The following is a 72,089-nucleotide window of genomic DNA, read 5'->3' on the forward strand; positions in this document are numbered from 1 at the left end:
ACATCACAAAATACAGGCAGTACACTCACACGGATGACGATCTACATTGGACGTGATATCACTTCGGAACCCTATTCAATAACTTTTTACAACATTATATGGCACTCGCAAGACTTCAAAATTTTATCCAAGTGGAAAATAAAACAAATGACTCTTTTAGTCGTACCCTCACATTTACAAAACTTAGTAGGGGTGACCACTGCGTCGTAAATCCCCATTCAAATACAAGAAATCACGAGACAAGATATAAGAGGTAGTAAGATGGAAAGCCACCTACCTCATGTCCACGCCAGTATTCGTCTTAGGGCTCACCTGTGACCCTGGCATTTATTTAGCCATCTTTACATTCATGGCTGTACATCTCATTATGTTTCTTCAGGTTTCCTGGAATAAAGCATAAAAAAAAAAGAAAATACCCTTCACTTGTTTGCTGGGCGCACACGATGGATTTCAATTATTCCCGCACACGAATTACTCAATCACATTAGAATATTTCAGTACTTTGACCGTCCTATCTGATACACTTATTTCTCTCAAGAAAACTATCTCCCCACGGAGTCAAGACTTAGCCACACTGGCTAAAATCTGCAGTCGAACTCAGTCTACTTTCGTTGATTTGATTTCGCGGAGCAACTCAACAATTTCGTCCGCTTTGTATCACAAATGCCGGAGAAGGAAGCTTCGTCATGGCGTCCCTTCATATTTATAGCAGTTACCCCCTCTCTTCGGATCTCTCCCTTTGCCGCCAAGAAAATTTCTCTAAATTTTCTGACTTACCTAAACTGTAATTTCAAGAGTTTTGAAAGTGACTACATGCTTGCTACATTTCTGGCGGTAGTGTTCATGGACATTTAAAAATTTTTACGGGTTCGATTTTTGAGATGATTGACCTCCTTTGATAGGCACTATATTTTTTGACTTGGCGTTGTCACGCCGTGTACACGCGCTTCGAAATAGTTCATAAAAATTACTTGAGATTCTTCCGCCGTCGACACGTGTGGCTGACGTCACGTACCCCAGAGCGTGGGACCGAAGGTAATCACCCCCTCGTCACGTGTCAAATCCATGCTATCAAGAATCCAACTTTTAGTTTAATTGTTACATTACTCATAATGTTCTTAGGGCACAAAGGTCATGGGTTCAATATAGAACTACTGGCTTCAGAACTGTTTCATAGTGACGTATCTTGGTGTTTTGGGAAAGGCATTTTTTGTTGTAGATTGTGCGGGATGTTTGGTAGGCTATTTCCAGTTTGCGTACTCGCTCCTGAAGTGCTTCTTTGTCCAGTCCATTTTTCATGATGATCTCACCCAGGTATTTGAATTTGTCTACTCGGGTGATGTCCCCGTATTTTGTATGGAGGTTTGGTGGAGCCTCTTTGATGTTAGTCATTACTTCTGTTTTCTCAAACGATATCTGCAAACCAGTTTGTTCGGCAATTTCCTTTAAAATTTCAACTTGAGCTCTAGCGGTTTCTATGTCGTTTGAGAGAACAGCAATATCATCGGCAAATGCTAAGCAGTCTGTTGCGATCCCCTTAGATTTGGTTCCTATTCTCAATGGACTGTAGTTGGTTTCCTGTAATCTCACCCGCCAGGTTCTGATCTTTTCAAGAACACAGTTGAAGAGTATAGGGGATAGCCCATCACCTTGTCGAACTCCTGTTTTGATGACAAAGGAATGCGAGAGACATCCGTGGAACTTAACTTTAGATTTTGTATCGGTCAAGGTGGCTCTAATTAATGCCAGCAGTTTCAAATCAACTCCAAATTCATTTAAGATGTTTAGCAGGAGTTCCCGGTCAATGGAGTCGTACACTTTCCTAAAGTCCACAAAGACAGACACATACTGCTTGGACCTTAGTGTACAATATCTGATGATCGTTTTGAGATTTTGGATCTGTTCAGCTGTTAAGCGACCCTTTCTGAACCCTCCTTGGTATTCACCTATTTGATGTTCAACTTGTGCTTCCAAACGTTCCAGGATGGCAAGTGATAGAATTTTGTAAGTCACGGGTAGCAAAGATATTCCTCTGTAGTTGTTGCTGTTCTTCATACTGCCTTTTTTGTGTAATGGATGGATCAAAGCTATTTTCCAATCTTCGGGTAGGGTCTCCTTGTTCCAAATTTCTTCTATTTGCCTTTGCAAGATATCAAGTGATTCCTCTGGGGCATATTTCCATAGTTCTGCTACTACTGAGTCTTCCCCCGGCGTTTTGTTATTTTTGAGACGGGCAATGTGGCACTTGATTTCATCTCTGTCGGATGGTCTGGAATCTGGGTACCTGAGTAAGGGTTCCTTGGTTTCAATGGGGCTTTGCGGTTTAGAGCAATTCAGTAAATTCTTGAAGTAGTCTGCCAGAATGCTGCAATTTTCTTCATTTGACGTCGCCAGTGAGCCGTCCTTTCGCTCAAAGCATAGAGATGGTGGTTTATAGCCAGTGAGTTTGCGTTTGAAGGCTCTGTAGTACTCTCTGCTTTCATTCTTCCTAAAGTTTTGTTCTATCTTTTCAATGAGAGATTTTTCGTATTTACGTTTCTCAGTTCTGAACACCCTAGCTGCTTGGGCACGTTGGGTTTTGTAGGTTTCCAATCATTTTCTGATTTCGTAGAGTAGCACTGTTTCCACGCATTGAGTCTTTCTTGGAGGACTGATTCGCAGGCACCATTCTTCCAGGCATGCTTTTTGCTTCTTTTGATTTCTGCAACGTCTTTGGCGGCCTCAACAAGGAGACTTTTGGCGTTGTTAAAGTCACAGTCATTTGGTCTAGCCTTCTCCTGGAACTCCTCGACCCTTTGCCGAAGTTTATCATTGTCGAAGCGTGTGATCTGCTTGGTTGTCTTCCTTGTGTTTGCGGGAATTGGTTTGAATTTGATAAGAGACATATAATGATCTGAGGCCACATTGATGCCTTTCTTTACCTTGACATTCATAATCTCAGGGCTGTTTCTCCTGGAGATTGCAACATGATCAATTTGGAACTCTCCGAGAGCTTGGACGGGAGAACGCCAAGTCATTTGCTTTCTGGGTAGATGGCGAAAGTGGGTCGACATGACCTGCAGGTTGTGATTTTCGCAAATGGACACCAGTCTTTTGCCGTTGGGATTGGTTCTTTTGTGAGCAGGGTAATTTCCTATAACTTTCTTGTACTTCTGTTCACGACCTAGTTGGGCATTGAAGTCACCCAAAAGAAGCTTGACATGGTGTTTGGGGATTTTGTTTAATTTTTCATCCAGTAGGTTCCAGAAATTATCAACTTCGTCTGGATCAGACTTGTTCTTATCGTTTGTAGGAGCATGTGCGTTAAATAGGGCGTAGGTTTTGTTCGCGCATTTAATTGTTAGTATGGACAATCTGTCATTCACAGGTTCGAAATTTGCAACAGATTTAAGGATCTTGGTTCTAACAGCAAACGCGGTTCCAAGCATCACAGCTCCATTGAGGATTCCTTTTTGCGCTTTGCTCTTGAAAAATCGGTAGCCTTCGGATTCAAAAATCTCTTCATCTGGGTACCTTGTTTCCTGTAGGGCCATTATGGATATCTGATTTTCGTGGAGAGCTTTGGTGAGGGTTTTCAGCTTGCCAGTTTGTGTAAGTGAATTTATAAGTTGCTAGAAAGGTTTTAGATTTTGGCCTGAGTTTTTGACTCTTCGGGGTACACCGAGACGCTCCGACTCGTCTCTTGCATGATGTCGAGTCTCCCCCAGAATCCGAACGAGACTCGTGCGCCGTGGCGTTCACGACGAGGGATTTATCCGAAGATTTACCCCCTGGGGTATGTTTCTTGAAATGTGCCATCATGCTTTTTGACTTGACTTTGCTTTGGACGGGTACCCATCCTTTTACAACTAGGATTGTTAGCCCTAGAGGTTGCCTCAAGATGTTTTCTGGCTTCTGGTCATTTACCAGTCTTCGCCGTAACCCTGGCAAGGGACCAGTTTTTTTTTTCACGGTGGTATTTTATTTCCCTACTACCCTCTGACTCTGCTGGCGGCAGACCCAGCGAGCTTCCCCAATTCCAATGGGACGCGCCCGATGGAGGTAACCGGTAAATCCCCACACGGGGATTATTATTATTATTATTATTATTATTATTATTATTATTATTATTATTATTATTATTATTATTAATATTATTATTATCGTGAATATTAGGAAATATTTATCTTTCCGGTGGGGGCCCAAGGAGGCCTGCTTCCATCACTGACCCCTGAAGTTTGAATGTTGGTCTACAGATGTAAAAGGTAGACCAATATGTATCAATTTAGTTACACTTTCTTATATGGGATGACGCTCACAACAACACATTTGGTTACAAATGTCCTCGCTCTTCCTGTGGAATAGTACTGATAAACATGACGCAGGTTCTGGTAACAAGCGGACGAGATCTCTGTGGCGATGGTCATTACTGTTTTAAGAGGAAATACAACTTATATACATGTGACACTAATCAGAGAGGAAAAGTGGAAGGGATCCAACACTTCGAAAAATGAAGGCATCGATCAAAAAGGACAAGGGCTACGAAGGCCGTGAAAATGAAAGAACCGCTAGACCTCGCAACCTAATAGCGTCGAGGTGCGAAAAGAACAAATGTTGACCAAGGGAGGTCGGATAGGATAGATGAAAGTCACAAGCCTGTTATAAGTAAGTGGAAGCAATGCCAGGACACAGCTAAGGACCCTTTTAGTCACCTCTTATGTCAGGCAGAGGATAACGTGCATATTATCCTACCGCTCCCATCCACAGGAGGGTTTAACATTCGGCAAGTGGCCAGCAGAAGTATTATGCATCAAATATGACGATACTGACGGAAGGAAAGTCAGTTCAAAATACAGGGGTTTTGTGTAAAATATTAAGGTTCCATAATGTAATTTCATTTATTGCAAATATTAAAAACACTGAAGCTCTTTAGGGGCCAAACGCTGGTAATCGAAAAGGCCTAAACATATTTCACAGTTTAGAAAGGACGAGAAGATGGGTTGATCACGAGGGAAATGGCGCAGACATTCCACGTCCAATCACACACAAAATGAATTATAAAAAGGTATGGAAGTGTAAACATGTGGAAAAATGTCAAAAGCAAGGTTCTTTGTTACGTCATCAGATAGCACCAGCAGTTATCGGTAGAGAGATCACGTATTATTTGACTATTTTAATTATATGTAAATATAGTCATAATCACAAAATTGTTAAGTTTATTTTAGTTGCAAAATAGAAGAAATAACTGTATACTTTACCTTCGCGAGTGTTCATAACATTCCTCTTACAAGATGCTCAACATTTAATAAAGACAGATTATTTTACTGTGCGATTGTGCTTCCATATGAATTCCGCTTTATGTGGACAGGATTGGTGTATATATGGAGTCACTATGTGACCATGTTATCTGGTTTGAGTCCAGTAGGTGAAAAAATCGCCATCAGAATGTTAGCCGGGACGGTGGGGGTATACAATTTCTGTTCGCTAGATTTCGTGCCAGTTTCAAACCTCTTCCCAGTACTCCTATGGAGTGAGGGCATCTGACGCTGTTGTAGTGATTTGTGCCTTGAACAGAGCGCTTGGTGTTATTCCACACGAGTACCCTCTCCCTATATCACACAGACAGACATATAGATAGGCCAATGCGAGGGTGTCAACTAGAAGGACCGGGTGCTCTCTGGAGGACCCAATCAATCAATCAATCAATCAATCAATCAATCAATCAATCAATCAATCAATCAATCAATCAATCAATCAATCAATCAATCAATCAATCAATCAATCAATCAATCAATCAATCAATCAATCAATCAATCAATCAATCAATCAATCAATCAATCAATCAATCAATCAATCAGATGAATGTGACATTTTAAGTTATATTGTACTTGGAAACAATTAAAGTATGTATGTATGTTGTGTATGTTGGGTATTCAGCCCAAAGGCTGGTTGGATCCTCAACAGGTTCACCATTAGCTGTCATAGATGGCCTAGGTGTCACTGAAGAGGCATACTAGGGAAATGAGGAGTGAGGTAGTTTCCCGTTGCTTTCCTCACCGAGCCAGAAGTCTCTATTACATATCAGTCTGCCAAGCCCACTGAAATGCGTGCACCAACCGACCCTATGAGCGACATTTTCACACCATTCATAGCAGGGACTGGCTGCATAAGGAATGGCATTACTAGCGTCACTCATACCTCAGCCACTTTCATATTGTCAAAGCCAAGGATAAGACAGAGACAGATCAATGAAAGTAACAAAATTGCTCTAGCCCATACCAGAAGACATAGTGCACTGTAAACACTACATCTTGCCAGCAAAGGCTGCATAGTCACTCAAAATAAAAATGAATACGTCATATTGTAATAAAATGTTCCTCGCATTTTGTAAGAATTAATTTCACTTAACTAATTAATAATAATAATAATTGTTTCGGGGTTTCCATGGCTCACAGAGGAATGGGAATCGCCTGACTCGAAAGGCTGGACAGGGGCTATTAGTATAACAAATTTGAAAATGCTATTTCTTTCCTTTCTTAAAATTGAAAGACAGAAAATTAAATCGAGTTCGTCAGCTCTAACAGGACTTAGAAGTCCTGGAAAAAATTCGCATACGAAAGAGCATACTTGCTCCTGACGGGTACACTTTATAAGAGTCTAGCATCGAACAGGGTGACCCCACTTCAGAGTGTTCATACACGGTTGCCTCATGGTGGCTTATCAAATGCAAAGCTCCAGAAGAATTTTGATCACTGTTCCCAAAACGAAGACACACTTACCCTAAGAATAATAAGAATACACAGGGGCACACTACAAGGCCTTAAGGATCAAAAGAGAAGGTTACACATAGCAGGAGGCGAAATATCAGCAATCCTTATAGAAATTTCTGGAAGGACGAGAACCTAAGTGGGCTTAAGGCCTAATGACACAGAGGCTAATCCCGTACTAAAAAAGGGTGACTAAAGGAGAAAGTAGTAGAAGTGGATGGTTGTAGCGCCTCCACCTCCACCGGCCCTCCGCAGAGGCCTCCTCCACCTCCTCCTCCACACGTTCTCGGGAGAGGCCTCCTCCACACGCTGGCTAAGAGCGCGACCCTAACCTCACATCCGCCATCTTGGAGGGGCTTAACCTAACTTTTCCTGCCTAAGAGAGCTAGCCTAACCTTAGGGAAGCGCCTAACCACAGTTTTTTAGCCGGATGCCCTTCCTGACGTTTAAGAGCGCGAGCCTAACCTCACATCCGCTATATTGGAGGGGCTTAACCTAACTTTTGACGCACAATACAGCAAGCCTAACCTTATGGAAGGGCCTAACCTCAGTTTTGTGGCCGGATGCCCTTCCCGACGCCAATTACACAAGATGGCGGCTATACATGGTTCCTTATGAGACGCCTTAAGGGTGCTTGCGCAAGATGGCGGTCGCAAGATGGCTGCTATACATTGGCTCTTATGAGACACCCTAGGGATGCTTGCGCAAGATGGCGGCTACAAGATGGCGGCTATACATGGCTCCTTATGAGACGCCTTAAGGTTGCTTGCGCAAGATGGCGGCTATACAGGGCTCCTTATGATGCGCCTTCAGGGTGCTTGCGCAAGATGGCGGTCGCAAGATGGCTGCTGCTCTTATAAAGAAAGCTAGCTAAGAGGCTAACGTGCCGTGCTAGAAACAACGGTTCGATTCATTAAATTTGGGGCTTAAATGCAAAATGTGAAATATCTCGAATACGGTGCGTCGTAGAGCAAAACGGACAAAATTTTCCTGCCTAATACTTAGGTTCGCTGTATCAGGAACATGATAGCATAAGAAAAAGTAGTCTAATGATGAGATTAACGGTTCGGTTCCTGCTTAGGTCCCTTGGCATTGGTGGCTATCTAATTCTACAAGATGGCGGCTATACATAGGTTCTTATGAGACTGCTTAAGGCCGCTTGCACAAGATGACTGATATACATAGGCTTTTATGAGACTCCCTAAGGATGCTTGCGCAAGATGGCAGCGGCAAGATGGTGGCTATACACAGCTCCTTGTGAGACGGCCTAGGGGTGCTCGCACAAGAGGGCGGCTATACACAGGCTCTTATGAAGAAAGCTAGCTTAGAGGCAACTGCGCAAGATGGCGGCTACTGTTATGCATGCGGTGGAGGGCAATTTGAAATTCCACATGCCCTTGTTTGTAAACAAAGCTACGTTATTTTTGACACCGGGCATCTATAATCAACAAAGCATCATGCTGCCAACTTTAGCTACTACATTTGAAATGTGGTGGCGGCAATGTCTACATGTTTTTTGACAACTGCCATCTTTAATTAACACAGCACCGTGCTGCCATCTTTAGCTACTACCTTAGGTACGTGGTAGCGGGTAATTTGAAAAATTTCACGTTCTTTTTTTACAGCGGCTATCTTTAAGCAACACAGCATCATGCTGCAATCTTTAGCCACTACCTTTGAAATAAACTGGCAGACATTTTGAAACAAAGGTCTACGTGGTTTTTTCAGCTGTCAGCGGCCATCACTAAACAATAGCGGCTATACATATGCATATACATATACATATGCATCCGCATCCTCCTCCTATGTCAAGGCATAGCTCTATCGAACATGCATCGCGAAGGTAAGAGTGTGTACAGATAACATCATTATGCATGTTTAGACTTGCAGAACACAAAAGACTAGAATCAAACGCTGTACTCGATGTCGTTAACTTCAACATGTGATCAGAACATTGATTGGTGTGTTCAGAACACTAAATAAGTGATCAAGACTAGAATCGAACACTGTACTTGACACAAAAATGTATTAGAACATGTCAGTAGATACCTTTGTTCTAAGAAGATTAGATTACAAAAGAAGTGATAGAATCACACCAAGACCAGATCGAACACTGTACTCGATGTCGTTAACTTCAACATTTGATTAGAAAATTGATTGGTGTGTTCAGAACACTAAATAAGTGATCAAGACTAGAATATAACACTATACACGATACAACATGTGTTCAGAACATGTCAGGGGATACCTTTGTTCTAAGAAGATGGATTCGAACAGCGAAAATAATAAGACTAGAATTCTGTACAGCTTATGCAAGATAACGTCCTCCTCCTGTTCCCGCTCGGTTAAGGCATATCTCTATCGAACGTACAACGCCATCTTATGCATAAGGCAGAGCGCATACTGAGTAGCCAACTCGCTCGGTAAATGATAATATAAATACAACAAAAGTACAACTTCAAATGATTTGCCTTCTATCATTTGTCTTGTGCGAAAAGCAGTCGAACAAGTTATCGCATAAACATGTAACATGAAATATCGACTATCGTACTAAACTTCTTCCGCTAGATTGTGCTGAAATATGACCACATTTCAAAGGTATGAGGTTCAGTGCTGTAAAGATAGCAGCACGATGCTCTGTTGATTAAAGATGAGAGCTGTCAAAAAGCATGTGGAATTTTTCAAATTACCCTCTACCACGATAAGCTTTAGTGCTGTAAAGGTAGCAGCACGATGCGTTGTTGTTTAAAGATGGCGGCTGACAGCTGACAAAACCACGTAGATTTTTTGTTTCAAATTGCCTGCCAGCACATTTTAAAGGTAGTAGCTAAAGATGGCAGCATGATGCTTTGTTGATTATAGATGCCCGGTGTCAAAAAGAACGTAGCTTTGTTTACAAACAAGAGCACGTGGAATTTCAAATTGCCCTCCACCGCATGCATAACAGTAGCCGCCATATTGCACAGTAGCCCCTAAGCTAGCTTTCTCAATAAGAGCCTGTGTATAGCCGCCATCTTGTGCGAGCACCCCTAGGCCGTCTCATAAGAAGCTATGTATAGCCGCCATCTTGTAGAATTAGATAGCCATCAATGCCAAGGGACCTAAGTAGGAACCGAACCGTTAATCTCATCATTAGACTACTTTTTCTTATGCTATCATGTTCCTGATACAGGGAACCTAAGTGTTAGGCAGGAAAATTTTGTCCGTTTTGCTCTACGACGCAACGTATTCGAGATATTTCACATTTTTCATTTAAGCCCCAAATTTAATGAATCGAACCGTTGTTTCTAGCACGGCACGTTAGCCTCTTAGCTAGCTTTCTTTATAAGAGCAGCAGCCATCTTGCGACCGCCATCTTGCGCAAGCACCCTGAAGGCGCATCAGTAGGAGCCCTGTATAGCCGCCATCTTGTGGCCGCCATCTTGCGCAAGCATCCCTAAGGTGTCTCATAAGAGCCAATGTATAGCAGCCATCTTGCGCAAGCACCCTTAAGGCGCCTCATAAGGAGCCATGTATAGCCGTCATCTTGTGTAATTGGCGTCGAGAATGGCATCCGGCCATAAAACTGAGGTTAGGCCCTTCCATAAGGTTAGGCTTGCTGTCTTGTGCGTTAAAAGGTTAAGTCCCTCTAAGATAGCGGATGTGAGGTTAGGCGGCGTCTCATAAGGAGACGTGTATAGCCGCCATCCGGCTGTAAAACTGAGGTTAGGCCCCTCCATGAGGTTAGGCTCGCTCTTTTATGCATAAAAAGTTAGGTTAAGTCCCTCCAAGATGGCGGATTTGAGGTTAGGGTCGCGCTCTTAGCCAGCGTGTGGAGGAGGCCTCTCCCGAGAGCGTGTGGAGGAGGTGGAGGAGGCCTCTGCGGAGGGCCGGTGGAGGTGGAGGCGCTAGAACCATCCACTTATACTACTGGAGAAGTATCTAATGCCGAGACAAAGTTTCAAAATTTAGAGGTTGAAGACTGTAGTCACGGAATTCAAAAGTTGAAGGGGAGACAACAGAGGGTCACCACTCGCGTTTCCCTACATTACATATTTTCCCGTAGGGGATGAACCAGAGTCCGAAGACTGCGCAGAAGCTCCTACGTTTAAACCACCAAAATATAAAATTACATTAAGAAACGGCTGAAACCTTCCCCCTCGAACTACCCGCAGACACGATGACATGTTTAGTTAAAGTCTGCCATTACTTTGTGTCGCTGGATCTTCTTCAAGCAGGCCGCGCCTCTGACTCCCTAGCCCTCTATAACCTCCATCAAGTCTCAAACACTCAGACAAGACGGCCCTAAAGTGCTCTCCTTAAATAGCTCCGTAGGGGAAAGTTCTAGATTAAATAAAATATTTTGATAGGCTGAACTTCCATACACACACCCGCTGTAGAACAAAGTTACAAGCGCGTGAAAGGTAGAGGAACCACAAGTTCGGTACATACAAAAAGAAGGTTTACCGTCTCCCAGAACCAAGATTTCTCTCACCATTACTTTGTTTTTAGTCCAGCAGTCCCTTGAACTTACCGTTCCATCGTTGGTCGTCTGCCACAGATTAACAAAACGAATCATTTACAAATTTAAAACATGTTTTAAAGCAGTCACAATACAATAACGTGAGTTTATCTTTTAATTATTGTTTAACATTATATTTCAGAGAATATAAATTTAGTGTAAAATTCGAGAGAAAACAAGAATAAAACCTGAAAATCGGGCGCCATCCGACCTTCAACAAGTAGAATTCCTGATTTACATTTAATTAATGTTGTCCACGAGTCTAGTACCCCATTGGATATTGGAACATCCCCCGAACGGACCCTTAATCGAACCAAATCGACTGTCAGTTGCTTTGCATAGGTTGCGAAATATTACTAGAAAGCATGATGTTAACAGCAATTGTCACAATCAAAAATAAGATACCACCATGTATTGTCATCTCGTGACACCCTTAACTTACAGAGGAATCCCGATGCTGAAACATGCATCCCTCAAACAGATGTTCAGAAGGAATCTACAACACTTGATCCGAGGGGATCTTACGTTACGTCGTCCTGAAGGAACAAAACTGCGGAATGCAGGAAAACGTTCATTCATTATGCATTTATAAGAAATGCCAAACACTGAAGTTAAAGACAAGTGATAAGTCATTTGAAAATGTTCTTACGAAACCGACTTTCAGGTCATGAAACAATTATGTCCCTAAATTTGTTAACATACAAGTCCAGTCCAAACTAAATAAAGGAAATCTTTCCAATTTCTATAACTACGACTACCATTACAAATCTGCCTACCTACACTTGTCCCATTAAACCAAACTACAAGTGATCGGCAGATGAACGTCTCATCTACAATAAGTAAATAACGAAAAATAAAAATTATATATATATATATATTAACAGCTGACGAATCGAAACCGCATTGTAAATGCTGCATAACTCAACTAAGCGTCAACACACGGCACTATCATAGATACCGGACATCTGAACAATAAATCTAGAGGTAAAGAAATAGTAAAATAGAAAACGAAAGTTCATCGAACTTGAACACGCGCGGCTAAGCAGTAATGATCAGTCTCCATGAGCTAGGCTTCTACGTGGGACAACCCTTACATTCATGCCACTACTGATGCAACGCTATTATGGGAACACCTTCTGGCTAGTAAGACATGAAATGGCGTATGACTTTCAGTGCCGGGAGGATATGTTCGGCTCGCCAGGTGCAGGTCTTTTGATTTGACTCCAGTAGGAGAACTGCGCGCCACGATGAGGATGAAATGATGATGGAGACACCACATACACCCAGCCCCCGTGTCAGCGAAATTAACCAATGATGGTTGAAATTCCCCACCCTGCCGGGAATCGAACCCGGGACCCCTGTAACCAAAGGCCAGAACGCTAACCATTTAGCCATGGAGCCGGGGCTAGTAAGAATTATGCCGAAACATGGCCTGAACAATACCTGCTAACACCCTTCACATACTTGTCCACTACTGCAAACACTAAAATCGTTCAAGTCGACACGCAAAACAGACTAAACCTATGATTTGATTATATAACGAACGGCGCTCTAATCCTGTCGTTGAGTCTACGTAGTGTCTACTCACGCCGCATCCTAAACCTATCGTTAGGGTGTCTACACATCATTTATACTGTCAGACGAAATCGAAACATTAATCACAATCCCGGATATTTAAATCTAATCCTCGCTGAAACGCTCACACAATGAACTCGAACCTGGCAGTATAACTGTGTCCATTTCTTACAATAAACAACATGTCCGAATACAACACATGCAGTGAAGTTCGGTAAATAAAAACAAACTAAACTCTCGTTTAATTTCACGTAGTATAGTTTAAAACAATAATCACCACCATCACGATATCTACGGTATAACTCAAGTATGAGGCTCCAAATGGTCTATCATCTCAACGTTCCAAACATGTATTGCCGTGAACTGTCCAGTGAAGTAACTTTCCAACAATCTACTCAAGCTAAACTAGCATTCTAATAAAATGCATATTTCACACCCGCAATGTTTCTAGTCAACGATAATTTCGTCTCGTAAAAATATAGAATAGAATTCAATTTACATCAATCAAATATTACCTTGACCGTGTGTCAGAATGTACATAGTTCGTGAGGTCGGCTATTACAAAACATACTTGGCTAGTACCACATAGAATCGTCACTTGGACTTAATTGCCAAAACCTACGGTCTCATATATAATAATAATCATGGAAGAACATCAACTTGTAATTAAAATAGGCGTTACAACGCGCTCACTTGGATTTGACCAGCATTAATTTTGTTAACTGTTTCGGATTGCTTACAGGACATCGTCATCTTACGCAGACTGTTTCAGAAATATTTCATCTTAAGATACACCCTGTCACACAAATTCCTCTCCGTCGTAAAACAGGGCCTCTTATACTCAGCCTCCACTACTCGTAAAACACATGCTTTAACATCTTCCTAACTATTCTCATAATATTTCATTTCCATTACAATCCATTTCTTCTGTTCGATTTTTTTCAAATACAACTAATCCCATGACCAACAACTTTATGACGATCTCACAATTAAATTATTTACGTTTTTCTGACCTCATGAGCAAAATAGCATACCGTGATTTTCTGTATCACAAATACAGGGTGTCACAAAATAAAAGTTTCTGTAAAATAAATGCCAACTTTATCAGACTTCACTGGATTTTGGTATAACTGGCTAATTTCACTTGACATTACTGCTGAATACATAATTTATCATCTCAAATTTATCCCGATGTGATTATTATTATTATTCATAATTTGATATTCAACCTTGTTACCGAGGTAACGTTTTTAGCCTTCCCAATATATGTTTTGGACTGGCTATCGCTGTAGAAATTTGTGTCACATCATGCTCATTTTTCAAACTTGTTTTCTACGACTACTTCTAAGTTACTGGAGGCCATACTGCTAACTAATTATTTCGACTTGCCTAAAACTCTCCGTTCTAATTTTATTCAAGAAATGTCTGTTGGTGTTTCGCATATTCTGTGCCAAACAATGCTAAACTAGTGTCTGCCTTCGGCGCAAGCGAGAGCGACTCTTAGCCGTGCCTATGTTGCTGGCCAATCAGAGCTGGCGAGAATTGTTGCGTAATGGACCTCTCTCTCTGGCTTGCAGTGGCCCGTTGTCTGTTGGAAGCTATCATGGCGATCAGAAGCATACTTCATTGTGACTCTACGCGAGCCATCTGTGTAACCATGGATTACGGTTAAAAAACCCGTTGTTGTGCGAGGATGTTGTTCATCCTCAAGAACTTCATTTATATTTAGTATTGATGATACCTTCCTACTAGTGAATTAAGTACGACTACGGCGAAAATATTTGTGAGTATGTAAACAACGCGTCTCTCGAACATGGAAGCTACATTGGAAGTGTAAGTTACATTTTCATGCATCGAGTTTTCATCATCAATGGGTCTGTGACTTCATATAAATCTTCCTCTCCGAATATTTTCCGAACTTTAAGCGGTGCTTTGGAAATCGTCTGATTCTTGAAATTAATGTAATCACTTTTTTAAAAGGAAAGAACATTTCAGTATCGGTAAACATGGGTCTCTCATTTGTAATTTTCTAAAAGCTTGCTCCCAAGATTTCGTCTATTGTTATTTATATTTAAAGTAATGTCCTCGTGAGTTACAGGGTGGTTTTGTTCTGCCCTAAAGAAATGTATAATTCATTTGTGTAATGCCTGAAAGAGTTCCCACAAGCGTCTATTTCTAGTTTTCGGTCCCTTGTTGATTCTATTTATTTTGGTGTCATGCTTTCTCTATCTTTTATCTTATTTCTCATTATTCATTATCCTTGAGTCTCTTTTGTTCTTGGGATTGGTGCCTCGAAAATTTTGCCTGCACCGTAATCATGGCGACGTTTACTATGATTGTTGATTGATTGACTTAATGTTGAGGGTGGATTTTTCCTTTGGAGCATGACTTCGGTATTCTGCGCTATTGGTTTCTTGATTAATGTTTTAATCACCCTTTTGAGGAATCTCTATTTATTTTCGTCCGATTTTCTGTTGTGGATTTTTCGGGTTCATTATTGAGACCGTTTAAAACCTTGTGACAGCTCATGGCAATAAAATTGAATCTGATCAAGTGTTTCCTGAAACTTTAAAAGTACCGGGCGAGTTGGCCGTGCGCGTAGAGGCGCGCGGCTGTGAGCTTGCATCCGGGAGATAGTAGGTTCGATTCCCACTATCGGCAGCCCTGAAAATGGTTTTTCCGTGGTTTCCCATTTTCACACTAGGCAAATGCTGGGGCTGTACCTTAATTAAGGCCACGGCCGCTTCCTTACAACTCCTAGGCCTTTCCTATCCCATCGTCGCCATAAGACCTATCTGTGTCGGTGCGACGTAAAGCCCCTAGCAAAAAAAAAGAAAACTTTAAAAGTAATTGCGAATTTTGGTGGAAATTCATTGAGATTGCAGATAGGTAACTCAACTCCTGCCGTAGGCCTACTTAAGATACCAGATTATTTTCTTTTAATTTTGTTTAAATGACGGCCGTCTTTGAATTTGTGAGTTAGCCGTTAATTTCTTCTTTTTCCTAGTTATCTAAGTTTAATTTATTAATTCATTAACTTCGTTACGTTGCAGCTCATTGAGCCTACCCACGTTGTTAAACACTCTTCAATATTTTAAAATTAAATCCTATTAAACTCCATATCTGGTTGGTCTTTCTTTCAATTAGTTGTACCGGTTAATACTGTACCGGTTTAATCATAAGTATCCACGGGAACTTCTGGTTATCTAAGGTAAGTTTTCTTTACTTTGGTAATTATTTGTGTGGGTTATGTGGCCAGTGATTAGTTTCTTGTCTTGTACTCGTACCAGCTCAACTTTGTCACGTTCACACTATTTAAAACATCACCCATTACGTCCCGCACCAACATGAATAATAGACACTTCGCCTCAACATTGCAATACATTTAATTATCACAGACGCCACAGATTAATGTATTGGGACGAATATATACATTTCTAACTACAAAACACGATATTCAAATTAGATAGACCTTGTAACTGCGTCGCAGATACGGGGTCATCCTGCCTACATTTTGGGCCGGCTAGACTCATTTAACTCTTTATGATGAAAGAGAACATTCTTCTCTTTTATTTATTATAGTTATAATTACACATATCACTAATTGATAAAACACACGTAAATAATGAATTATTCTAGACACACACAACCTGTACAACTGCTCCGTTCCTCGGCTAAGACTCAACTCTCCGTGAGAACTTCCCAATCTCCCCGTCTTATGCCAGCTGGTTTACAGATATGAAACCTGAAGTTTATCTTGGCCAGTCTACGGTTCCCTTCCCTGACTACAAGGACACACAGCAATTCACGAAACCTATCTATGAATTCTCTGTTTCCATTTGCGAATTTCAGAAATTCTATAATGATTCAATTAATACTTTTATTTTGCCAGTTTTACTACTTGGTAAATATTCTATCTCGAACCAAGTAACTCAATACATATCATAAGTCTATTGAAGGAACAGTTCAAGACCTCTACTTGATGTTGTCCAACGCAGGTTGATCCTCGCGAACTATTACAGAGTGTGGCTACTGTCCAGGGGTGCGGATCTTTATAGCTTTTCTAGTGTAACAATAGAATTTGATAACCACTGCATCGATTTCTTTGAGACCCATCCAAAAAATTCCACCTAATTTCCAAAGTCATGATGGCGTTGTTTGCTAATTTTCCTATTCTTTTTACGGGCGTAATTAATTAATTTCTTGTAGGTGATTTCGCGCGCATCTTCACATGTGTTTCTACTCTGCAAGCACTTCTCTCCAGGCCTCATTAAACACATTTCCCCCCACTGGAGTTTAACATTTCTTAAAATTCTTAATTATTTATTTCTTGGTTAATGATATTGCCGAAATATCTCGCAATGAAGGTTTATTATGTGGAAGTTAATTATTGATTATCCGAGGTCAGTCGAAGTGTTCCCACCCCGTTCGAATGGGTTGGCCGCTTGCCACGGTGAGTTCTCGTGAGATAAGCTTGCAATGAAGAATTACGGTTGCACTCGTACTTGCAATTTTCTAGTTGCAATATTTAGTCGGGTAGAATTATGGGTTCAATATTATTAGTAAATAGATGGCAGAAGAAGAAAGGTTTGGAAGGTTGAAAGTTCATGTCCGTTGGCACAGATGGCCGTAGAGAAGGTGCGCAGGTTAAATAGCCGGCGAAGGTGTACCCCTGGTAGATGATAATAATAATAATAATAATAATAATAATAATAATAATAATAATAATAATAATCATCATCATCATCATAATAATAATTGTTACGGAGATATCCGTGGAGCAGAAAGAGGTGAAAAAAGGTGCGGGTGATGAATGGTTCTAACTACGATATCAGAAATTGAGTTAACACTCTAATAAAGGTTATATTTCTTTCAGAATTTCAAACTTAACACACTTTTACTCAGTAAAATAATGAGGTTACAGGTACAATGACAATTTCAAAAATTGGGAAATTCAAGATTCAGAACTTTAACAATTCTGGGCTTCAAGCCCTATGTTACAAATTTACAATTTCAAAGTGGTATTATTAGGGCAAGGGCAGAAATCCTCCAATTCAAGAGCACTTTGCTCCAACAAATTTACAGCCTTCCAGAGGAACTCCTCAACATTACAGTAAACTAGAAAAGAGCCTACGTGCTCTCCAACATTCATCCAATTTTAGCCGCCAGCTTAAGGCAACATTACACAGAACTTTATGAACTCTGGCCTCTCAAGGCTCAATTTACACTTAACAAAGGTAGTGCACAGGGGTATCTACTGGGCCTTAGTAGAAAAAGAACAGGTTAAATTGATGGCCCGAAACACAAACTGAACGGAGGCGTACACTTGCGCTACTAGATAATGAAGTACTAAAGTCCTGACAGGCCTGACAGGCCTCTCGGCCCGATGATATAGGTGAGGTGACTCGAATTAAAGTTAATTTAATACATTACAGGAAAGAAAAACAGTACCAAATCGTAGTCACCTCACACCAAGTTGAAGGGGAACTCGAGAGGGTAACGCACTCTCTAACGCTGATTTACAGTTTTAAGAATTTATATCAATGGTCATATGACTATATTGGTTTGAGAGCTCTCAGTCAACCCTTTTTCGAAAGAACTGGGTACCCATTTTAGTAGACCAAATGTTTCTACTACAATATTGAAGACCATTTAAAAAACACCATTTAAAGGTCGCATAAGAAATAAAATGAAAATCAAACCAGAAGGGAAGAAAATACATCCCAATCAACTAATTGAAAATATTACAAGTGGTAGAAGGCGAAGTAGGAATCTAGAAAAATTCACAAGTCGGCGACATGTTCACACCAATCACATCACACATCACATGGCCGATGTTCTTGAACACCACACAAGCGTCTCATCCACAACGACGGTCATATTATCCTCATCAAATTATGTCATATCCACCATCTTGACATATAGCAGTGACATAACCGTTGTAAGATGGAGCAACCTTCAATATAATATGGAAAGTAAATGAGCTCCAAAACACATCTGAGAACGCCAAATTTAAATATTAACAATGATAATACTGGGCCTTAGCAGAGCCTGGAATAGTTTTTAAATACTGAAAGAAGATTCATTTATGGGAACCAGGTGTTTCGGTTTTAAATCCGTAAAAGTACATACTGGATATAACCTTGAAATTTAGAGGGAAACACTTTTAAAGAGCTTTAAATATTATTTCAGGCGATGAAGACCAGATTTGAGAAACTTTGGCACAGTATCGCAGGAAATATCCACGCAACGCCCTTGCGCTGCATAGGAACGTATTTCAGTCCGACATGTTTTCATTCTGGGAACTCCTGGTATAAACACAGTCATGGTAGACAGGCTATCTTTTACATAAAATATGTTTTCAAAACTTACTGACGAAGGCGTCCATTAATAAACCTTACAGATCCCCTTTAAACAGCAACATTTAACACACGGTTAGTATTTAAAGAAAATTAAATAACATTGCACCAATCACCCACTTGAAGAGTAAATAGAACCTAAACAAATTAACTCATGGCACAGCAGTCACAACGTAAGTAAGAGGCTCCACAACCACTTCAGTCTCATAACTAGGGTGGACGGTGATCATTTCCTCTAGCCATAAAGGCTAGACGGAGTGTCACAGCAAACACAGCCAACTTGGAGACGATTTGAAAGCCAACCAACACCTCCTAGATAATAAGGTCTCACAACAGCGCTGTGACGTCACACTAAGGAGGCGATCGCAATCCAAAGAAACGCAAAGCACAGTCACACACAAACATGATTTCAATACTTTTAGCTTGTGGAATAAGTTATTTACCAACAAATAAAGTTTAGGAGGTGTTGAGCCAACTCCCTGTTCACAGAGTAGGAACACATGTCAACGCCCCGCGGAGTCAACGAATAAAAGGCGTAGACTTTACTCCACGTCGTCTAATCAAGATATTAGGTTCAAATTGCAGCCAATCGCTGTCAAGCAGTTCATGGGGCATTGTTAAAAGATACATTTTAAATTCCACACATACAATAGTCATACAAGCCAGAAGTAATACCGATCCCCGGCATAAAGAAGAAGATGATTCTGCACTCCCTTGATCTGCACAAGTTATGGCTACAGCCCTGCGCGGATATCCGCATCGGCAAGGTGGTTATCCGCGAATAATTTAGATAGGATAGGTTGTTAACATAGGCCTGGCACCATCACAGGTTCATGACGGAGTTTCTCTTGCCACAAGCAGCGACGTATTGAACTTCCATTAATTGCGGCCACGAGCCACTTGGGCTTTATGGTCTCAAGGCTCGTTATATATCACCATTCTCCCACACCAACATCAAAGGTCGCCTAACCACAAGCAAAGACAAGAGTGAAAATCAATAAAGGTCATTATTTAGAAATTATCCGCTCTGCCATAGAGTTTGTATCCAAGACACTAACTCCGTGCACGGCTCTAGGTATACCTCAAGGGGTGACTGATAATATAGAGTTTGAGGGATGTTCCACCATTCAACACATTGTAAAATACATTAAATTATAAGAAGACCGGTTTCGACTCCCTTGGAGTCATCATCAGTTCCTGTTGAAAATTAAATCGAGGGGAATTTGATAACAATCATCGTAAAAAGAAATTTAAAGGTGATTGGCTGGAAAAACATCAGTGGGTTGCAAGACATTGCTTTGAAATGCAACGCATACATGGCAAGCAGACTGTCCTGAGTTCATGGAACAAGTAACACTGGAAACATGCACTGTTGAACACTTGACACGGACACTTATAGTGATATGAAACGTTGGCTCTCTAAGAGCGCTCCTGGGCTTGGCAGTTCTCTTTCTAACTGAAAAAAAAAACTGGATAAAATACACACTCCTTGAAACAAATTTACAAAGACATGGTTGTGGTCTAGACTTCGCGCGTTCATATACACGGAATACTGGAATCCCTTGCACTGATTTGAAATCACACACTTACAATGATATGAAACAATGCGCGTGGTCTCGCCTCCAACTGACTAAACTAGATGAAACATTAAATGTACAAAGACATCTCAAAGTTCTTGGTTTTGGTTACAAAAAAATGTCATGGTTCGTGGAATATAGAATAGAACCGTTGGTCGTGCTACAATTTATTGGAAATAAATGCATTATCGTAGTCGAGAATATATATATTGATAGAAAGTTTATGCACCGATATGTAACATATGGCACTTGAACGTTCTTGGATATGAGTAAAAATGCTGTCGTATGTCCGTACCACTCGGCAAGCGGTCTTGCCACAATCAACTGGAGTATGTGAACCTTTAAAAAAAAAAAAAACTTGTTAATCATTATGACCACAGAATCACAATAAATATTTGGAAATACATTAGCTTGAGATGTTTAGTATTTGATAAAGGTCTTGGGTCTAATTTAGAATTATTACCGTGTGTTTGTGGAACACGGAACTTGATTGTCGGCTCTGATTTAAACATTTGATATATGACATAGTTGAAATGAAAATATGTTTAAAAATGCAAATATTTAGTACTTGCTGGTTTAGTTTATATGTTCTTGCAGTGTTTTAGGATAGATGAAAAACTTATTAGTAGATTTAAGTTGGTAGAAGAGCTGGGGGAACATCCTTCATTGCTGATGCAGTTGTAACCGTCGTCAACTATTGTTGATGTAGAATGGTGATGGTGTGGTCTTGGCTTACGCTCGCGCTGACCAGCCGTTAGAAGAGTGGGTTCAACAGTGCATGTTTCCAGTGTTACTTGTTCCATGAACTCAGGACAGTCTGCTTGCCATGTATGCGTTGCATTTCAAAGCAATGTCTTGCAACCCACTGATGTTTTTCCAGCCAATCACCTTTAAATTTCTTTTTACGATGATTGTTATCAAATTCCCCTCGATTTAATTTTCAACAGGAACTGATGATGACTCCAAGGGAGTCGAAACCGGTCTTCTTATAATTTAATGTATTTTACAATGTGTTGAATGGTGGAACATCCCTCAAACTCTATATTATTAGCAAACGTGAACACGGACAAGGAGTGACTGTAAGCCTCTTGGGCCTTCACTTTCCGGTGGAGAAGCACCTGTCTGGTATCTTGTCGCCTTCAGATCATCAAGAGGTGTGGATCGTTCTCTCAACACCGGAGTGAAAGGAGCTCTTACTAAATAGCGGGGTTATTTGTCGCAACCAGGAAGCATGCTGTAAGAGGGGTTTGGTTGAGGAAGTACAACACTAATCAAAACGAAAATGGAAGAGTTTCGACACGTGGAAAAATGAAGGAGAATATTTGATGAAGAGAGGTCGGATGAAAGTGAGGAGCCTGTCCCATGTCAGCGGAGGAGGACCTGTGTCCGCTAGCAGGTCAGAGACACACCACATTAAAGATTAGACAGAGCAGATGGTTGTTATCACATTAAAATATATTTTATTTCGTACCACGATGCAATTGTCTTCTTTCCGCACTCAAAAGACTGCAATGACTTTTATTACAAATTGTCTCTGATTGGTTGAACTCCGTAAACACGGATACTCAGAGAGATCATCGCCCTGTTCCATACTCATCTGTACATTCCAAGTTCAATCACCATGTAGCTTAGTGGACTGCTTCAAATAACATATTTTACGTTTTATTTCAACATAACCCCATGTACATACCTCTTATATATTTCACAGCAAGACAAGAACAATAAAACAAGAAACCATCAATGCATGCGTGAAAGATGGACAATTTGCGTCGCCACGAATCAAAATTATCTATATATATATATATATATAAAATAAGAGTTTTGTCTGTGCATTTCTCAGAATTTGAAAAGAATGGTTGGTATTTCTGTATCGGTCTTGTCCACAGTATGTCTGTCTGTCTGCACACCCATCATGAGAAAATGGCTGAAGAGAATTTAATGAAAATCGGTATGTAAAGTCGGGTAATAAGTCGCTATAATCTAGGCCGTAAATAATTTCATTCATGCTGACTGAAATGGTAGTTTAGGGGAAGGCCCAAAATTTAATTCCCAAATAATTATGTTATTAGTAGTCATATTGATAAATACAACGTAACTAATATATAGTATTACATTTCCGGTCATTTGTGTCTTATACATTCTTACCGTAGCGGCTATGATCACAGGGATATTCATGAATTTGGAATTTTGTTACTAAGTCCATATCAGCGCCGCTTCACGAGAAAATGCGTAAACAGGATTTAATGAAAATCCGTATGTAAAGTCGGAGAATAAGGAACTAGAGTCTGCGCTATAAATACTTTTATAAGACGTCCTAATATAACAGAGTCGAAAGAAAACTGAATGTGAAGGCCTACAATAAAGAAAGCTGTATCAACAATATCAATAACAATTGACGATTGTTTGCTGCGATGTGCTTTGTGTCTTCTGTTGCCACTCATATCCGACAGACTGCTGCGTACCGAGTATTATTTTTTTAAATTTGCCTTACGTCGGACCGACACAGATAGGTCTTATGGCGACGATGGGATAGAAAATGGCTAGGAGTGTGAAGGAAGTGGCTTTGGCCATAATTAAGGTACAGGCGCAGCATTTTCCTGGTGTGAAAATGGGAAACCATGGAAAACTATCTTCAGGGCTGGCGACAGAGAGGTTCGAATCTGTCATCTCCGGGATGGAAGCTCACGGCCACACGGCCAACTTGCCCGGTCGTATCGAGTGTAACAGCCTGCCTGAATATTGACGGGAAGTAGCTGGGAAGTTAGATAACTTTCTTCTTTAGCATGCCATTCCTCTGGTTCATAAATTTTCTGATATTATTATTATTATTATTATTATTAAAGCGTCTTTATTGTGGCGAAGTTAGGGCTCCCGGCCCTTTCTTACACTTAACCACTTCATGTATATACAATGTATATTTTATATAAAATTTAAACATATGAAATCTTTACAACCTAAAGTATAACTAAAGCAACTTAAGTATCACTAACTAAACTAAGGTGAGTAAAGTATAACTAAATTATATACAGGAACACATTGCAATAAACAACCATATTCACTCTCATTCATGCATCCCATTCACACTCAAGAAAGACTGGAAGTGCTTAAAAGATGACGCTGGCAAAGGATTTTAAATTTTGTCTTAGATTTAGCTTCCCTGATGTCATTGGGGAGTTCATTCCACCAGCTCGTGGCGGTGATAGTGAACGATCTGATACTACCGGTACATAACACACACGTTCATCGAGCTGTTGAATCCCTACTCTGAGGCACTGATTGGAATGAGCAGTGTGGATATTTAACGGATTAATGGTAGGGGAGTGTTCACGGCTGTCTGCGGTCTGGAACTTTGGACTGTTAGGCACTGTACTACTATTTGTTAAAAGTGAGAAAATGCGCGGTTATTCATTTAACTGAGTATAGCATTGCTACATTCTTACTGACGTTTCTTTAATGACATGTGTTGACTTCAGTTAGGAAAGCCACAAAGTCAGTCTTTCTGTGAATTCCGTAGCGAGTTTAATTTAAAATAAGAGAATTCACCTTAATGACTCGTATCACTTAACAACAAGAATCCTTTCAGTTTTTTATATTACAGTAATCACTTTTTTCCACTTCGTCTGGGTTTGAGTCTGAAAAGGTTGTTTAGACTGGCCCGCGCATCCCTCCGCCTGTCACGGGGGGTATTCTCAGTACCGATAGAAGCTTTAGAACTCTAAGCGAAATGTCTCTCTTTCACAAAACATAAATCAAATTGTTGCTTTCTTCATTCAGCTGCTATATATTTCCGCGCAAGTCCGAATTTTGTTCCTGAGAAGTGCGGGAAGCCATCCACAGAAACGGAAGGAGAATCATTAACCGAGAGCGACATTCAACACAGTGTTGCCAACTCAGAGGATTTGCCGCTAAATTTGACGAATTTTAAAATGTAACATGGGATAAATTTTCCGTGTAGCGGACAGCGGATTTTCAAACTTGTGTTAACCTTTCATCACCAGAAAAATAGTAATATAGAAATTACTACGGCATTGAACTTGTGCTGCATACGACCAGACTTCTTGCAAAAAACGAATATTAATATATCATTCTGCTGGATTTTAATTTAGCACTTGGTCAAGTAAACACTAGCATACCGCTTCGAGTAATCGTGTGATCAATGAATCGATGCAATTCCTAAGTAATAGCATTCGAGTGCATGACTCCTTCACACATACGGAGAATGAGTTCAAATTTTTGGAAGACTTATCTGAGACTCATCATCCCACGCACACGCGTCCTGCAAGCCTGTCAGGGAATAGAGAGTGTTGATGACGACATTTCGATGTTCCAACCATCAACTTTAAGCTCGCATGTAATTATAAGATCCTTTCAATATTTTTCTTCGAAGTCTTACAATAATGAATAATTCATTTGTGTACATAAATTGAGAATATATTTCATTACTTGTCCCTGCTGTGATTTAATTTATATTAGTTATTCATAGGTTTCCGCCCTGGATGTTGAGGGCCCCTAGACTAGCTCTGGCCCACAACCTCAATCTCTGATATCGTGTTTCTTTTGACATCAGCTTCTGTAAATATACCGAAAGAAAAGGTTTAAAAAGTACAGTCAGGTATTTCATAAAAAGTGGTTTAAATTTTAAATTTGAGCTTCCCAGTGACCCCAAACACGGACAGTGCAGCTATTGGCTGTAAACGCGAAATTGTTAGACAGTATTTCTTTCCGCATTTGTCAACAACAATGAAAGTGAAAATAACGTTCGAAATACCGTCCGTGCTTTGAACTAGTACCATGTGACTTCATGTGAAAGCACAGGACCTCAACTCAGCACATCTGCTTCAGAGCTTACAATGCGGTGAGTGTAGAGTTAATATCCTCTAATAAAACAGCTGATATTTGCTGTTTTTCTTCAGTTCGAAATTTAGCGAAATTTAGGTATTTTCAAGTAAAAATTACCCGAGAAAATATTTATGGGTTGGCAACGCTGCTGTAATGCAGTGAGCCTTGTGTTGGCACCGCATGGTGATGTGTTAGATCTCGTTAGTGAGGAAAGTGAGTTAACATGAACATCTGTCGGTAACCTGGCAACCAGAGAACCTCGCCTTCTATTACTGGAGGCTCCCTGTTTAAACGAGTTTTGACTGTCATTGACTGGCGTCTCGTCTGTGTCACAACAAAGTCGCTTACACACAGTAACAGGCAACAAAATATCTTTCAAATACGTACCTTGCGAATTTTTGTGACAATTTTGTGGGACGTAGATCTTGATGCTACATACGTATCTGAGGGTGGAGTAGACATGACAACCAAAGAATCCGTATTCGCTCTCTCGTGTTCTATGCTGAAGAACAGATCCACTATTTTATGCTTTACTCTGTAGCGGAGATACAGTGTCTCTTTTTTGTGTGAGTCTGCCTTCTTCGGTAAAAGAGGCTTGGCTGCTTTCTGGATGTATAATGTTTTTATAGAACAGGTAGACAGTACACTTGCTTGCGGCCTCATTCAGCTGTTGATAGGTGCGCTTCATGAACCGTTCTGTTCATGGGCCATTAGAAGCAATTAGTACAAGCATATGAAACCACAAAGGGATGGTGCAATAGCTTGAGTTGGGGCGCAGTTCCCTGCAACCACTTCACCTGGGGGAATTTCTGATGCGAGCAAGACTGCAGGCCTGACAGAAAAAAACTTGAGAGGTAACAGACGGGATCTAGGAATATTGAGCCTCATTAAGCTAATTATCATCACCTTCATCTTAAGTACTGTACCAGGAAAAATTGATTTCAAAGAGCAAGAGGTCGTTCTGAGGGGTGCCTAGTCCTTAGGGAGGGTACAGGGAGGGAGGATCGCAAGGTGAAATAATAGATATCATAACTCTCTTCCATTTATTCAATCTATGAAAAGTTACCCTAATATATCGCTGAATTGTAGCGATCATAGATATTTATTGAAAAATATACCCAAATTCCAACAACAAAATATCGAACAAATTATGTTGATCCTGTAAAAATCCATCTGAATAATGTTCTTTTCAACCAGTTATGTCCATCATGACTTTCTTGATGTGATATAATAAAGCATATTGAAAGTAAGTTAATATTCCACTTCAATGAAATCCTAAAGTCTTTTCGATTATCACTTGTGTTTTCAGTGTATGTTTTCTACGTAAATTTAATAAAGTAAATTTTATAATTCCTTCTCGTGAACTTTTCAAACTATTTATATTCAAATATAAAACACTTGAAATTAAATTCGATCTTCTGGTAGAAAGTTCTAAGTATTGTCCTATTTTACGTAACTTATTATACACTATATATGAATATTGCTAATTAAGAGTTTATTGTTCGCCTTTCATTATAAATAAAGCACTGAATTGAAATTCTAAAGTTCCAACAAGCGAGAGCATGAGTGCACTGTCTTCCAAAAGTCTGTCTGTATTTTTAATTATTGTAAAACGTTAATTTTTAAAGTTTATAATCTGTTAATAATTGTTCGTCAAAATATTAGGTATATGAGCCTCTGAATTGAATTAATGTTCTCTGTCAGCAATGACATTGTCCATAAGAGTTCTGTTGAAAACAGAATTATGTTTCTGAATGAAAAGACACTTATATCACCTGAATTATGTCTTCTTGTTAAGCTCGAACTATTGAATACTGCTCTGCAAGCAGCAATCTGGAACTCAGCTAAAAGCAAGCACCACGATGTTCCATAGAACCACGTCTCAGGAACCGTCCCTTGTAGTACCAAGTCCACGTTCCGCGTTGATCTGCATCAAATCTCCGTTGATCTCCGTCGTCGATTTCCGTCGTCTTGAGTCAGGATTTCTCATGTTAATAAATGAGTGGCTTTAATACGAGAAAGTCCATCTGACTAGGCCACTGATAGTGTCCTATGTTGAAAGGAGCACCATTTGATTTGTGCTATTAGAACTGATTATAACTGTTTAAGAAATAATCATCATTCACTAGATGAGAAATTAGTCGAAACACTGTTTCTTTTCGTACGTTGCAATAATTGGAAATCTTTACACTCGCTGCACACCGTTCGTACTGTCAGAAATAACTCTCATTCGAAGGAGAGTAAAGAAATAAATAAATAGCTCTCTCTCGTAATATATCGTAATGTTCGTTCTCACTATCACAGTTTCTCAAGTATTCGTGTACGAATCCTGTAATTCACAATGTCACTGAATTACGAAGCATGCGTAATGTATTACGGCGCATTTACAGTTCGTTAGACAGTCTATTCACATGAATTAGTTTCAGATGGTACAGTCTGTTACGAAGATTAGGAAACAGTCTATATGTACAAGTTAAAGTGGTTTTAGACTTTGATAATATTCAAAATAGTTAATGCCTGCACTCACGATGTTCTAAGTTGGAACAGTTCATGATCATTAACGTTGAAAGTAGTCGTGCTAGCTTCAAGTTTGTTAAAGTTATTCACACGGAATCGAGATATTTTATAATTTCCAATATTGGCGAAATATTACAAGTCTTAAGACTTCGATGTTATAAACACATTAAATTGCGAAGTTCAAATATCCCTGACGAATTGTAAGTCCAACAATTTCTCAAGAAAATCCACTGGTTACCCACTGGTGTTCACATAAACTGTCAATTTGCTGTCGAAAATTATACAATTATCACGACGTTCCCGTAGAATGAACACTGAGTTCGACTTCACTTGTCGCGAGCAGCATGACCGATGAGCCAGCTGTGAAGAATTTGAACTGCTCTGCTTCGGCCCTGACCGCGGCTTATATTCCGTAAGGCCGAGGTTACTCGTCACGTCACGAGGAGAAATGTGGTTCCTTTCTCGCTTGTTATCTCTTGAACGCCTTGATGGAATTTGTTCAGATTGACATATGTTTGCCTTCAGAACACTCGCTATACGACGAGGTATGTCTCATTTCTGTATCTTCATCGGTTAAAAAGTTTGATTTTTTCTTTCCAGTACATACGAGAGAAAGGCGAGCAACATGTGGCACTGACGTCACCCGCAGGTTCATCGCTCGTGACGTGTCCTGCTTCCCATGAGGAACGTCGTATCGAGCTCACATGAGATGTCGGGCACGTGAACACATATTACTGCCGTCCTTTTCCAAATATTCCGCCAAGTTCAAAAGAATGTACCTGGCTAAGACAGTTCCTGGTAGAGTACCGTGTGAGCCAAGCCTGTTAGAAACAAGGAACTCAAGTGGGGCCGAGCGGGGAAAACTTAGCGTGTCTTGGATAGTCACTCGAATATTTACTGAGCTCAGGGGACGCGGAGATCATTCTCTACACTCAACTATGACCGTGAGGTACGTGTCGCGTGTCGATCGCGCTAAGATAGAACAAAGTATTTAGAACTGTAATCGAAGTTTGTAGAACTTTTCTTTGTCTATGTATTTAAGGTAACAGTAAAATACAGTAAACGTGTGTTATAAATTGAGCGGAAAGCCGATCAAGATAATACGAGTTAGAAGCAATTCTTATTTGCTACAATTGTGCTTTGAATTAGCAGAAATCCAGTGTAGTCTGAACGCTAACTTATTCTTAAGTCGATGTAAGCTCGAAATGAACAGTATAGTCTAATAGTCTTATAATGGACCATTTCCACATGGAAAGAAATTAATCTGCCGAAATATTAGGCGATAAGCTAACAGAAACGCCAATACCGTAATGAGCGCAGTTTAGTAGCACAGGAGAGTAGTGCTCATGATTGTCAGGAGTAACACTGCATTTCCTCTCAGTTGCATGCGCTCGTAAAGGAGTGCTAATGTGCCACAGGAGACATCAGTTGCTGCCGGGAGAAGAACTCTATTATTGTGCCGCGTAGGAGCATCACGTTCTGAACGAGACAACAGCCCAAATGTACTAGTTAAGAAGACCGAAGACCATGGTGATGTTGTTGGTGTCGAACCTATGAGTGCTGCCCTGTGTCAACGACTGTACCATGACGTGCTAAATGCTAGAGTCCGCCATTGATTACCGCTAAGATGAACAACTCTTAAGGTCAGAGAGATTCTAACATTTAAGCACGAGATAGAGTTAGAATAGTTTCTCATACGTTGTAAAATAGATTCTTTGCCCTTCAGGCGACTATGTAAATAACTTTGCACCCAAGACAAGCATGTACAGATAGTTAGTTTCTTTATTTGTGTATTTTTCTACATTGGTCACGATTCTTGATTGATTCTTATTGTTTGTATATATAAATTTGTCATTTAATTGAAGGAGGGATTATTCCGTAAGATCATTAATAGAGTGACCTCCGCGGTCTAGTAAATTTGGTAGGTAGACCTTGTGTCTTAGTTGAGCTAGTTAGATAACCTGCACGAGCATGCCTTAGTCATAATTTTCATATTGGTTTTCAGTGTTGTAAGCATTAAGATCATCATAATGACAGCTTCAATCACTCTCTCAGACATGAACATAATTCGAACGGCAGACTATTCAATTCAGAGAAATAATGCCCGAGCGAGATATGTAAGTTTAATCAGCCCTTTGATGCTGAGGCAAGATAAGCACTAATTTGTGTAGATACGCAGGAATAAGCGTATACTATGAGCCTGTACTGAGCTCAGTAGATGAGCAGTATTGCGTGCAGATATATGCACAGAATATGAGATTAAGAGTTAAGAGTTCGCGATTGATAATGTTATGAAAGGGACCAGGTAATTCAGTCTGTTAGAAATCTCGAAGTAGCACGGACCGCTAGGCCGTCACCTGTGTTGTGAGTCGTGTGTGGCAAATTCATGATGGCTGCCGTCTATTTTTCTGCTTATGGCTGGAGTTTTGTCGTGGAGGTGAGCTTGCTGACGTCATTTTTGGGGTGAAACTCCCCTCGCCCGAGAGGCAGGTCAACGCCATCGCAGGCACATTTTAGCAAGGCCGTCTGCACGTTTGAAAGCTGGAAGGAACGATACAGTTCATTATGTAATTATATTCACAGGAATTTGGCGATACCTGGACTACAGCGTGCATTGCCGTTGTATTGTAGTAAGTTGCATTTATATTTGTTTTGAGGTATTGCATGGATCCAAGATAGGTCGTAGGTTCATGTCCCAGCTAGTGAGCTGCGAGAGTTGCGTGTGTAGTTATAAGTTAAGTTGTCCTGTAGTGTAAGGTTAATATCTCCCGATTCAGGGAAGCTAAATCAAGCGAAGTTATTCACCCCATGTTTGTTTAAGAGAAACATCGGTATGCAAGCAGTACGAGAGAACCACGGCAATGAAGAATAAATAGGACTTCACCTGGTGGAAACCTGACGATATTTGAATATGCCACTTCTTGGCAGTATATTTTGTAAAATTCTTATGTAAATTCATTGATTTCATTTCTTATTCACGATGTTATTAGAATTTCACATCTCTTTTTTCTGTTGAAAAATTTGTCATTTGATTATGATATACTTGTTGCAACTCACAATACAGTATGTTAAAATAAGAAAATCCTCGATAAAAATCCTGTTCCTCTTAAATACAACTTGTTGACTCCCTTACTTAACCCACTGTACTCGCCGGCTGAGTAGTCTGGAGCTTTAGAAGAGGAAGTCAGGAATTAAGGTAAGCTATGTGCCCAGGTTTATGACCCATATAGGTGAGTATTTCTACAAAACTATAGCACTTCCGATTAGTTCTCAGCGTTGGCTTGATAGGGACGGGATGCTATAGGGCACATTAGAAAATTACTTTTTTCATTAACAGAAAATATTGTGCAGTAAACTTTAAAATTACGCGTGTTTCGGCTCATTGTGGCAGCGGGCCACTCATCTTCAAGGCACCGACCAGTAGACCGTTGAGACACCACTGCAACCCTTTTCAGTAGGATTCACGATAGGAGTTGAATACTTCAATATTTACCATCTGTGAAGTTGAATTACGGTTCTCTTCAGGAATATTAATTTGTGAAACGTAAAATATATTTAACTTGTGACTGGAAAGTTTCATTGGTATCATGTAAACACAGCAGTGGCGCCCCGAGACTTTCTGACGGAGAGACGAAGAAACAGTGGTGCAGAATATTTATAAACTTTGAACGTATTCACTGTGGAACCTTTGCACTTTTCTGGACACTTTTTGTTATAGGTTTGATTCAACCATATATCACAGGATAAATACTTGCTGAGAGTATATAGCTGATTTTCTTTAGTTGTTCATGACACCGTACAACACTGTTAATTGTTTATGACAACTTAGTCATATGCATTGTTGTTTTTATTGCAAATTTACTCTCAGTGTTACGTACTAATGTTGATGAGAAAAGAATGGAAAAAACTTATTCATTTCTTGAGCTCCCGTTCCCGTTATTGCCATATGTAGCTGATGTCATTGTTAGTAACATTCAGTGATTATTGAGTGACTGGTGTACTTCTTGCTGTGATCTGAAGAGTCTGAGTGAACATTTCTTCAACTCCTTTCAGTGAAGAATGACTCCTACGTCCAAGAAACGGATTGATTGGTCACTATCTAAATGTAGTAGAGCTGTAACTTTACGTGAGGAAGGGTATACGTTTGAAGAGATTGCAGCAAGACTGGGTGGTGGTGCTACTAAGTCAGGTATAAGACAAACAAGAGTACTGAAACTGCTCCTATAACTGGATGAAAACCTGTGCTTTCTCCTCAAGATGAAGGAAGAATTTGCCGCCTTGCGTCACAAGACCGTCGGCGTACTTCAAAACTGATTAAGGAAGTGCTGGAATCATCTGGAGTCAGCATTACTGACAGAGGGTTTGCCAGCCAGGAGGCCAAGCTCTTGACTGGAACAAGGCAATTTGGAGTGATGAGACACGTGCGTCGTCGACCTGGTGAAGTTGTATTACCAGAATGCCCAACACATCCAGTCAGTGTGATGGTGTGGGGATGCATGACAGTCGACTACATGTGATAGATGGTACACTAAATACTCAAAGATAACAGACTGAGATCTTGGAACAAAATCTGCTACCTTCAATCAACGATTTGTTTCCTTATCACCACAGCCAGTGCTTCTTTCAACAAGATGGTGCACCATGACACACTGCAAAACTGAGCATGAAATGGTTGAAAGATCATCGCATTAATGTTTTGCCATGGCCAGGTAACAGCCCCGACCTACGTCCAATCGAGAATTTGTGGGCCAGACTTAAAGTATTCGTTTCGCGCCAAAATGGAACTTGTTGAAACCATCATCCAGGCTTGGTCCAAGGTCATAACTACAGGCGATCTTCAAGGGTTGGTTGGCTTCATGCCTCGCAGAATCGAAGCAGTAATAAAAGGCAAGGGATTCCCAAAAAAATACTGATTAACTGTTCCGTTGCAGAGACTGTTTTTACTTTGGAATTAATTCAGTATTTAATGCCGTCCTTAACGCCCGTGATGTTGTGTATTTAAAGTTTAAACCTTAAATACAATTACATGCCGCCATATTACTTATGCATGACACCCGCCAAGTAATGCACTGCATTATGAAAACTGTCCACTAATGTATTGGGTGCAGATGTCGAAGCTCTCTTAGAGCGAGAACAAGTCTTAAATCGTACAGCACAATACAACTATATTCATATAAGGAAAGAAGATGTGAAAAATCCACGGAACGTCAATTACATAGCACGAAAATGCGAATGCTCCTTTGGTGGTAGGGATTATCCACCTGGAGCACTGTTCGCCAAAAAGCAGGAGATGGCCACGTCCTACTTCCTGCATCTACAACAGTTTCTGATGTTGCTCGGGTCACACCAACTCTGCAACTTGCACAAAACTGCCCTTACCGTGAGTACATAAACACAACAACCAGCAAGAGACCCGCAACACATAGGTAACGAACTTCAGTATTTTCAGAAGACATTTGTAAGCTAATGATAACATAGCTAACACATTTCAAAAAACTCAATCTGTCCATTTCATGACTGCACGATTTTCTTCTGGATGAATAATTGTCCTTTTTTGTCTGTTTGTCGTACGGAACCGGAACCGAATGTAAGTGTCTCTTCTGAAGTTACTTACAAAATATGTAAATGTTAGGGTGAGCCGATTCATACTGTACAAAGAGTTAACACGAGAAGCATTTGTCGTTGTGGAAAGCGCAGAGCACTCGCGAGGTGAGAAAGATGCATTTTCCTCATAATTTCTCAGTGTACAGTTCTTCTTCTTCAAGCACATTCCACCCTGTTCACCAGTAGATCTCACTCTCCTATAATGTTTATAAAGTAGAAGTGTCTGACACCCTTCCACTATACATTACTGTCCTAAACGCCTAGCAGCTCTTTCTCGGCACTGCATTCACCACTACCATTTCTTCTCACCCTATATCTGGACACATCTGTCTGAAGGTTGCATTGTTGGATGCGCTTGAGAACGGTTGGCTGTTGAGAGAGCTCTTGCATTATTGTAGTGATAAAGTAGTGAAAACCTACTGAAATAGCTTAATTTTGTGTTTATCTGATTCATTTAGTGCTGTTTATATAGTGGTGTTTAGTGCTTGTTGGTAGAAATTGGGAGTAGTAATAATTATTTAAATTTTGTAACAAGTAATTCAGTTGGTCTTCAGTAAATTACGTTTTCTAGGTTAAGTAGGCTAGCTAGGTGCACCTTGTTTCGAATTTAGGTTTAGGCAATACTTTAGGTAACAATATTAACTTTAAAAATATTTGTAAATATCTGTAGGTTCGTTGGTTGTACTTACAAAGGCAGATTATCGTAAGGAATAGTACCGTAACTTCTGCAGCAACTTCTCCGGTATTTCGTATAGATATCCGTTCAAACTATCGCGAACGATATAATTTACTACATTAAAAAACACGATACGCCTGTAAACTTCCATTTAAAAAGAAGTTAAAGAGATTACACGGTAATAGTTAACAGTCGTATTGTTATTGATTATTGTCGCTCCTCATATTCAAATATTGCATTGTTGGCTACAGTCGTGAACAAAGGGTGTAGTGTAGTCAAGTAAATATAAATAAAAATCAGCTGACCTTGTATTCCATTCATTTGTACTTCTGAGTAGGTAGTTAGTATCCGTAATTTATATTTCGCTCCCTCGATCTTTCAGTATTTGTGAGCGGTTAGCTAATAATAATAAAGTTCATATATCCCAGTAATTGCAGTTCAAGTCCCTGGAGTAGTAGTAGTAGTAGTTTTGATAGAAATATTTGAGAAATTATTGTAGACAACCTCGTATTTTTCAGTAGGCCTAATTAAGGACAAATAATAGTAATCCACCAGCTGTAACAATCACATAACCACATTTCAGTAGAATTGTAGTGAATATAAGGTATAATATATTAGATAGTATCTTGCCAGTTATATTCGTGTTTTTCTTCGTGTACGGCAATCCTTTTGATACTTAAGCATTTAACCAAACGCAGTGTAGTGTAGTGTAGATACATTGTAGTATAGATACAGTACATTTAGATAGTGCCGTATCTTGCCTGCTATATTCGTGTGTTATCTTTCGTGTATATCTATTAGACCGTAATACTAATAATAATTTGTCTAAGCATTTAGCTTCGTTGGTAATCTCTGAGTACAGTACTTCTTGCAAATTTCATTTCTGTTGTGCTTAGTAGTGACATACGGTACGGTACCGGTATCGTAATTAGGATACGTCTGAAAGTAGTTAAAAAATTACTGTAGTGTACTGTACAGTAGTATACGAGTAATATCCTATTAGAATTTAGTGTGCTTATTTTATTATTGTAAAATATTTGTGTAGTACTGGTGTAGTAGAGGTATCCGTAGAAACTCTTAATAAAATATTGTTGAAATTAGGATAGGCTTAATTGCAGTTTGGAATTGTGTAGTTCTTGTGTATTACTTTCGATATTCAGTAATTAACAGCAGCTTTTATCCTGTTAGGGGTTGTAGGATAAAAAATAGAGCACGACTAAGTAGTATTGTAGTGTAGTCGTATATTAATTACCTTATTGTTGTGTACTATCCCAGACAATATATCCCTCCGTTCATTTTTTTTTGCAAATATGTTAATTTATTTTTTAATTTAAAATTTTCCCCCCATAAAGAATGGCTAAGGAGCGCGAGTGTACTTATTGTGGGTGTGGTGAGGCATTGAGGGGTATGAGGGAGGAGTTGGAAAGTTTGAGGGAGATAATTAGGATTCTCACAGAAGACAGGAAGGAAGATAGGACTCCCTCAAACAATGTACAGGTTACAGTAGGTGTACAAGAGGGAGGGGAAGGAAAGGGAGGAGTTGTAGAAGACAGGTGGTCTAATGTTCTAAGGGGAAGGAGATTGCAGGCCAAGGGCTCTATTCAGGATCAGAATTCAGGACAGGTGTCTGTGCGAAATCGGTACGAGTCACTCCAGGTAGAACAACAGAGGGAAGATGAGGGACAGGGAACTGTTGCTGAGATGCGTGGAAGTAGGAGGAAGGGAAAAGGTAGGAAAGGGAAATGTAGAGTAGAGGATAGGAAAAGACAGGTGGAACAGGGTCATGGGAAGGAGAAAAGGGAGGAGGAAGTAGCTTCTGCAGCTATCAGGAAAGATAGGGCTGAGCAGGAGGGGAGGGGATCAAATGAGGTGGGTAGGGTTGAGGCTCTGGTCATGGGGGATTCCATCGTTAGACACGTGGGGAAAGTGTGTGGAGGAAAGGGAACCAGGGTAGAATGTTATCCAGGAATTAGATTGAGGCAGATGTTGAGGAAAGTAGAAGAGAGGGAGGAGGGGAAGGAGAAGGTGGTAGTGTTTCACGTTGGTACCAACAACGTAAGGCAAGCTGATATAAGTACCAACATAGTTGGAGATGTGTGGGATCTGGTAAATGCAGCACGGGTGAAGTTTAAGAAAGCGGAGATTGTTATTAGTGGAATACTGTGTAGGAGGGATACTGACTGGAGGGTGATTGGGGATTTAAATGAGACTATGGAGTGGGTATGTGGGAAACTGGGAGTGAAATTTCTAGATCCTAATGGGTGGGTAGGAGATAGGGATCTGCGCTCGGATGGCCTTCATTTAAACCGCAGTGGTACGTATAAGTTAGGAAATTTGTTTGGAAGGGTAATAGGGAGGTACATTCAGGGAAACGGGATGGCCTAGGGAGCGGTGATAAGGGAACAGGGAACTGGAAATCAAGTAGGGATGACATAAAATTGTTAGTGTTGAACTGTAGAAGTATTGTAAAGAAAGGAATAGAATTAAGTAATTTAATAGATATATATTTACCAGATATTGTAATAGGAGTTGAATCATGGCTGAGAAATGATATAATGGATGCAGAAATTTTCTCACGGCACTGAAGTGTGTATCGTAGGGATAGGATAGGAAAGGTGGGAGGGGGAGTTTTCATTCTGGTGAAAGAAGAATTTGTAAGCTACGAAAAAGTTAAAGATGAGACACATGAAATTCTAGGTGTAAGGCTCATTTCTAAAGATAATAGGCAACTTGACATATTTGGAGTGTACAGATCGGGAAAGGGTAGCACTGATGCGGATTCGGAATTATTTGATAGGATAGTCAGCTATGTGGGAAATGACATGGAAAGAAATGTGATTGTAGCGGGAGATCTGAATTTGCCAGATGTCAATTGGGAAGGAAATGCGAACGACAGGAAGCATGACCAACAAATGGCAAATAAGTTAATATGGGAAGGACAGCTGATTCAGAAAGTGATGGAACCAACCAGAGGGAAATATATTTTGGATGTGGTGCTGATAAAACCAGATGAGCTCTATAGGGAAACTGAAGTAATAGATGGTATTAGTGATCATGAAGCTGTTTATGTGGTAGTTAAAAATAAATGTGATAGAAAGGAAGGTCTTAAAAGTAGGACTGTTAGGCAGTACCATATGGCTGATAAAGCAGGTATGAGGCAGTTTCTAAAAAGTAACTATGATCGGTGGAAAACGGTAAATAAAAATGTAAACAGACTCTGGGATGGGTTTAAAGAAATTGTTGAGGAATGCGAAAACAGGTTTGTACCTTTAAGGGTGGTAAGGAATGGTAAAGACCCACCTTATTATAATAGAGAAATAAAGAGACTAAGGAGGAGGTGCAGACTGGAAAGAAATAGAGTTAGAAATGGCTGTGGAAGTAAGGAGAAATTGAAGGAACTTACTAGAAAATTGAATGTAGCAAAGAAGGCAGCTAAGGATAACATGATGGCAAGCATAATTGGCAGTCATACAAATTTTAGTGAAAAATGGAAGGGTATGTATAGGTATTTTAAGGCAGAAACAGGTTCCAAGAAAGACATTCCAGGAATAATTAATGAACAAGGGGAGTGTGTATGTGAGGATCTTCAAAAGGCAGAAGTATTCAGTCAGCAGTATGTAAAGATTGTTGGTTACAAGGATAATGTCGAGATAGAGGAAGAGACTAAGGCCAAAGAAGTAATAAAATTTACATACGATAACAATGACATTTACAATAAGATACAAAAGTTGAAATCTAGAAAAGCGGCTGGAATTGATCAGATTTCTGGGGATATACTAAAGACAATGGGTTGGGATATAGTACCATATCTGAAGTACTTATTGATTATTGTTTGACCGAAGGAGCTCTACCAGATGAATGGAGAGTTGCTATTGTAGCTCCTGTGTATAAAGGAAAGGGTGATAGACATAAAGCTGAAAATTACAGGCCAGTAAGTTTGACATGCATTGTATGTAAGCTTTGGGAAGGCATTCTTTCTGCTTATATTAGACATGTTTGTGAAATTAATAACTGGTTCGATAGAAGGCAATTCGGTTTTAGGAAAGGTTATTCCACTGAAGCTCAACTTGTAGGATTCCAGCAAGATATAGCAGATATCTTGGATTCTGGAGGTCAAATGGACTGTATCGCGATTGACATGTCTAAAGCATTTGATAGGGTGGATCATGGGAGACTACTGGCAAAAATGAGTGCAATTGGACTAGACAAAAGAGTGACTGAATGGGTTGCTATATTTCTAGAAAATAGATCTCAGAGTGTTAGAGTAGGTGAAGCTTTATCTGACCCTGTAATAGTTGAGAGGGGAGTTCCTCAGGGCAGTGTTATCGGACCTTTATGTTTTCTTATATATATAAATGATATGAGTAAAGGAGTGGAATCGGAGGTAAGGCTTTTTGCGGATGATGTTATTCTCTATAGAGTGATTGTGAGCAACTGCAACGTGACCTCGAAAATGTTGTGAGATGGACAGCAGGCAATGGTATGTTGATAAACGGGGCTAAAATTCAGGTTGTGAGTTTCACAAATAGGAAAAATCCTAAGAGTTTTAATTACTGCGTTGATGGGGTGAAAGTTCCTTTTGGGGATCATTGTAAGTATCTAGGTGTCAATATAAGGAAAGATCTTCACTGGGGTAATCACATAAATGGGATTGTAAATAAAGGGTACCGATCTCTGCACATGGTTATGAGGGTGTTTAGGGGTTGTAGTAAGGATGTAAAGGAGAGTGCATATAAGTCTCTGGTAAGACCCCAACTAGAGTATGGTTCCAGTGTATGGGACCCTCACCAGGATTACCTGATTCAAGAACTGGAAAAAATCCAAAGAAAAGCAGCTCGATTTGTTCTGGGTGATTTCCGACAAAAGAGTAGCGTTACAAAAATGTTGCGCTGTTTGGGTTGGGAAGAACTGAGAGAAAGAAGAAGAGCTGCTCGACTAAGTGGTATGTTCCGAGCTGTCAGCGGAGAGATGGCGTGGAATGACATTAGTAGACGAATAGGTTTGAATGGCGTCTATAAAAGTAGGAAAGATCACAATATGAAGATAAAGTTGGAATTCAAGAGGACAAACTGGGGCAAATATTCATTTATAGGAAGGGGTGTTAGGGATTGGAATAACTTACCAAGGGAGATGTTCAATAAATTTCCAATTTCTTTGAAATCATTTCGGAAAAGGCTAGGAAAGCAAGAGATAGGGAATCTGCCACCTGGGCGACTGCCCTAAATGCAGATCAGTATTGATTGATTGATTGATTGATTGAAGTTGGGAAATTGACACAATCGCTCCATGTTGCTGGACAACGGCCGCGTCTGAAGTCTGCCAAGGGGTGACCAGACGTTGCCAGCAGACTCTTCTCTGGCTGGAAGATACGAGTACTAGCAAGACGAACAAAGGGGCACACTGTGAAAGTTTTTGCTGCTTTGTGTCGAGAATCACTTGAATTTTTTTACTAATGCTTTCAGTATTAGAACCCTCAAGGCTCTACGGCTTACCTGCAGAGCAATGTTCGGGCCCCTTAAACGTGGGTACGCTGCCCCGAACGGTTGGTCCTTTTAAAAAATGGCGGACAGGGTCTAGTTAGAATTCAGTGTTCAAGAAGAGAGATCCTGTACCTTTTCTTCCTCAACTCTACTACCTTTTCACCGAGCAAGATGGCCGTGCGGTTAGGGTCGGAAAGCTGAGAGCTTGCATTCCCAAGATGATGGGAGGAATCCTAAAGTCGGCAGGCCTGAAGATGGTTTCCCGTGGTTTCCCATTTTCATATCAGGCAAATGTTGAGGCTGTGCCAAGAGCACTAACATCGTGCCGTAGTAGTGCAACATTAAACCAGTAGCGGTGGTTTTCTGACGCACGTCCGTGGTCGGTGCCGTGCCACTAGCGCTAGTTTTAATTTAACAAGCAATAAGCTAAATCAGAACAAGAAAATGTTACAAGTTAGGCCAAACATTTGTCTGTTCACACTAGAACCGCAAACCGTACGCTGAATTAGACGTCGGTAAAAGAGAAAAAAGGAATGGCAGTAGTAGGGCTAGGCCGGTTCAAAAACCATAGCGTCAGCACTTTTTCTGGTGAGCCAGCACCCGAGGTCATTGACCCCTAGTACAGTAGTGTACCTAGCCCGGTTTCAACTCCGGGGTCATTGACCCCTACTATAGTAGTAGGGCAATGACGATTTGCGGATTTTGCATAAGAGAGCGAGCCTAACCTCACAGTCGCCATCTTGAGGAGTTCAACCTCACTTTAAAGGCTAGTTGCTCTTCCCGACGCCCAAGAGAGCGAGCCTAACCTCAAATCCGCCATCTTGAAGGCGACTATCCTTAGTTTCATGTCAAGATGCCCTTCCTGAGTTCAACTGCACAAGATGGCGGCTATACACAGCTCCTTATGAGACGGCCTAGGGGCGCTTGCGCAAGATGGCGGCTATACACGGCTACTTACAGAGAAAGATGCAGGCCATGGGAGCTTGCGCAAAAATGCGGCTGTTCTAATGAGACAGCCTAGGTGCGTTTGCGCAAGATGGCGGCTATACATAGGCTCTTATGGAGAAAGATGCCGGCTATGGGCGATTGCGCAAGGTGGCTGCTATACATAAGCTCTTGTGGAGAAAGATGCCGGCTATGGGTGATTCCGCAAGATGGCGGCAATACATAGGCTCTGGTTGAGAAAGATGCCGGCTATGTGCGATTGCACAAGGTGGCTGCTATACATAGGCTCTTGTGGAGAAAGATGCCGGCTATGGGCGATTGCGCAAGGTGGCGGCTATACATAGGCTCCTTTGGAAAAAGATGACGGTCATTGGCGCTTGCGCAGTATGGCGGCTATACATAGGCTCTTGTGGAGAAAGATGACGGCTATGGGCGATTGCGCAAGGTGGCTGCTATACATAGGCTCTTTGGAGAAAGATGCCGGCTATGGGCGATTGCGCAAGGTGGCTCTTGTGGAGGAAGATGACGGCCATGGGCGATTGCGCAAGGTGGCTGCTATACATAGGCTCTTGTGGAGAAAGATGCCGGCTATGGGCGATTGCGCAAGGTAGCTGCTATACATAGGCTCTTGTGGAGAAAGATGACGGCTATGGGCGATTCCGCAAGATGGCGGCTATACGTAGGCTCTTGTGGAGAAAGATGCCGGCTATGGGCGATTCCGCAAGATGGCTCTTGTGGATAAAGATGACGGCTATGGGCGATTGCGCAAGGTGGCTGCTATACATAGGCTCTTGTGGAAAAAGATGCCGGCTATGGGCGATTCCGCAAGATGGCGGCTATACATAGGCTCTTGTGGAGAAAGATGACGGCTATGGGCGATTGCGCAGTATGGCGGCTATACATAGGCTCTTGTGGAGAAAGATGACGGCTATGGGCGATTGCGCAAGGTGGCTGTTATACATAGGCTCTTGTGGAGAAAGATGCCGGCTATGGGCGATTGCGCAAGGTGGCTGCTATACATAGGCTCTTGTGGAGAAAGATGCCGGTTATGGGCGATTGCGCAAGGTGGCTCTTGTGGAGAAAGATGCCGGTTATGGGCGATTGCGCAAGGTGGCTGCTATACATAGGCTCCTTTGGAAAAAGATGACGGTCATTGGCGCTTGCGCAGTATGGCGGCTATACATAGGCTCTTGTGGAGAAAGATGCCGGCTATGGACGATTGCGCAAGGTGGCTGCTATACATAGGCTCCTTTGGAAAAAGATGACGGTCATTGGCGCTTGCGCAGTATGGCGGCTATACATAGGCTCTTGTGGAGAAAGATGCCGGCTATGGGCGATTGCGCAAGGTGGCTGCTATACATAGGCTCTTGTGGAGAAAGATGCCGGCTATGGGCGATTGCGCAAGGTGGCTGCTATACATAGGCTCTTGTGGAGAAAGATGCCGGCTATGGGCGATTGCGCAAGGTGGCTGCTATACAAAGGCTCTTGTGGAGAAAGATGACGGTCATTGGCGCTTGCACAGTATGGCGGCTATACACAAGCTTATATCTAGAAAGCTAGCTTAAGGGCTACTGCGCAAGATGCCGTCTGCTCTTATGTGACATCTTAAGGGCACTTGCGCAAGATGGCGGCTATACACAGCCTAATATGGAGAAAGCTAGTTAAGAGGCTACTGTGCAACATGGCGCATATACATAGCCTCTTATGAGACGGCTCAATGGAGCTTGCGCAAGATGGCGGCTATACACAGGTTGTTGCAGCTTCCTCCTCTTCCTAGGCTCTTACGAGACAGCTTAAGGGCGCTTGCGTAAGATGGTGGCTATATACAGGCTGTTATGGCCTCCTCTTCTTCTTCCTGCTCTGTTGGTTTATAGCTTTATGTCTCTATCGAACAAGTTTAAACATGTATTACTATGAAGACGCGATCTTATGCTTAAGGCTAGAGTAAGCACGTGCTATTACTCTGCTTTTAACCTGCAGCGATGACGTCATCATAGTTATCCAAGTTTAGCTTTGTTCGTTATCAAGGTCACTCACTCAAGCATTTATAGACAGAATGAGTAGGTATAAGTATACAAAGGAATGTAATAAGAACAGCATTTTGAATGCAATGAAATATTTATTTACAAAATTAAAACAATGTACTACAACAGTTTTCGTTTCGCTGCTGACAAGGTTGCTATGCTCCTGAACAGCGTTTCGCGAGGAGGTAGCAAGCCTCCTGCAACATTCAAATTAAACAGAACATATTATGCTAGGTATGTTATGCTTTACAAAGGAGATAATGCAGTTCTTACCTTGTTGTTATTCATGTAGTTTGTTCCTTTTCTGAATCATCGTCATCATGTTCTGAAATAAATGGAAAAAGTCCATCTATACACTGTGCACAGTGTTCAATCCTCGGATATAGTCCATCCCAATCATCATCACCATTTTCACCTCGATGGTGGTAATGACGTTGACAGGTTCTCTATAAAGCTACATCGATTGACATCTTACTGTGTAGAGGAAGGATGTCCCAAAAATCATGTACGTAAGTGGCAGCGTACGTAGATAAAAATTCTGGCGGTAAGTATTGAATAAGATGTTTTGGCATCAACGATCTACATTTATAGAACATCTTAATAGCCTCACTCTTGTAAGAAAAATAAGATGTTGCGTATGAGGATGCCAACAGCATGCACATTGAGAGTTTTTTTAATTAACCGTATACTCTTTCTGTTCCATAGCGTACGATGTCGAAGCAGACATTAATGTTGATGATAAAGGGCTATCCTTAATTATAATGTCGTAACAATATTCGTTAGCGGATGGTAAGTAACATCACTTATATGAATAATAAGACAATAGGCTGCTGTGTTAGCAGGAATGTTTCAGATGCTTCAAATTCTAAACGAATATCGACAGGAGAATTTTTGAACGATTCTTCATGATAAGAGCAGTCTATAACTACAATCGGTGCTTTAATTTCATTTTGGTGAGGCGAAAATGATATTCTCTCTGATAATATGATGATTGGAATTTGGAAAACATGTCATACAGGATCTCAAATGCATTTCTCTCAAAATTAATGTCCATGTTTTCGTAGGGATATGTAATTCCGTTGAGAATATAGTCTAACATTTCTTAATTTACAGTGAACAAACTGTGAGCTATCCTTTCGTGATTGAATTTACGATGGGTTTGAAATCCAAAAATAATATACAAGGGCTCCTCAGTAAAACGTGATGTTTTAACAGCCCAGCTATGCTTGTTTGTAGGTGGTAACACAGGATATTCATGCAGCTCCCAACTCCCAAGGTAATGATGTATCATTTTCTACAATCTTGAGCAATCGAAGTTTTTCACGAACAGATAATGTTACATGCGGAATTCTCCACAATATTCGAGTCTACTGGCGTTCCTGCTGCTTTACGAGAATTGTAATTACTTCGAGCACGGATCAGAATAAGCTCTTATTTTGCGTAGATTATAATACGTGTAAAGTCTTTTGCGAAGCCAAGAATATGTTTCAATGATAACATTCCTGCAAAAGTTCCGTCCTCATTAATCATCCAGTTGTTAGTAGCTTTTGGACACCATCCTGCCAACCGCAAAAATTACTTTTTTCGTCACAAGAAGAAGGGTAGAGTTTCATTGTACTTGTAGTACCAACATTCTTCTATTTCGACATTTACTTCATATGCGCTAGAAAAGAGAAAAGCTAGAGCATGGTTGTTTAGTTGTGATGTGCTTGGTCCACTTCCATCTGACTTATCTAGTCGTCCTTCAATATAGAGGTAGATTTCGTGTGGTAAGGTGTATACATCTTGCTAATTAATAATAAAATTAATTTCATCATTGTTATTTAATCCAAACGTAGAAGGTTGATAGGAATGGAGCTCACTTCGTACTACACCTTAATGAGTTTCTACTCTATTCGTAATGTCTAGCATTTCCTCCATTCTGTTGTAGTAGCGTATAACATAAATCTTGGAGTATCTGCTTATGGATATCTGTTAACTCGATGAGTCTTCGCACACATGTAGTATATCTTCGGAATGTACACCGTGTTTTATAGTTGTTTTTCATACTGGTTTGAGATGAAGTTTGTAAGCTACGTACGAGTGCCGATCTAAATGAATAACCTGATTATGTTTATTTACAAGTCTAAGAGTAATGTTGCTAATGTGTTTTACAGACACAGGATGATAAAGAACTACTGCTGGTTTCTCACAAATAGTATATCCACATTCCTCTGTAAGAATAAAGTAATACAGGACGTGCGAAGGTTGTAGATTACTATTCAAGTCTGTAATAATATTACAAGTAATGTTCACATGATAACCATCGAAGAGTATTATAGGTTGATCAGACTCATAACGTACGTTCGGTAGGAGCTCCCTTGCTGAAAATCCAAGCAATGGTACAATCGAATCAGGTTGTGATTTGAAGTCCATCTTAAATGATGATTCAATAACACATTTATGTGTAACGTTGTTTACAGTGATTGAGAACTTGTAATTATGATTACTAAAACTATCTTCCCCAAACTGATCAATTAACGTACTTTCAGTATAGTCGTGAATATCGTCTACTGTATAACTACCTGAGGGTAGTGTTAGCACATACCCATCGTAATAGAACTTGTTTAAACCATCACGCACATTATAGATTTTATTGTAGCTTTCAAACGATACTAGTCCAAGACTATGCGGCTGATAGCCAATTTCGATTGGCAGATTAAAATAGACGGTTGTTTCAGGTCCTTTCCCACGTACAGCAAACATTCTTTCACTGTTAGTCATCACGTAGATACTAATTCTCTTTCTCTACTGTCTGGGTTTGATATAAGAACATAAGACATAATCGTCCGCATATGCGTGTATTGAATTTTTGCACACGGTTTTTATTGTATACAATGTCTGCTCTGCTTCCGAAGTAACGTATGAGCTAAAAAGGAGGAGGTAAGTTTCCATAGCTATCAAAATACCATACTTTAGATTTACGTAATGAGTTCCAGGTCCACGACTGTTGTCTAAGTTAATTAAAGCACTCTCACGTTCACATGGGCATGCTGGTAGTAGATCGCGCATATACACACACCTCGAAAATAAAGAATTCCTAGTTGTCTAGCAAACGTAAAAACTCTTTCTCGGGTCAGAGATCGATGTGGCAGTGCACTCAGTAGACGTTTTTCGGTTATATGTAGATGCCAAGCCCTTTTTTGTATGGTGTTAGTTTCATGTGTACGCCTTTGCCACGTAATGCAATTGCCTCCATTGTCTTGTTATGACGTTCACTCTCTTTCAACTGTTGCTTCGCTTCTTCTACAGCCTTAACAGTTCTCTCTAGAGCACTAGCACCGCCCAGCAATGACCCTAAAACGGCTAGTCCAGCAAACAGCTCAGGAAGAAATCCTCCTCGTTTTGGTACAGGAATAATTCGTGCACATTTACTAAGCATTGCTCTGCACTTTGGAGAAATTCTCTCTCTTGCTGAGCGCATTGCCTTAGTAATAGCAACACGAGGATTGTATTCCCCACGAATACCTTTTTGTGTAACCTTTATAACATCTTTACATCCAACAGTTTTGCTTTTTTTCCTCATATCGTTTGGATATCGTTTCACCATTCTGTACACGACTTTGCTCGTCAAGAGCAAATTACAAATTCGTTTAATATATATATTACTATTACCTACTTCCTTATTATTCAGTTATCCTGAAGATTATAAAGCAGCACGACACACTACCTATCAGTGACAAAGTGTCACATCTGTAACTAGTTCTGGTACAACTAGACAAAGACGTCATGGAACGTTGTTTCCTTTCACTATTCGATGTGCGGGCAGACAAATGTTTTACTCACACTCATTACCTCTTATGCGTTTTGAGAATATTTACGTTTTCGCAAACTCAACCGCTATATACTATTCTACAAATTGTAATGGACGATCTGGTTACAGATGGAATAAAATATTTCGAATTGAATTCACATAAGCAAGTACCATCACCGGACTATGCGCTCCCGAATTCTCTTATGATCTTTGATGACGTCGCAACAGAACAGCAAAACGTTATTCGTGCATTCTTTAGTATGGGGCGACATACATATGTTGATTGCATCTATTCTCGTGTGCCTAAGCAGTTAATACGCGACAACGCAAATGTTATTGTGCTTTTTCGGCAAGATGAGCGCAACATGCGACATGTGTATAACGATCATGTTAACATTGATATGACATTCAATAACTTTAAACGAATGTGTGCTAAATGTTGGTCATTACACCGTTACAGCTTTTTAGTTATTGATAAAGAAAGTGACGTTCAGCATGGACGATATCGCATGGGTTTCGATCATTTTATATGCATTAACACAGAATTACAGTGACCACTTGATCAAAAAACCATCATCATGTCAACATCTAGCAAGGAGATTACAAAACATATCATCCAAGCTCGAAACAATATTCGACGGAAATTTAAAGAGCTTAAGCGTATTCAAGCGGACATTGATTTGTTTTTAAAAACACAACTAGGTACACCACACACACAAAAATCCTACTTCATTGCCGCAGTCTACTTCAAGTTTTGCTTCTATGGATATACACTGACTGACAGAGCAAATGCAACACCAAGAAGGAGTGGTTCGAAAGGGATGAAAGTTGGGGAAAAAACAAAGACGGCACGGATGAATAATTCATGTTTATTTCAAACCGATATGCAGGTTACGCAATGCGCACGGCATCGACTCAGTAGGATGTAGGACCACCGCGAGCGGCGATGCACGCAGAAACACGTCGAGGTACAGAGTCAATAAGAGTGCGGATGGTGTCCTGAGGGATGGTTCTCCATTCTCTGTCAACCATTTGCCACAGTTGGTCGTCCGTACGAGGCTGGGGCAGAGTTTGCAAACGGCGTCCAATGAGATCCCACACGTGTTCGATTGGTGAGAAATCCGGAGAGTACGCTGGCCACGGAAGCATCTGTACACCTCGTAGAACCTGTTGGGAGATGCGAGCAGTGTGTGGGCGGGCAATATCCTGCTGAAACAGAGCATTGGGCAGCCCCTGAAGGTACGGGAGTGCCACCGGCCGCAGCACATGCTGCACGTAGCGGTGGGCATTTAACGTGCCTTGAATACGCACTAGAGGTGACGTGGAATCATACGCAATAGCGCCCCAAACCATGATGCCGCGTTGTCTAGCGGTAGGGCGCTCCACAGTTACTGCCGGATTTGACCTTTCTCCACGCCGACGCCACACTCGTCTGCGGTGACTATCACTGACAGAACAGAAGCGTGACTCATCGGAGAACACGACGTTCCTCCATTCCCTAATCCAAGTCGCTCTAGCCCGGCACCATGCCAGGCGTGCACGTCTATGCTGTGGAGTCAATGGCAGTCTTCTGAGCGGACGCCGGGAGTGCAGGCCTCCTTCAACCAATCGACGGGAAATTGTTCTGGTCGATATTGGAACAGCCAGGGTGTCTTGCACATGCTGAAGAATGGCGGTTGACGTGACGTGCGGGGCTGCCACCGCTTGGCGGCCGATGCGCCGATCCTCGCGTGCTGACGTCACTCGGGCTGCGCCTGGACCCCTCGCACGTGCCACATGTCCCTGCGCCAACCATCTTCGCCACAGGCGCTGCACCGTGGACACATCCCTATGGGTATCGGCTGCGATTTGACGAAGCGACCAACCTGCCCTTCTCAGCCCGATCACCATACCCCTCGTCAAGTCGTCTGTCTGCTGGAAATGCCTCCGTTGACGGCGGCCTGGCATTCTTAGCTATACACGTGTCCTGTGGCACACGACAACACGTTCTACAATGACTGTCGGCTGAGAAATCACGGTACGAAGTGGGCCATTCGCCAACGCCGTGTCCCATTTATCGTTCGCTACGTGCGCAGCATAGCGGCGCATTTCACATCATGAGCATACCTCAGTGACGTCAGTCTACCCTGCAATTGGCATAAAGTTCTGACCACTCCTTCTTGGTGTTGCATTTGCTCTGCCAGTCAGTGTATTAAATAGTAAAGAGAAGCATGAAGGAGAATAAGAAGAAGAATAAGAAGAGAAGCATAAACAAGAAAAGCGTAAACAAGAAGAGAAGCAAGATATAGATCAAGAAGAGGATAAAGAAGAACAGGATAAGGAAGACGAACTTAGCGATACTTCACCATCTAAGCGTGTTGAGTTTTTAAATACAAATGTTATTGCTGAAACACCTACTACATCAACACAAGATCTACCACCTTTGTCTGAGGTTATGATCACGCCAGAGTATCGCAATCAGTTTAGAACTTTTATTCAAGATACCTATGTATCTCTCTTTGCACCTTATATAGAAAAACTCTTCACAGGACAAACTGACACCACCTACGGTATTCGCTACGTTGACGACTGTTTCTGGATAGGAAATTCAAATGTTAAGATTAACAGCAACAAACTTATTGTAAAAGGCGTTACATATAAACCTACGAAAGGACTCTTAGAACTTCTTTTCTTGCGAATACCCGACAAAGGTATAAGTTTACAAGATAATCTTAAAAAATATAAAGCAATACTTTTTGCTACTGACGCAACACGACGTAATTACAAGAGAACAGAAGCTGTACATGCGAATAAGAGTTACAAGTATCGTGAGTTTATTTCTAAGCTGTTTCCGACTGCACGTGGACTTGAAGTTATCTACAAGCCTTTGTTGCCGTATGTGGATGTAAGATACTGGAATGACCCAAACTTACTCGTTGAATGATTACAACTTCTCAGAGCATCGCAAGAGGCTGGTCACACTGGTCACGGATCAGAAATTCTAGAAATAGGGAGAGAATTTCAACATGCCGGTATTATTTTGTGATGGCTTGTCAAGATAAGATCTCACTTGTAAAGGCAAACATCGCACACGAGTTACATGAACCAGCACGTCGCACCTACTGTCGCAGACGCGTTATAACTAGTGGAAAAGATGATCTCTGGCAAGCAGACTTAGTAATAATGATTTCATATACCTCTAGCAATAAGGGGTATATGTATCTACTTACTGTTATCGATGTGTACTCGAAGTTTGCTTTTGCACAACCTGTGCGTTCTAAGACAGCAGCTCAAGTCAAAGACGCATTTGAACATATTGTTGAAGAATCGGAACGCTGCCCAAGGCTTCTTCAAACCGATCAAGGTAAAGAGTTTTACAACAAGAATTTTCTCTTACCTCAAGTTACTTGGCATTCATCACTACTATACGTACAGCAATCTCAAGGCAAGTATTGTAGAACGCTTTAATCGTACACTCAAAACAATGATGTGGCGAGAATTTACAGCACAAGGTTCATATCGTTGGATTGATCTGCTACCTAGACTTGTGTCTACCTCCAACGATACTCCGCATCGCACTATCGGGACAAAGCCACGTCTTGTTACAAGGAATACACCTCGTATAAATGCTATTCATCTTGTAATTAAAACAGCTGATCCGCGCCGCCATCGCTTTAAAGGAGGTGATTTTGTTCGCATCAGCAAACTCAAGTCTATTTTTGCAAAAGAATACACTCCCAACTGGAGTACTAAAATTTTTCAAATCAGAAGTGTTAAGCTTACTAATCCAGTTACGTATTGCCCCCTTTTTACCGGGCATGCTCAGCCGGAGAGGAGAGTCTCAAGGGCGGACTGCTCGCTGTCTGGCTTTGCTAATATTTGAAGGCAGAGAAAGAGACAAGGACTAGCTACAATAATTCAAAATATCAAACAAAAGGTTTTTGACATTTATTAACAACTAGCACTCAATCAAGTAACAAATTAAAACTAAACAAACCTTGATGGCAAATTAAATTTGATTCTTCTCAGCGAGTTCCTTCAAATACAGCATTTAATTCCTCCAATAGCTTTGGAAGTCAAACAGTTCTGTAAATATATATAAATGGATATTAGCCTACTACTGGCTCAACGAAACACAAAATCGTAAATTCTCTATGGGAGGACCTCCCCTTAATAATGTCCTTATTATTCACAAGTTGAGAATAATTCAATCTCGAAAAGCTGTCTGATTCGTAACTAGTCTTAAGCATCCAAAATATCAGATCCATTCATGTCTACATTCATTAATTCAAATGAAAACTTTACTTCTTTAGAGTGCTGAACTAAACGTGGTATCCACTGAATTGGAAAAATAATGAAAACAACATTTCTATCTGACTTATTTTCATCAAATTGTTCTTCTACCATAATTATTTCTATAAAACTTTCTTTAATATTCGATTGAACAAAACGTGACGTTAATGTTTAGCATCTGACGTCTTGAGAAAACTTAACACTACAAGCTTTACAATTACAGTGAACCTTGTCCACTGGTGCGAAATAATTCTTCCTTATTCATTACTGTCTGATACTCCGAACTCTCCTCAACTTAATCATAAAATAAAATTTACTAAAGGTTTACCTCTCAAAAATCGAGATCAAATCAAACAACGATGCTGATAACCTGGGCCAAACGTGATGAACACGTGGCCGAGATTGCTACAACTCGCACAAAGACACATGAGAATTATTTACAACGAATTATAGACTTTGAATATTATATTTTGACTTTTATCCTTTTTATCCTAGGCATATGAATTATCACGATGACGGTATCGGGTGAAAAAGATCAGTTCACGTCTCTCAGAAATGTGATGAAGTCTGAATGATCACTTAGTCAAAGATGATGAAAATTTTACAACGTTGGTTATGATAACATCAGCGGTTGATATCTGGAAAAATTGTCGTCTACAGAAACGCACATAGTACAGGTCAAATATTAGCATTCATGGTTCATGAGTCAGGACATTATTATTACTCAACTCCACGTTCATCAATCAACGCGTGCTCCACACTTGAAGAAATTACGTCCTACCACACACGGATTCCTCAAATAAAATTCAAGACATGAATTCACAAGTCAATAAATACAGTAAATGGCCCGTCAAGATTCTGCCATATTCCAGGCTCATATTCACCCTAATTGAGCACACATTAAGATCCTACACATAAGATCAAGCAATATTTAAACTCATTCATTCATTTAACCCGAGGTGAAAATTATTATTATTATTATTATTATTATTATTATTATTATTATTATTATTATTATTATTATTATTATTATTATTATTATTAGATGTGCTAGGTATTAAATTTGGTTAAACTGGAGTTCGACAATAAGGCAGATGACGCTAACACGCCTTAAATCCAACGAGAAGAAATTTTGCGTAGTAATTCGGCGTACCAAACATGCCGTAAATCTGTCCCACATGACTTCCACAAAAATATTTTAAAAATTAAATTATTAGTTATCGATGAGGAAATGATTTTTAAATCACACTGGACTACTAAATGGGACATTTAGAGTAATGCTAGAAGACACACGCATGTTCTAGCTATTCTAATAATCACACAGAATACCACTTCCCAATGTGAAAGAAGGATAAAAGAGTACTGCAAGACACTACCAGTAATGAATAAGTAAGCATTATTTCTACAGAGATGAACAGATAAACATTAGAAAAGGGTACTTACAGTAAATGTATTACGAAACTGGATCTCTGCCGATGATCTGGAATCTCTGGATTACATGCTGTTGGTTTTCTGCTTCCGTCGTTATCTCCCCATGTTAGATGTAACCTACATTTTAATACACCGTTGTACCCGTCAAATTCAATGCAGAATTATGGTTGGTCTCCTCTTCAAATTGTAGGAACATCTTGACGAACTCCAATAACCACGTGGGGATCCTCTTCTTTCTTCTAACACAGTAGAGGCTGAAGCTGACAAGAAATTTTAGAAGATATTCCGCACACACTCACGTTAAGTTTTGGAGATGAATAACACGTAACTTAGGCTGCGAAAATCTGCCAGACTCATTGACTAAGGTGCTCTAATGACGGAGTGTCAGAGCACGGCGAGAGGAACAGGAGGCTGTGACATCTTCCACCTGATAGGCCATCACAATTCTCGAAAGTACTTTCATTTGAAGACTCTGGCATGCGTGATTTAGATCGGGGCGACCTTGGCTGCTCCCACTTGGTCACGTGAGACAGCTGACAGCTCGATAAAAATCAATACTGTACGGCCTTATTGTAGGCCAGTTTAGAAGGGGACAGTATTTACTTCGCGATCTCAGAGGACAGCCTATTGAAGGAGGATTCTACATCGAAGAACAGCAGAAAATAAAATATCCTGATCACTATTTAATTGAACGTGTTATTCGACGTCGTAGAAATATAGTGTATGTTGAATGGCTTGGTTTTAATATCAGCTTTAATTCATGGATCAATGAAGAGGATGTTCTTTAAATCTTGTGTGGTTTTTTAATTCTCGATCCTCTCACTCTCTTTTCTTCTAAGGTAATACACATCAACGTGATTACTACTAGATCGTGCTGTAGGATAGGATTAATATTGAACAACACCTGCAAAATGTTCTTACAATTCATATTTATTTTTGAATATATACATTTTCTTCAAGTAAATCTGTTTTATCCTTTCTTTATTTTACTGTCTTTGCCACTACCTAGTAATAGTTTTCCATTTATTGCACCGGCAACGATAAGTGCTGCTATCATCTCAGGAAGTGAAGCACTAGGTGACGACACACGTCGCGTAGCTTCACGAAGCAGATTTTCATCAGCTACACGTCTTAGTTCAGGATTGTTTTGTGTCATGCTCTTTGCAGGCAGCATCTAACATATTAATACCAGTTACACCACGTGCCAGGGCCGCAGTGCTCGTAACTAGGAAGATGAAGCTCGAAGGGAAGAAGATCATTGCCCAGCACGTTTCTTCACAACTTGTTTACTCTCTCCACAGCCATGATAAGTGTTTATAAGCGATGACAACTCGTTAGTTTTAGGTCCGCGATACAGTTTAATGAGTTGACTTGTAAGACAATGACTCAGAGAAGTTCTTCTATCTAAACTCACGTGTTCATGATGTAAACTACACGTCTGAAGCTCTGACAAAACAGGACCTTGAGTCCACTCACGAGGCACCTTATCCCAAATCTTCTTTACAGCATTCGCAGCTACATTAACCAAAAATCCCTTTGGTCATTCATTTAACTATTCTTCATTAAAGGTGTTTAGTTTCTTTTTGCATGCATAAAACTTTACGATTGCCTTTTCAACTGCGTTACACTTAGTATCTTTTATAAGTGACATGATGTCTTTACTCTAGAAATATTTCTTTCACACTAATATTATTTCTTTACTGCAGTTTAGATATGTTGTTCACCTCCCGGCATGCACTGCAACACAACGATTCAAAGAGCATGCACACATGTTGCAAAGACTGTTTACTTGTTCCTCCACTATGCTCTTTGTAAAAAGTTTTAAATGATGGACACCCTAATTCATGCATGTCGATAATTTCACACGATGATGGTAGATACTCACGCAACCATTCCTTCTTTTCACAACCCTTCAAAACAAGATCTGCTCTTGGCAAATGTGCGTTCATCATTAAAGATAGAAAACGATGAGGTATTCCTTTTCATCCCAGTGCAAACCTAATTTTTTCGATCCATTCATTCTGCTTTTTATCTTCATCTGTTTGCAAACAGTAAGGTAAAAGTGGACTAAATACTAAACTAACAAGTTTTGGTGCCCAAACACACTACAATCCAACACAGCCACCTCTTTAAACACTAATTTGTTGCCGTTTCCTTTGAAGCTTGTACATCAACTATCGCTCTGCTCTCCATCACTGTATCTCGAAGACTAAAGAAAAATTCTTACTCATATTATCTATAAAGCCTTCAGTCAGTAAGTAACCTTCATAACGATCAAGTTTAAACATGCACAACTATAATGACGTCATCGCTGCGGGTTGAAAACAGAATAATAGCACGTGCTCCCTCTAGCCTTAAGCACAAGATCGCGTCATTATAGTAAAAGGACGAGGAAGGGGGGGGGAGGAGGAGGACGAGGAGAGGAGGCCGCAACAGCCTGTGTATAGCCCCAATCTTGCGCAGTAGCCTCTAAGCCAGCTTTCTCCATATAAGCTTGCGCAGTAGGCCCCTTCAGCCAGCTTTGTACATATGAGTCTGTGTATAGACGCCATCTTGCGCAAGCGCCCTTAAGCCGTCTCATAAGAGGCCATGTATATCCGCCATCTTGCGCAGTAGCCTCTAAGCCAGCCTTCTCTCTATGAGCCTGTGTATAGCCTCTATTTTGCGCAGTAGGCTCCTGACCCAGCTTTCTCCATACGAGCTTGTGTATAGCCGCCATCTTGCGCAAGCACCCTTAAGCTGCATCATAAGAGCCTGTGTATAGCCGCCAACTTGCGCAGTAGCCTCTAAGCTAGATTTCTCCATATGAGCCTGTTTATAGCCGCAATCTTGCGCAGTAGGCTCCTGTGCCAGCTTTCTCCATAAGAGTCTCTGTATAGCCGCCATCTTGCGCAAGCGCCCTTAAGCCGTCTCGTAAGAGCAACGGCCTTCTTGCGCAGTAGCCTCTAAGGTAGCTTTCTCCATATAAGCTTGTGTATAGGCGCCATCTTGTGCAAGCGCCCTTGCCCGTTGTATTTTTCCATAAGAGCCCATGTATAGCTGCCATGTTGTGCAATAGCCCTTGGCAGGCATCTTTCTCCATAAGAGCCTATGTATAGCAGCCATCTTGCGCAATCGCTCATAGCCGTCATTTTTCTCCATAAGAGCCCATGTATAGCCTCCATCTTGCACAAGCGCCCCTAGGCAGTCTCATGAGGAGCTGTGTATAGCCCCCATCTTGTGCAATTGGCGTCGGGAAGGGCATCTTGCCGTAAAACTAAGGATAGCCCCTTCAAGATGGTGGATGTGAGGTTAGACTCGCTCTCTTATGCAAAATCCGCAAATCGTCATTGCCCTGCTACTATACCAGGGATCAATGACCTCGGGTCAATAACCTCGGAGTCGGAACCGCCTAGGTACACTACTAGGGGGCAATGACCTTGGGTGCTGACTGAGCAGAGAAAGTGCTGACGCTTGGTCTTTGAACCGGCCTAGCCCTACTAAAGAGGCGTATAACCTTTAGTGCCGGGGGTGTCCGAGGACATGTTCGGCTCGCCAGATGCAACTCTTTTGATTTGATGCCTGTAGGAGAGCTGCGCGTCCTAATGAGGATAAAATGATGGAGACGACACATAATCCCAGCCCCTGTGCCTGCTGAATTAACCAACGATGGTTAACATTCCCGAACCTGCCGGGAATCGAATCCCTGTGACTAAAGGCCAGCACGCTAATCATTTAACCACCGAACCGGAGTCGTCGGTAAATACAGCCGATATAAATCTTTACGTAGAACAATCCCAACGACTGCGTGGGAGATTTATACATAATAATTAATGAGTACATTTCCATGACGAAAGTTAAAAAAATCATGCATACATTATATCACACACAAAGCAACTCAAGAACTCGTCGTTGAAAACTAAATCACTGCAACGTATAGTTTGGAATGCCATAATCCTCCCCAAGAGGAAACCCTAAGAAGGCATGTACATGCAGGTATGAATACTACAATAACGCGAGTTGTTTCGCTTGCCGGTATATCTGCTGACACGAGACTGTCGGACTGAGCCACTCAGCCCGGTAATTATATTTATTTTACAGTTACCTTATATATAAACACAGTTTAGTCGCTTGATTTTCCAGAAACAGAACTGACAGAAGTAGTATAATTGGACAGTTCTGCGGCCACCGCCACCTCCGGCTCCCAGTGGCCACCTCCACCTCAGCCAGTGGCCTCTTCCAGTACTGCCAACTTAACCTAACTAGCGCGACAGTACTGCCAACTTAACCTAACTAGCGCGAAATTTGAATTTGTAAACAAAGCCACGTGCTTTTTGACAGCTGTCATCGACAACAACGCATCGCTAACCTCAGTACTGCCATCTTGACGGGCCTAAACCTCAGTAGTGCCAACTTAACCTAACTAGCTCGAGATAAACAAAGCCACGTGCTTTTTGACAGCCACGTGCATTTTGACAGATTTGTAAACAAAGCCACGTGCTTTTTGACAGACAACAACGCATCGCAAACCTCAGTACTGCTATCTTGATGGACCTAAACCTTAGTGGTACCAACTTAACCTCACTAGCGCGAGGTAAACAAAGCCACGTGCTTTTTGACAGCTACGTGCTGTTTTGACAGCTGTCATCCGCCATCTTTAAACCACAAAGCACTGTGCTGCCCTCTATATCGCAGTAGCTGCAAAATTCGTCACCTGTCATCGACAGTGCTGCCATCTTGACGGGTCTAAACCTTAGTGCTACCAACTTAACCTAACTAGCGCGAGGTAAACAAAGCCACGTGCAGCTGTCATCCGCCATCTTTGAGCACAGTGCTGCCCTCTTTAGCTACTTACCTTTGAAATGTGGTGGCGGATAATTTGAAAAATGCTTTTTTGACAGCAGCCATATTGCATCGCAAACCTCAGTGCTGCCCTCTTTAGCTAGATACCTGTGGTAGCAGATAATTCCACGTGACAGCAGCCATCTTTAATCAAGAGAGCACCGTGCTGCCCTCTATGTGGTGACGGCAAATTCCACGTGCTCTTGTTTGGAAACAAACCCACGTGCTTTTTTTGACAGCTACCATCCACCATCTTTAATCAACAGAGCACAGTGCTGTACTCTTTAGCTAGATACCTTTGAAATGTGGTGGCGGCAATTTGAAAAATTCTATGTGCTCTTGTTGGGGAACAAAGCCGCGTGCTTTTTTTGACAGCTGTCATCCGCCATCTTTAATCAATAGAGCACTGTGCTGCGGGCAATTTCGTTAGCTGTCATCCGCCATCTTTAATCTAAAGAGAACAGTGCTGCACTCTATGTGGTGGCGGTAAATTCTATGTGCTTTACAAACCTATGTGCTTTTCTGACAGCTGTCATCCGCCATCTTTAATCCAGAGAGAACAGTGCTGCCCTCTATGTGGTGGCGGCAAATTGAAAAATTCCACGTGCTCTTGTTTGAAAACATACTCACGTGTTTTTTTGACAGCTGTCATCCGCCATCTTTAATCCAGAGAGAACAGTGCTGCCCTCTATGTGGTGACGGCAAATTCCACGTAGAAACAAAGCCATGTGCTTTTTTGTCAGCTGTCATCCGCCATCTTTAATCACCGTGCTGCCCTGTGACGGCAAATTCCACGTAGAAACAAAGCCATGTGCAGCTGTCATCCGCCATCTTTAATCACCGTGCTGCCCGGTGACGGCAAATTCCACGTGGAAACAAAGCCATGTGCTTTTTTTGACAGCTGTCATCCGCCATCTTTAATCACCGTGCTACACTCTATGTGGTGGCGACAAATTCTAAATGCTTTACAAACCCATGTGCTTTTCTGACAGAGCTGTCATCCACCATCTTTAATCACCGTGCTGCCCCGGTGGTGGCAAATTCTACGTGCTTTACAAAGCTATGTGCTTTTTTGACAAAAAAAAAATTCTGCTCTCGAGATACTTACCGAACTATACTCACGAAACTGCTCATCACCTTATTTCTTCTTCTATGAGTAATAAACAAAAACTCTATCCTGCAAATAAAGAGCGGGAGGAAGGTGATACCTAACCTAAAATAAAAGAATATGCCAATTCTACATTATTTATTTACATCTTGTATGTACAAGTTTTATCTCGAATCATTTCACCCTAGCGTACTTCTCGATGCAATTCTTGAATGTACAAGTTTAGACTTGCCGTACCAGCGTTCCTCTCCCGAATTGTGATGTAAGACAGCGTAACGTAAGTACACACACCTCTAGCATAATGTTTATGTAAAGTAGTACTTATCAATACTACTATGCCCCCAGGCTAGCGTGTTGGTAGAATTTGGAATGACAAACCGTTTACAATCATCGCTATTAAGGGCTACCTTACTAATTAAATGAGTGTACAACTGGTGCTTCTTGCTTCTAATGACAGACATTTGCTTATGCAAAACAGGTGGATTACTTTTAATGCAATTGTTATAGTTTTCAAAACTTAGCTGATTCTGAACGACATTCTTTTTAACCCCCTTCAATCTCTTTATTTGTAATTCATTTAAGAGTTTTATGCAATATGACTTGGATTTAGTACCTACAAATGAATCGATAATATTCCCAGCACATTCATCTTTCATTTTTCCTAGAACCTTTTTGTTCACTAGCGGTAGATGATATTGATTATCTGCAGGATAGTTACTTGTATCAAACCTACCCAAGTCAGGCTTTATATCATTGTAATAGTCATCAGTTTTGATTTGATAAATAAACGAATCGGTATCTGTGTAGAGCAATTGCGCATTATGCGCGTACTTCTTCATCATATAATCGTAATGGAATTCATACATGAGTGTTTTAGCCAATTCAAGTACTGTGAAGCCGACGTAGGTAGGTTTGTCATACTTAACCTTGACACGATTCATCTGTATAATAACTAAATTCTCGTGTATGATGGTGCAGCTGTGGAAATTTGGTTTACTTATTAAATAGTTAGCACCATACCTTTTCTTAATATTATCCCAGTTTGTAATCAATTTTACATCAACGCGTTTGTCAACATTCTCCATAGTTTTACCAAACACACTATTATTCATGAGCTTGTAGAAATCTTTTTCAAACTCGTTAACCGCATTCGTTCTTAAATTATTGTTCAGATCGATATATGGCTTTAGCCACGGTGACTGATTAAATTCTAGTACGCGATGAATTTTGGATAACTTCAAACCATGCTGCAAACACTGTTTTAAATTTCGGTAATGAATGATATACTTAGATTTATCGCATAAATTAGCAATGAGCATTTTCGTCGTTGATGCAATGTACGGGGACTTCATATTTTCAGGGCAGAACGGTAGGTCATTATGAGAAGTGTGTAACTCTTTAGGATACTGTAAGTCAACTTCGAGGAAATAACCTTTATCAGCTTCATCGCCTAGGGCGTGTAGCTGTAAAGCATCAATTTCGCACTGCGTCAGCCAGCGGAAACCACTCACCGGTAGATGCTGACTCATCGCCCACCCATACTGATTATTAGCATCGAGGTAAACGATATACCGAGATTCCTGACTGGAATCGAAACTCGGCATGTACTTATTATTAGCACTCGAATACCGGCCGCTGCACTGGCTCTGACCGCCTCGAATGGATGCTTTTATAAAGTGCACCATATCAATATCAGTTAGCAGTTCTAAATTCACACGCGTGTATTTTAACATCGCGTCCCAACTTAACCCAGGTGCAGTAAAATACTGACATGGGTCAAGGCTGTAGGTGTTCATGCAAACACAGCGAAAATTTTCAAAAACATCAGTTAACAAAAGTACATCTGTCTTTAAATATAAATCGGAGTATTCACCCAGCGTTTGAATGTGGAACTGCTCCCAGATATGTTGTGCATGTAAATAGTCATCATCACTAATATCTGCTGAATTCAGTGAGCTGTAAAAGGATTGTTTCGATGGTAAGGCACGTTCTTCGAGGCGGTCTAAGCAGTCGAGATATTCGTAACAAAAAACACCCTTACGCCGAAGTAAATTAAACTGCGCTTCTTCAGGGAAAACGCGTCGAATTTCTGTAAATTGTTCAGGCTGTAAATGACTAGAAAGTTTATCGAGGCTACTCGCCATAAAGCGAAACGAGTCAAGGAATCTCAGTTTTATAGAATGCTCAGCATCTACTTTTACAGACTTTGCAAACGCAATGTACCGCTCTTTATTCTGAGGGATTATATCTACTTTTTCATCTGAAGCTCCAAATTGTGAAATGATGAAATGAGAGTCGTAACCGGATAAGTTATGAAAAATTACAGGGATAAATTTAGGAACTCTATACTTAAGATTACAGCTATAATGAGCGGCACATCTGTAGAAACCAGTTAAATGATCATGATCAAAAACTTTAGGGTCATTTTCGGAAAATTCCCCATCACAAATGCTACACTTTGTAGCACGTTCATGATCATTTAACTGAATGTCGGTGAGTGGCTTCATAGGAATATTACTATTCAGAATACGACCGAGACGAACTGCATCACTTTCAAGTCTTTCTAAAAATACTTTAGCAGCATCATGTCCTCGATACAGCTCTAACTTGTTAAGCGTACTATCGTAACTACACTTGATGTAATACGCAAAGCTATACGGGACATGCATGTGCGTAGTATTAGTGAAAGAGTTGTCAGGATTAGGTGAGCATGTGTTGCATGGCGTGAGGATGGCTTCAAAGTCTGCATAAATCACGAACGGTACCCACATCTGCTTGTGAAAATTTGTAAATTTTAAAACATTATTGCCTGTAGTAGGTATCTCTGTACGTACATGATTGCAGTCATTCTTGGAATGCTTCGTTAACTGATCTTCATTTCTGAAATACTGCAAGCATCCATCACATAGCCACTTTTTACCATCATGTTTTGACAACTGACTGCCAACAAGTCTACTCAGATTTTTAATCCAGCAAAAGTGGCTATTCTCACTGTTTTCAATATAGAGTAAATTAACGTGAGTACTCTTCTTATGACATGTATAATACAGAGGACCTACTACGGACTTTTTCTCTACACCATACACATTGATACTAATGTTATTTAGTTCCTCAAAGCGCTTAATATCCTTTAACTGTACGGGAAATTCTATACTATCGAAATTTAGCTGCGTTGAATAGTGTGGATAGGATGATGTTCTCTTAGCTACGTCTGATTTCGCAGGATTTAAAGCCGACATCACCGCCCATGCGAAACATGCTTCGTCATTGTTTTGGATGTTTACAACAGCTTTTCTTTGTTGAATCCATGTCGGCAGCTCGATGTGCGAAGATCCACGCATAGGATTGTACTTATTGATGTTAACTTCTAGATACATTATCTCAACTAAAGCCCACCCTGATTCCTTTTCCTGAAATCCCTCGCTCTTAGTTGAAATAATGTTAGAGACATCCCTAAGTACATCACCAAAATTAGTCGACTCACTTATGACAAAATTCTTCGTATTAAATGATTTAATGTCCGTTATTTCGGATTCATCCGTGCTTTTAATGTACAAGGCGAAAAGTTCAAAATTAACTTTAAATAAACTATGATTGGACAAAGATTTAGCAAGAAGCTGTTGTACATCCGGTTGAACGCAATTTAAAAAGTTTGAAGTGCTCTGAAACTTTTGACTGGTGCGAATTCGGTAACTAGCAATCCTACTTTTAAATGCTGTATTAATTTCCTCGATGTTTGCGTTACTACCACTTCTACACGCATTATTTTTATGCGCATTACTCCGTAAGTGTCCCTGAAAATGCGAAGATGGTACATCAGTGTTACAGTGCTCGCAGTGAATAGTTTGAAGTTCATTTTTCCTAGGTTTTTTACTACTAGTACTTTCTACAGCTACATCAGTAGCTGCACGCTTTTTCCCTACTACTACCTGAGGGCAAGTAGATATTTGATGTACCTCTGCTAAGTGAGCCTGGTATTGCTCTACATTAGCGAAGTACAGCCCGCAAACATCACATAAAGCAGATGTTATGCTAGGGTGTTTTGCTTTTATATGACGTGCGAGGTTATCCTGTCTTGCGAACGTTGCCTTACACTGTTCGCAGGGGAACATAGTAGGGTTATAGTCGCAAGCAGATAGCTGATGATGTTTTGTTTTTACATGGCGTGCAAGGCTGTCACGTCTTGTGAACATTGCCTTACACAGCTCGCATGGGAACATAGTGTCTTCTCTTTCTTCGAATTAAGGGTTTAGGTGAACAGCGTATGCAACAAGTTCTGAAAAGAGAACAACCAATAGAGATTAGCCTAAAGTTGCGATGTTCAACCTATAGAGGTTGGACATGGCTGTGAGTTAGGCCTATAGCATGAGGATTGAAGAGAACGACTAAAGTTACGATGTTCGGAAGAAACCAAGTTTCAACCTGTTGAGGACAGACATAGCTACGTGTGCGTGTTTGAAATTATACTACGTCTATAGTATGTAGATTAAAGAGAACAACTATTTATCAATAGACTAAAGTTACGATGTTCGGAAGAAACCAAGTTTAAGCCTGTTGAGGACGGACATAGCTATGTACGCACCTCGTCTATAGTATGTAGGTTGAAGAGAACAATTATTTATGATTAGCTTAAAGTTACGGAAGAAACCAAGTTTAAGCCTGTTGAGGGCAGACATAGCTATGTACGCACCTCGTCTATAGTATGTAGATTAAAGAGAACAACTATTTATCAATAGACTAAAGTTACGGAAGAAACCAAGTTTCAGCCCGTTGAGGGCAGACATAGCTATGTACGCACCACGTCTATAGTATGTTGATTAAAGAGAACAACTATTTATGATTAGCTTAAAGTTACGGAAGAAACCAAGTTTCAGCCCGTTGAGGGCACACATAGCTATGTGTACGTGTTTGAAATTATACCACGTCTATAGTATGTTGATTAAAGAGAACACCTATTTATGATTAGCTTAAAGTTACGATGTTCGGAAGAAACCAACTTTCAACCTGTTGAGGGCAGACATAGCTATGTGTGCGTGTTTGAAATTATACTACGTCTATAGTATGTAGATTAAAGAGAACAACTATTTATCAAAAGACTAAAGTTACGATGTTCGGAAGAAACCAAGTTTAAGCCTGTTGAGGACGGACATAGCTATGTGTGCGTGTTTGAAATTATACCACGTCTATAGTATGTAGATTAAAGAGAGCAACTATTTATCAATAGCTCAAAGTTACGATGTTTTAGAAGAAACCAATTTTCAGCCCGTTGAGGGTAGATATAGCTATGTGTGCGTGTTTGAAATTATACCACGTCTATAGCGTGAGGATTAAAGAGAACAACTATTTTATCAATTGCTTAAAGTTACGATGTTTTAGAAGAAACCAAGTTTCAGCCTGTTGAGGATAGACATAGCTATGTACGCACTACGTCTATAGTATGTAGATTAAAGAGAACAACTATTTGTCAATAGCATAAAGTTACGGAAGAAACCAAGTTTCAGTCAGTTGAGGGCAGACATAGCTATGTGTACGTGTTTGAAATCATACCACGTCTATAGTATGTTGATTAAAGAGAACAACTATTTATGATTAGCTTAAAGTTACGATGTTCGGAAGAAACCAATTTTCAGCCAGTTGAGGGCAGACATAGCTATGTGTACGTGTTTGAAATTATACCACGTCTATAGCGTGAGGATTAAAGAGAACAACTATTTATCAATAGACTAAAGTTACGATGTTTTAGAAGAAACCAAGTTTCAACGAATAGAGGTCAGACATACCTTAAAATCTTCGCGCTGCAAACTGTTACTCGGATGTATAAAATGCGTGCGTTCAAGCCTGAAACTCGAATGATAATATTCTGGTCGTACCTAAAAAAGAAGAAACATATATGAATGTAGTGTAGGGTGCATCATCTAACCTAATTATCTTTACAACTCAAAGTTCGAAAACATACCTTTTTAAAAAAATGCACGTGCTGCAGACTGTTACTCGGATGAATAAAATTGCGTACTTTCGAACGGTACCTAAAAAGAAAAGAACATACATGAATGTAGATGTCTAGCGTAGAAGTTGCTTTGCAAATAAAAAAAAAGGTAATTAACAGTTCTACCTTACCTTAAGCTGAAGAATAATATTCACTGCAGACGGGAGATGCGTGTGTACGTAATAAACGCATACAGAGAACTGTGAGCACTTCGCTGCTTGTTACCAAGCGGATATGATAATCGCTGAGCTGACAACTGCGGTACAGTCGGAACGAATGCAAACAAGAGCTCCCACCTGCAGGCTGACGTATTCAAACCTCCTGTTGATGCCGAGGTGTCAGAATTTAAGAGTTCGAGCCTTGGAAAGTTAGCGCGCGATCCTCGACTTCTCGAGGGTACATACGCGGTATTCCTTACCTGTAGGTATTGAGCTAAAGCTAGATCATGTAATGACGATCGCGCAGGCCCCCCTCGCCTAGCATTTACGGCTTCTAGTTCGAACCCGCTATCCCCCGAAGTAGTGAGAATGATTGGAGAGTGTTGAGGGTGATTCATTCGTCGGATGGAGGCGTTAAGCTATGTGCAGGCTTCTTCTAGTCAGGGTACGCGATTCAAATCCTGGCAACTTATACCGTCGGGAAGGGCATCCGGCTAGATCATGCAATGACGATCACGCAGGTCCCTCGCCTAACATTTACGGCTTCCAGTTCGAACCCGCTATCTTCCGAAGTAGCGAGAATGATTGAAGAGTGTTTTAAGGGTGATTCATTTGTTGGATGGAGGTGTTAAGCTGACTTCTTCGGTAGGAGTAGGCTATGTCGGGATATCGATTTAAAATCCTAGTCAGGAAGGGCAACCGGTCGTATAAAACTATGGTGTGAGGCGGGGTGTGTGTAAAAGCTAGCAATAAGTAAGGGCTGTTGATGGGGACGTTAAACCTTGTGCAGACTCCTTCGAAAATGATTTTTTGAGTACATGACTTGACGGTGATTCATTTGTCGGATGGAGGCAATAAGCCTTGTGCAGGCTTCTTCAGTCGAGTAGGCTATGTGTCGGTACCGGGATATCTAGTTATAAAACCCGCTACAACAAATTTATCGCGTATACTGCGATTTAAAATCCTAGTCAGGAAGGGCAGCCGGTCGTATAAAACTATGGTGTGAGGCGGGGTGTGCAAAAAAAGCTAGCAATAAGTAAGGGCTGTTGATGGGGACGTTAAACCTTGTGCAGACTCCTTCGAAAATTATTTTTTTGAGTACAAGAGTGTTGATGCTGATTCATTTGTCGGATGGAGGCAATAAGCCTTGTGCAGGCTTCTTCAGTCGAGTAGGCTATGTATCGGTACCGGGATATCTAGTTATAAAACCCGCTACAACAAATTTATCACGTATACTGCGATTTAAAATCCTAGTCAGGAAGGGCAGCCGGTCGTATAAAACTATGGTGTGAGGCGGGGTGTGCAAAAAAAGCTAGCAATAAGTAAGGGCTGTTGATGGGGACGTTAAACCTTGTGCAGACTCCTTCGAAAATGATTTTTTTTTAGTACAAGAGTGTTGATGCTGATTCATTTGTCGGATGGAGGCAATAAGCCTTGTGCAGGCTTCTTCAGTGGAGTAGGCTATGTATCGGTACCGGGATATCTAGTTATAAAACCCGCTACAACAAATTTATCACGTATACTGCGATTTAAAATCCTAGTCAGGAAGGGCAGCCGGTCGTATAAAACTATGGTGTGAAGCGGGGTGTGCAAAAAAGCCAGCATTAAGTAAGGGCTGTTGATAGGAGGCGTTAAACCATGTGCAAGCTCCTTCACCAGGAGAAGCCTACATGCCGGTACCGTGCAGGTTCTTTCGATAGGAGTAGGCACTGTGTGTGTTTTAACCTCTCCGTACAATCATGATAGTTTACGTTAGGAACTTACATAGGCTAAATGCTACACATTCCGTGGCAGAGCCAGGAATCGAACTCGGACCTCCGAGGGTAGCAGCTAACTACTGCACTACAGAGGTGGACTATTTCAGAATATTTTACAACCTTAATTAGTACTGTGTTTTAAGAGCTTGAATGGTACTCAGCTAAGAAGATGTTCGCGAGTTACAAGCCGCTTATCAGTGTCCTCGCTCAAGGTCGAGCCGGAAGATACGTGTACAATTTCAGCTAACACATGCATTCCACACAACTCGCTCAGAATGACTGTGCCGATACTTCGAGGACTGTAGAACAAATCTATAGCCTACAGTATGCATGCCTCTCACCCGGTAGTCTCGGGTTCGATTCTCTTGGGGATAAAAATGTGTTTAAATCACCTGAATGTGTTGAGTTGTCCTTCCTGATGCAAAACTAGCAGTATCTAACCTCATACACCATAGTTTTACGACCGGTTGCCCTTCCTGACAACTCGGATTAAGAATCTGTTTTACAACGTCTAACACGGGGAATCGGGGATTTACAGCTAGATGCACTTCTTAGATTTTAAATCACGAACTATTGTTTTACGGCCGGATGTCCTTCCTGACGCAAAACTAAGATTTTAAATCGCAAGAATTTGTTTTTAAGACTAGTCGCCCTCCCTGATGCAAAACTAGCAGTATCTAAGCTCTTGGTTGCCCTTCCTGACAACTCGGATTAAGAATCTGTCGAGAATCGGGGATTTACAGCTAGCTTAGATTTTAAATCACGAACTAACAAGAGCACGTGGAATTTACCGCCACCGGGGCAGCACTGTTCTCTCTGGATTAAAAGCTTTGTTCCCAAACAAGAGCACGTGGAATTTGCCGTCACCGGGGCAGCACGGTGATTAAAGATGGTGGATGACAGCTCTGTCAGAAAAGCACATGGGTTTGTAAAGCATTTAGAATTTGTCGTCACCACATAGAGTGTAGCACGGTGATTAAAGATGGCGGATGACAGCTGTCAAAAAAAGCACATGGCTTTGTTTCCACGTGGAATTTGCCGTCACCGGGCAGCACGGTGATTAAAGATGGCGGATGACAGCTGCACATGGCTTTGTTTCTACGTGGAATTTGCCGTCACAGGGCAGCACGGTGATTAAGGATGGCGGATGACAGCTGACAAAAAAGCACATGGCTTTGTTTCTACGTGGAATTTGCCGTCACCACATAGAGGGCAGCACTGTTCTCTCTGGATTAAAGATGGCGGATGACAGCTGTCAAAAAAGCACGTGAGTATGTTTTCAAACAAGAGCACGTGGAATTTGCCGCCACCACATAGAGGGCAGCACTGTTCTCTCTGGATTAAAGATGGCGGATGACAGCTGTCAAAAAAGCACATGGCTTTGTTTCTACGTGGAATTTGCCGTCACCGGGCAGCACTGTTCTCAAAGATGGCGGATGACAGCTGTCAAAAAAGCACGTGAGTATGTTTTCAAACAAGAGCACGTGGAATTTGCCGCCACCACATAGAGGGCAGCACTGTTCTCTCTGGATTAAAGATGGCGGATGACAGCTGTCAAAAAAAAGCACGCGGCTTTGTTCCCCAACATGAGCACATAGAATTTTTCAAATTGCCGCCACCACATTTCAAAGGTATCTAGCTAAAGAGTACAGCACTGTGCTCTGTTGATTAAAGATGGTGGATGGTAGCTGTCAAAAAAAGCACGTGGGTTTGTTTCCAAACAAGAGCACGTGGAATTTGCCGTCACCACATAGAGGGCAGCACGGTGCTCTCTTGATTAAAGATGGCTGCTGTCACGTGGAATTGTCTGCTACTACAGGTATCTAGCTAAAGAGGGCAGCACTGAGGTTTGCGATGCAATATGGCTGCTGTCAAAAAAGCATTTTTCAAATTATCCGCCACCACATTTCAAAGGTAAGTAGCTAAAGAGGGCAGCACTGTGCTCAAAGATGGCGGATGACAGCTGCACGTGGCTTTGTTTACCTCGCGCTAGTTAGGTTAAGTTGGTAGCACTAAGGTTTAGACCCGTCAAGATGGCAGCACTGTCGATGACAGGTGACGAATTTTGCAGCTACTGCGATATAGAGGGCAGCACAGTGCTTTGTGGTTTAAAGATGGCGGATGACAGCTGTCAAAACAGCACGTAGCTGTCAAAAAGCACGTGGCTTTGTTTACCTCGCGCTAGTGAGGTTAAGTTGGTACCACTAAGGTTTAGGTCCATCAAGATAGCAGTACTGAGGTTTGCGATGCGTTGTTGTCTGTCAAAAAGCACGTGGCTTTGTTTACAAATCTGTCAAAATGCACGTGGCTGTCAAAAAGCACGTGGCTTTGTTTATCTCGAGCTAGTTAGGTTAAGTTGGCACTACTGAGGTTTAGGCCCGTCAAGATGGCAGTACTGAGGTTAGCGATGCGTTGTTGTCGATGACAGCTGTCAAAAAGCACGTGGCTTTGTTTACAAATTCAAATTTCGCGCTAGTTAGGTTAAGTTGGCAGTACTGTCGCGCTAGTTAGGTTAAGTTGGCAGTACTGGAAGAGGCCACTGGCTGAGGTGGAGGTGGCCACTGGGAGCCGGAGGTGGCGGTGGCCGCAGAACTGTCCAATTATACTACTGACAGAGCAGCATCTTCCTGGTAGTTTTTTACAACACGAAATATGGTGATACGTTTACGTTTTGTCCTACAACATGCACATACATAGAGATGCGTTTCCATGTCTGGGAGAAGTTACCAATGCGTTACGGCACTGCTGGGAGACGGCTGCGTTCGGACCCCCCGTCCGCCAGTCAAATGCCGGGATGGTACCTTTCGCATGGGCACGACCACTTCCTTACACCCTCATGTAGCAGCTCACTCCCGTGGGCTGTACCGGGAAAATGAGCTACACATCTGGCGAGCCGAACATGTCCTCCGACCTCCCGACACAAAAAGTACGCCCGGATTCGATTTCCGCCTCTACCACAAAATTTGAAAGGTGGTACGAGGGATGGAACGGGGTCCACTCAGCCTCGGGAGGTCAACTGACTAGAGGTGGGTTCGATTTCCACCTCACCCATCCTGGAAGTGGTTTTCCGTGGTTTCCCCACTTCCCCTCCAGGCAAATGCTGGGATGGTACCAAATTTAAGGCCACGGCCGCTTCCTTCCCCTTCTTTGTCTATCCCTTCCAATCTTCCCATCCCCCTGCAAGGCCCCTGTTCACCATAGCAGGTGAGGCCGCGTGGACGGGGTACTGGTCATCCTTCCCATTTCTATCCTCGACCCCGAGTCTCAAGCTCCGCGACACTGCCCTTTAAGCGGTAGAGGTGGGATCCCTCGCTGAGTCCGAGGGAAAACCGACCCTAGAGGGTAAAAAGATTAAGAAAGAAAGAAAGAAAGAAAGAAAGCATTTATTCGGATAAAGATTCTTGAGATCATGTTCATCATCATCATCATCTGTTTACCCTCCAGGTTCGGTTTTTCCCTCGGACTTCGCGAGGGATCCCATCTCTATCGCCTCAAGGGCAGTGTCCTGGAGCTTCAGACTCGTGGTCGGGGGATACAACTGGGGAGTATGACCAGTACCTCGCCCAGGCGGCCTCACCTACTATGCTGAACAGGGGCCTTGTGAAGGGATGGGAAGATTGGAAGGGATAGGCAAGGAAGAGGGAAGGAAGCGGCCGTGGCCTTAAGTTAGGTACCATTCCAGCATTCGCCTGGAGGAGAAGTGGGAAACCACGGAAAACCACTTCCATGATGGCTGAGGTGGGAATCAAACCCACCTCTACTCAGTTGACCTCCCGAGGCTGAGTGGACCCCGTTCCAGCCCTCGTACCACTTTTCAAATTTCGTGGCAGAGCCGGGAATCGAACCCGGGCCTCCGGGGGTGGCAGCTAATCACGCTAACCACTACACCACAGAGGCGGCGAGATCATGTTACAAAATCAAACCATATTCCAGGTCTTATGGCGACGATGGGAGAGGAAAGGGCTAGGAGTGGGATGGAAGCGCCCGGAAGGGGCTTGCCTGGTGTGAAGATGGGAAACCACGGAAAACCATCTTCAGGGTTGCCGACAGTGGGGTTCAAACCCAATATCTCCCGAATAGTGGATACTGGCCGCACTTACGCGACTGCAGCTATCTAGCTCGGTCGAATACGGTTGAGTGGTGCTTTTAAAAGTAGGAAAGATCACAATGTGAAGATGAAGTTTGAATTCAAGAGGACAAATTGAGGCAAATATTCGTTTATAAGAAACTGAGTATGCCTTTGCTAGCGAGATGTACAGCGCACTATATCTTCTGATACGAGCTAAAATGAATTTGTAACTTTCATTGTCTTGCCTCAGTCTCATCCTTGGCTTCAACAGTATGAGCGAATCTAGTAATACCATTCCTTATGAATGATGTGAAAATATCGCTCGTAGGGTCGGTTGGTGCACGCATTTGAGTGAGCTTGGTAGACTGCTGTGTAATAAAAAAATTCTGGCTCGGTGAGGAAAGCAACGGGAAACGACCTCACTCCTCATTTCTTAGTATGCCTCTTCAGTGACGCCTAGGATATCTATGACGGCTGTTGACGAAGTTGTTTAGGATCAAACCAGCCTTCGGGCTGAACACCCAACATACATAACACAAGAAACTGAGTTAGGGATAGTTTACCAAGCGACATGTTCGATTAATTTCCAAATTCTTTGAAATAATTTAAGAACAGACTGAGGCACGTAACCAACTGGCAAGGTCGGGGATTTTACTGCGTACGGTTATTTCCCGTAGCTCTGCAATAGATCACAACCGAGGGTTAATAGCGTGGCCGAGCCAATTGTTAGAACAGTGCATATGCTCCGTCCGCCTGCATGGCTAAATGGTTAGCGTGCAGGGCTTTCCTCACAGGGGTACAGGGTTCGATTCAAGGAAGGGTCGAAAACTTTAACCATCATTGGTTATTTTCGCTGGCACGGTGGCCGGGTGTATGTATCGTCTTGGTGGTCATTACATACTCATAACGACGCGCAGAATGCCTACGGGCGTCAAATCAAAAGACTTGCACTTGGCGTACCGAACTTGTCCTCGGACACTCTCAACACTAAAAGCTACGCCATTCCATTTTACATTTAGTTGAACTTCACAACTTGAAAACTAAAGTGTTATTAACAGGACTTCGAAAGCATTTGAGATGAAGAGAAATAATATTGACAGGCAAAGCATTCCTTAAAAGATTCACTCTCAGTTAAATTTGTAAAGTGCTCTTTCTGTTCACATTATGACAAGTATTACAGTACTGTTCTTCGCTACCACTTTGAACACGCAGTCCTGAACATCTTGAATGGGCAAATTTATATTGCCTTGTTTGGTCTTAATGTTAGTCAAACGGATACACCTGTTCATATAAATAAGTTGTATACAATTGGAGTAATAAGTTGCTTTAAAATTCAAAAGTTTGTTTTTATTTATTTTTCTGTTATTCACTTTTAGCTGTAAAAAGTTCACGTTTTTGTCGTTTAGACAACCTCTAAACTGAGAAAGCGCTACTCTCTCTCCCAGATGACAGCAGGTTCGCATGCTGTGTGACTTCTGAAATTATCTCAGTGAAATTCTGTGGAACCACTGTTGGGATCGATGTACAAAATAAACGGTGAAGTAATAACCGTGTGGAAAGGGAGCAGGATTTATAATTAGATTTGCTACAGAAATGTGCCTTCCAAACTGTACAGTGTTGTAGGCTTGTTCGCAAGTGGGTGGGGACCAGGGCCCGCATTCATTTACTTGTAGACAACTCCAAAGGAGAGTTGCGATTCTGATATGGTTACCTTTACATACAAACAACATTTCCTTCATTTACTAAAGTTTCTTTCTTTTAATTTTCAGGGCATGAGGACAAATAAGGAGTGTAAATTTCTATGTGATAATGGCATATTTTAATAGAACGCTGAACCACTAAGGCAGTAAT

The sequence above is a fragment of the Anabrus simplex genome, chromosome 11 (assembly GCF_040414725.1).
Source record: "Anabrus simplex isolate iqAnaSimp1 chromosome 11, ASM4041472v1, whole genome shotgun sequence".
NCBI lineage: Eukaryota > Metazoa > Arthropoda > Insecta > Orthoptera > Tettigoniidae > Anabrus > Anabrus simplex.